The sequence below is a fragment of the Staurois parvus genome, unplaced genomic scaffold (assembly GCF_062004578.1).
Source record: "Staurois parvus isolate SC_StPar_1 unplaced genomic scaffold, SC_StPar_1.0 ptg000546l, whole genome shotgun sequence".
In the NCBI taxonomy this organism is placed as follows: Eukaryota; Metazoa; Chordata; class Amphibia; order Anura; family Ranidae; genus Staurois; species Staurois parvus.
Genome location: NW_028318342.1, coordinates 731,975 through 804,063, shown reverse-complemented (window position 1 = coordinate 804,063; position 72,089 = coordinate 731,975).

The window sequence follows — 72,089 nt, the reverse complement described above, 5'->3', positions numbered from 1 at the left end:
TTTGCTGATGTTATCATTACTTTGGACGGAGACACTTGGTTAGCATTTTAATAAGCACATTTATTGCAATAATATTTCTGTGAAGACGTATCAAATGTAACCAAGAATATAATCTACATAATATGATTTCATAGAGGTCAAAATTAAATCCTTCATTGGAAATTTTAGGGAAATGTAATTTCTATTTTACAGATCACAACTGGGAAGATTAAAAACTAATTACCTGGTCAGGACACATATGGAATACATTTGTATAAAAAATAATGTACAGAGCACATTTTTAAATTGTAGAACATACACACATACTATAGGTTCTGATGGAAAGAAAAAAAGAAAGCTTATTCAAGGGACATGTTTTGCCATTGTTTAAGGTCCATCGTGCCACTTAGAAATGTATATTCTTTTAAAATTTTTCAGATGGAATAGATATCATATTCATTTAACCACTTCCTAACTCCTATATGTATTAGGCCTGACAGCAATTGGTTATAAGGAATGAGCACAGTGTTTGGTCCAAATGTATGCTCAGACTAAACACTGGCTGTTTGGACATTTGTTTGAACACCAAATGTTTAGAGCATTTGGCATAGACAGACACGACAGCTTCTGGCTGTCAATGGTTGCTAAGGAAGCAGTGGGTGCTTGGTTCCATCATGTTCTTACCAACCACTGATGTCACTTGGCCCATTCACCTACATGGCCAGAAATCCCCAGCTACGTATGTAAATGGGCAGGGAATGGAGCGGGTTACGTCATTGCCTTAATATGGCCAAAATCATATTTGGTCAATTATGTCACCTCTATCCCTACCCCTTCTTTTATATAGATGACAGCTTGGGGAGTTGTTATTCAGCTAAGAGTACCATCAGGATCAGTTGTGTGTATCAGGTCACCGTTTTATTTTTTGGCGCGTTCACAGACAGCATCATGATTGATGATGAATTTACAATGAGGGGTGATTTTTAGGATCTTTATTTATTTATTTTTTTAATAAAAAACTTGTCTAAGTAAAACTCTATTTTTCATTTTGTAAATGTCAGTGCTATAAAAAAATCACTGCTCCCGGCCACATGGAGTTTTTAAAAACATTTTTTTGCATTGGTGCATGCTCATCAGGGCAGTGTTGACTTACCCGTACTATTGTTTTTTTTACACCCCCTTGCCTATTGAACCAGAAAATGGGCATTTTTTATTTGACAGATTTGACAGATTGATTTTAGAGGGGTTTGGATTCAGCATCAGAACTTATTTGATGTATGTCAAAATCTGGGCAGTTCAGCTCATCACTACTGGTTATAGCAAACTCATAGCTGCAGCCATGAGCTTAGTATAATTTTTTTACAGTCAATGATTAGCTCTTCATTAAAAGTGATCTGGGTGGCTCTATATCCACCCAATCACTTTCAATGAAATGAGAAGGCCCTGTCTTTCCTTCCGCGGCCAGTGACAGTGGTTCCCAGGTTCTACTGCTCCTCCAGAGAGCCCCCGGACCATGATAAATGGCTGGGATAGCTAAACACAGATGGAGGCCAAAGAGCTTTTGCTGTACTTTAATAAAATAATCTATAATAAGGATAAATTATTTAGAAAGCTTACAATGAGGATATACAGGCATCAGTGGCCCATAGTGATCCTAATCTTTGGCCAGATGATGCACTGAGCATTTGATGTAATTTTATTTATACATTTAAAATTATAACAGCTGTTAGGGTAGGGACAAAAACATCAGGGAAAATAAAATTTTCATTTTAGGCATGCCACAACTTAGCAGACATACATAGAGACCCTAGAGCATATATTCCGTAGCAAACTACACTTGTAAGTAGACTCCACATAAATACATTATAGTCTTTGCACATGTTCATGTGCTCATGTGCTTCACAGACATACAGTAAATTCCCTGAGCATACAGTTTCCTTGTTCACCCAGAATCAATGTGTCAGGATACTTGCATATCCTCTTGTAAATTGGGCTCAATGGTTGTTCTTTACTGCCCCTTCTCAAAATGCAAGCCTGGTAAAAATATTACACTATCTATATGGTTAATATCTTAGCAGCTGCAAAAGGAAATGTATAGTGGTTTTGCATTTTTGTCCTTTATTGTTTTGCTATGGTTAGCAGAAAAAGAGATGTACAGGATATATTCAGGTACACGTTAACTATCACATATACATAGTTCTTATCACACACATAACTTTCTAGTTTTTAACAGGGCTCAATAACTCAAGCTTGAACTTGAAAGAGTCAGAATAATGATTCATCTTTCTCTCCCTTCCCTGCTTTCTCTGCTGAAGCAGCTGAGTTTCAGAGAGAGCCTGGGAAAAGAGAATTTACTGCTCTCTCTTTTTAGAAAACCCATATTGGGGAATGCATAAAAACTGTCAGTACCTGTTGGAAATAAGTACATGGCTTTGGGGGAAGCACTATGTTCACCATATGGACGCACCATCTTTACTGCAGCTAAGCTTCGTTCACACCACAGTAACTTTCACATAGACAGCGCAATGAAAGAGAAGTTTTGTAGCGAGGTAGATGGAGCTTTATGGGTGTTCAGAGACATTATATCACCATCAAGTCTGTTCCTATTGTGATTGCCAAGAGGCAAATTTCATATCCATTAGAACTCCTGCTATTGGCAGACCTGATGTGGAACTAGTCCCTCAGCTTTCCCATCATTGCCCTCCTGGGCACCTCCCTAAAATGCCTCTTCCACTCCTCCTTCTCATTTTCCTTTCCTCCGTTCCCAAAATCCATTCACTATATCCCTCTGCTCCTCCCAAACAATTGTATATTGTGTCCTCACTGCTTCCTTCACCCCTCTACGGCACCCACCACCTCCTCCTAATACTCCACTCTCCCACTGACCCGAACACCTCCACTATTAGTTTCACACGCTCCTGCACATCCCGCTCCCATGCCACCTTTCTCACCCTTCTCCTCCTCCTTTCATGTGCACTCCTGAACGCCCGATCGGTGTGCAAGAAGCTTACTGCCATCCACAACCTCTTTGTTTCCCGTTCCCTCAACCTCCTAGCAATCACGGAAACCTGGATCCAGGCCACTGACTCTACCTCCCCTGCTGCACTCTCCTACGGAGGTCTCACCTGGACCCACTCACCCAGACCCAACGGTCATAAAGGTGGTGGGGTTGGTCTGCTCCTGTCACCACAGAGCACCTTCTGAGTCCTCCCAAACCCCCCCTCTCTATCCTTCTCCTCCTTCGAGACCCACTGCTTCCAACTATTCTCCCCAACCCCCCTGAAGATTGCTGTGATATACCGGCCTCCTGGATCCATATTCCGCTTCCTGGATGACTTTTCCTCCTGGCTACCCTTCTTCCTCTCCTCTGAGCTACCCACCATCATCCTTGGGGATTTCAACATCCCTGTCAACCTCGACAACCCGGCCACATCCCATCTCCTCCACTTAACCTCCTCCTTTGCACTTGCACAATGCATACAATCCACCACCCACTCCGACGGTAATATCCTTGATCTCGTCTTCTCCAACCGCTGCGCTCTCCACAACCTCACTAACACCCCTTCCCTCTCTCTGACCACAACCTGATTACCTTCTCTATCTCCTCGTCCTCCAACACCTACCCCTCCAAATGTCACACTACTACCAGCCTTAACCTCTGCAACCTTAACCCTGCCCCCCTCCACTCTGCAGCTGATCAACTCCACGACAGCATCCTCCCCCTGTCCTGCCCCGACTTGGCTATGACTGCCTATAACAACGCGCTGTCAACAGCCCTTGACTCACTAGCGCCTTTAACCACACGCAACATCAGACTCCGACTGCTCCAGCCCTGGTAGACTGATCACACCAAAACCCTCAAACGACACAGTCGTGCCCTGGAGTGACTATGGCGCAAAACCAAATCCCAACAAGCCTTCACCCGCTACAAATCTGCCTTCCACACCTACACCTCCTCCCTCCACGCAGCCGAACAAGCCTACTTCCTGACCCTCATCAAGGCCCTCTCCTCCAATCCTCGCCGACTCTTCTCCACCTTCAACTCTCTACTCTCTCCACCCCCACCTCCACCCAGCACCTCACTCACCGCCCTTGCGATTGCCAATAACTTCAAAAACAAGATTGACACAATTTGCAAGGATATCGCCGCAACTCACACTCCCTCTCAACCCGTCCCCTCTCACACAGCTACCCCCTCATCCCCCCTCTCCCTCGACATAACCCGCAGGGACTTCGTCACTGCTCAAACTCTCTCCAACCCTGCCCCTCTCACACAGCTACCCCCTCATCACCCCTCTCCCTCGGCCCCACCACTGCTCTGACCTCCACTTCCACCCCACCCTACATTCCTCATACTGAAGCCCCCTCAACACTCCACACCTTTGACCTTACTACCATCGAGGAAATCTCCAAGGTCCTCTCTGATGCCCGCCTCACCACCTGCCCCCTCGACCCTATCCCCTCACAACTCCTACAACCTCCTTCTCCCTCCATCCTATGCTCCTTCACCCACATCTTTAATCTCTCCCTCTCCTCCGGCACTTTCCCCTCCCCTCTGAAACATGCACACATCACCCCCATACTTAAAAAGCCCTCCCTGGACCCCAATGACCCGAACAACCTCAGACCCATCTCCCTGCTCCCATTCACATCCAAACTCCTCGAGCGCCTAGTCTACACCCGCCTAAGCTCTCACCTCAACGACAACAACCTCCTCGATCCCCTACAGTCCGGTTTCTGTACCCTACACTCCACTGAAACTGCCTTACTCAAACTCTCCAACGACCTGCTAACCGCCAAAGCTAATGGCCACTATTCAGTGCTCCTACTCCTTGACCTCTCCGTGGCCTTCGACACAGTCGACCACCCCCTCCTCCTCAAAAATCTACACTCCCTCGGCCTCAGAGATTCTGCTCTCTCCTGGCTCTCATCCTACCTGTCACAACGCTCTTTCAGCGTTACCTATAATGCTACCACCCCTCCCCCTCACTCCCCCTCTCTGTTGGGGTCCCTCAAGGCTCCGTCCTCGGGCCCCTTCTCTTCTCCATCTACACCTCCTCCCTTGGCCAACTCATACACTCTCATGGCTTCAACTACCACCTATATGTCGACGACACACAAATCTATCTCTCAACCCTCCACCTCACCGCCTCAGGCTCCACCCGAATCATACACCTACTGAGCGACATATCAGACTGGATGTCGCTCCACTTCCTTAAACTGAACCTCCAAAACCGAGTTTCTTGTCTTCCCCCCAGCCCTGACCCCATCCCCCATTGACTTCATCATGTCCAACAATGCCACCATCAAACCCACCCCGCAGGCCAGAGTACTTGGTGTCATTCTGGACTCCAACCTATCCTTCCAGCCCCAAGTCCAATCTTTAACAAACTCATGCAGACTCCACCTCCGCAACATCACCAAAATACGCGCATTCCTAACTCCATAAACCACTAAACCGCTCATCAACTCCCTCATCATATCACGACTCGAATACTGCAACTCCCTCCTTACTGGCCTTCCTCGCCGCTGGCTATCCCCGCTTCAGTCGATCCTGAATACGGCTGCCAGACTCATTCACCTTTCCAACTGCTCCGTTTCCGCCACCCACCTCTGCCAATCCCACCACTGGCTTCCGATTGCCCAATGGATCAAATTCAAAATCCTAACACTGACGTAGAAAGCTGTCCACCATACTGCCCCGAACTACATCACCGACCTAATATCCAAGTACCACCCTGCACGCACACTCCGCTCCTCACAAGACCTCCTTCTCTCTAGTTCCCTGGTCTCTCCTCCTCCCATGCCCAGCTCCAGGACTTCTCCAGGGTGTCACCCATCCTCTGGAACTCTCTGCCCCAACCCATCAGATTATCACCTACTCTCCTCTCCTTTAGGCACACCCTGAAAACCCACCTGCTAACTTGCCGACCTCCTCCACTCTTCCTACCACTCCATCCCCCACAGCTTTCTCCTCCTGTGCCACCATCCCCTCCCTCCTAGATTGTAAGCTCGAAAGAGCAGGGCCCTCGATCCCCTCATGTTTTGCATTGTATTGTTATTGTTCTGTCACATGTTCTGTCCCCCTTTGTAATGTACAGCACTGAGCGAACTATTGGCGCTTTATAAATACTGTATAATAATAATAATCAGGGTCCCTTCATTTTCAGCATCACTGGTTGCTAGGGGTCTGATGACTGTGAAGCTAACAGAATCACTGAAAACCAGTGAAAGATGCTGAGGGAAGGAAGTAGCTGTGACAAACATGCTGCTCTGCTACACAGTATACAGAGACAGGCACTCTGCCTTTCTCTGTTTGTCAGTTTAGACGTGGTTCTAATTACCTCCAGTTTAATTATCTATGGACTGGAGGTCATTCTTTTTTAATGTAGTGCAGCCATAGAACACAAATTGGCACTATAAAGATCTGTTGCATGTTTCAGTAAAGCTAACTAAATTGGCAGGGCATGTAGAATCTGGCACAGGCCATTTAAAGTGCCATACAGCCAGAAAAGTGTTGTAGGTGCTTTGCTGAATTCTCTCCAAATGGCCTAATGTTTATTTGTAAAATATACGTGTATAAATATATATGTCATTCCTAGACATATATTTTGAGTGTTTCGATCGGATTTCAAGCATTTGCATTTAAAAGATTAAAATATGCTACATGTAATCCAAAGAAGAGGTCTGTTTCTAACTATTTTCACATACAATTTCCTTAATCCAATTAGAAACATCTGTGAAACTTGAGTGAAAAAAACATTTATAATTAGATCTCATTTTATTATACATATTACATTTTTTTTCACATACATGTTTATGTTTTACAAAAAGCACAACAATGAGCTTTTTTATGTACATTAACCACTTGCCCACCAGCCACAGTACATTTACTTTTTATTAACTTTTTTAGTCATTTGGGACATTTTTGCACTTTTATTCATTGATTAGCGCTGCACATATTTCTATACAGTACATTTACTGCAGCAAAGTGGTCGGAACCACTGCGCAAAATCACATATATACGTGATTTTGCATTTCAGGTAGGGGGCGCGCATGAGGCGTGCGACCGCTGGTGCGGGTGTCAATCACTGGGTCCCAGCCGACGATTACCTGCCAAAGCCCGGCTATTACCGGCAATCACTGATGGGGAGGAAGGCTGCATTGTTTACACTGCAGCTCTCCTCCCTGTCAGTTTGGGCACACTGCTCCGGATCGCTGAGCACAGCCTTCCGGATCAATGTGTTACAGTGAAGCACATACCCCCCCTGCCCCCTAGTGAAACACTCCCCTCACATAGTTAACCCTTTGGTAGCCTTCAAATGTTAACCCATTCCTCCGCAGTGCCATTAGTACAGTGTCAGTGTTTTTTTTTTTTGCACTGATCACTGTATTGGTGTCACTGGGGATGTCAGTGACCCCAAGTCAGTTCCCCCCCAGTGTCAGAAGTCTACCGCAGTCCCACCATAAGTCACTGATCGCTGCCATAAGACTCTGATTGCCGCCAAAAGTCGCAGATCGCCGCCATTATTAGTATTAAAAAAAAAAGTCCAGTATATATACGGCCATTTGTAGATGATATAACTTTCACGTAAACCAATTAATTTAAACGTATTAGGATTTTTTTTAGCAAAGACATGTCGCAGAATAGATTTTTGCCTAAATTTATGACAAAATTAGATTTTTACATTTTTTTACTGGTCATGTTTTATAGCAAAAAGTCCAAAATATTGTTTTTTTTCTCAAAATTGTTGGTCCTTTTTTTTATAGCGCAAAAAATTTAAAACGCACAGGCAATCAAATACCACCAAAAGAAAGCTCAATTCATGGGAAAAAAATACGTAAATTCAATTTGGGATGCAGGGACCACGCAACTGTCAGTTAAAGTAACGCAACACTGTAACACAAACTGCTTCTGTAACCGCTTCCTGACCATCCTATAGCAGAAATACAGCTACAGGGCAGCACATGTGCACAAAATCACGTATATATACGTGATTCGCACTCCCATGGTTTTCACACCCCTCCCAGATAGTGTCATATTGCCATCAGTACACCAGTAAACACATTTAACCCCTTGATTGCCAAGAACACGCTCATACACAATAAACCTCCATTGCTAGTATAGTGTCTGAACCGATCAATATCTTTGATCATATCAGCACTATACCAGCATTCACATTAGTATAGCGTCCCCAAAAACACAGCGTTAGCGGGATCAGCCACGGCACCTGCCAGCATCTGTGTTTAGTCCCTATGCTTACCCCCCTTCTCCCCCAGCAAGTGCAGTGTCAGTAGGTCACTGTCACTTTATACATTGCACACAAAACTGCAGTGTTCACAGAATCAGGCCTGATCTCTGTTAGCACTTCCCAGGAAAATTTTGATGACTCTCACATGCAGCAGCGTACCAGTACTAGTGCCGCTCTAACTTTTGGTAAACTGGCGAGCACCAGTGGCCTAGTACATCCTGGTCTTTCACATACCAGCACTGCAGTATCACTTGGTGACGTGATGAGCCCCATAAGTGAGCACAAGTATTGTCCTGCAACCACCATTTGCACACAGGCCCGTAGAGCCCCTAGTATTCTTCCGGTGTGCTTGCAAATCCCGATTGGCAGCCCACAAATTCTGCAGCACCCATACTTCCCCCATCCACTGCCCAACCCGGAATTCAGGTGGAAACAGCAAATTTAACTACTCCCCTTGATTTTTTGGAGCTGTTTTTCACGGAAGATCTGTATGCGTTGATTGTGGATCAAAGCAATTTATATGCACAACAATTTATCACCGCCAACCAAAATTCAAACCTTGCCAGACCATTTGCATGGAAACCCATTATGGTTTCTGAATTTAAATTTTTTTGGGGCCTAACCCTCAACATGGACATTACTAAAAAAATGAATTGCAGTTGTATTGGTCCACAGACCCGATTCATCATATGCCCGTGTTCTCTGCTGCCATGGCCAGGCATAGATATGAGAGTGTAATGTGTTTTATGCATTTCAACGATAATACACTCTGTCGTCCTCGGGGTAACCCTGAATTTGACTGGCTTCACAAAATTCAGTCCTTCGTAAATCACCTTAACCAAAAATTTGCAGATGCCTATACTCCCCAGCAAAACATCTGCATTGATGAGTCCTTCATTAATTTTTCTGGCTGCCTTGCATTCAAACAATTTCTCCCCTGCAAGCGTGCCAAATATGGGGTCAAGATGTATAAGACCTGTGAGAGGGCAACAGGCTATACTTATAAGTTTCAGATTTATGAGGGAAAAGATAGTCACTTGGAGTCCCCCGGATGCCCAGACTACAAGGGGAGCAGTGGCAAGATAGTTTGAGACTTGTTGTCATCCCTTTTCCATATGGGGTACTTTTTATACGTGGACAATTTTTATTCAAGCATGCCACTACTTAGACATTTGTACAATCTTGGAACTGGCGCATGTGGCACCATGCGACCTAATGTGTGCCCACCATTAGAAGTAGGTGGATGCAGGGTGGTATATTCTTATGGTGGGCATACCACACGCTTTTTCTGGCAGAGATTTCTTCTCTTTTCTTCATTCAGCCCACAGGCTGCATGCAAAAAAAAAAGAACATAGCATATATACCCAACAAGGACCAGCGACGTACTGGTACATCACTGGACTTTAAATGGTTATACCAGGATGATGCCTACAGCTGCAGGCATCATCGTGGTATATTTGTTTTCACCCAATGATTGGCTTTCATGTAAAAGCAATCCTAGTGGCTAATTAGCTGCAGTGGGAGATGATGCCCCCCTTTCCTGCTGCCTTCCACGGCCTTCCGGGCAGTACCTTGCTAACGGAGGAACTTGAGAATGCAGCCAGTGTTTCTGCCAGCTGACCATAGAGCTGATTGGAGACCGGAATGGTGCCAATCATCTCTATAGTCTAAGAAATCGGAAGCTAAGAGCATTTCATCACTTCAGTTTATCAGGATATAAACAGCGCCATTTGTAAATTGGGAAAGCATCTGATCACACCGATCTTGGTTTGATTAGATAATGTAAGGGCAGAGGAGATATCTAGAGTTTGATAGACCCCAGATTTCTCAAAAAAGAATATATGACAATGCCCATTGAAGTTATAGGGGATATTTGCATTCCCTGTGATAGCATTAAAAGTGATCAAAAAAATATGAAAGGGGCAGTGTAAAATGAATATAAAACATCTAAATAACTAAAAAAAAGAAGCACCCTTGCCCCCCCCCCCCATACCTGTGTGCGCAAGCGTTGACCCTGTGGCAGTATGTAAACAACGGTTGCACTATGCATGTGAAGTATCACCGTGAACATGAGATCAAGGACAGCCATTCTAACACTAGACCTCCTCTGTAGATCTAAAATGGTAGCTTGTAAAGGCTTTTAAAACGTTGCTTATGGATATTAAATACGTATGCAGTTTGTCACGATTGCACGGGGCATGCGCAGTTTTAAAGCATGTAATGTTTGGTATACCATCATCTTTTACATTTTACCAAATAATTGGCCAATATATTGTGTTTTTGTGCATTAAAAGTAAAAAAAAGTGTATTTTTGTTTTAAAAATTACGCTTGAAAAATCGATGTACTATGGAACATAAAAAATTCCAGCACCCACCATTATATTCACTAGGGTGTTTGCTTTAAAAAATGTATAATGTTTGGGGGTTTAAATTAATTTCCTAGCAAAAAATACGGATTTTTTTCATGTGAACAAAAAGTGTCAGAAAAGGCATGATCTTCAGATGGTTAAAAAAGTGAGTGATGTGTGACATAAACTTCTAATGGTGGCCATAAAATGCCCCTACCCCCCAAAATGACCCTTTTTTGGAAAGTAGACACCCCAAACTATTTGCTGAGAGGCATGTTGAATCAGTAGAAGAATTTCTTTTTTTACAAGTATTGGAAAATGACAAAAAAAATATTTTTTTCTTTATACAAAATTGGCACTTAAATGATGTATTGCTCACACATGCCATGGGTATATGTGGAATTACTCCCCAAAATACATTCTGCTATTTCTCCCGAGTATGGGGGTACCACATGTGAGAGACGTTTTGGCAGTGTAGCCAAATACAGGACCCCAAAATCCAAGTAGCACCTTCAGGCTTTTAAAGGGCTTTATTTCCTCATTACACTTCCTGACTACCTATCACAGTTTCAGAGGCCCTGAAATGCCAGGATAGCACCAAATCCCCCCAAATGACCCCTTTTTGGACAGTAGACACCCCAAGGAATTTGATAAGAAGCATGGTGAGTATTTTGCAGATCTCGTTTGTTGCCACAGGTTTTTGGACAATGAAGAAAAAAAAACAAAAAAATATTTTTTCTTTTCTTTTTTTATATTTCAAAACCTTGTAAGAAAAAATTAGATCTGCAAAATACCCACCATGCCTCTTTTTAAATTCCTTGGGGTGTCTACTTTCCAAAAAGGGGTCATTTGGGGGGGTTTGGTGCTATCCTGGCATTTCAGGGCCTTCGAAACTGTGATAGGTAGTGAGAAAGTGAAATGAGGAAGTTATGCACCTTCAGGCTTTCATTTTTTTTATTGGATTTTGGGCTCCTGTATGGGGCTAGGATTCCAAAAAGTCTCACATATGTGGTATCCCCATACTCGGTAGAAGTAGTAGAATGCATTTTGGGGTGTAATGCCACATATACCCATTTTGTCATTTTCCAGAAACTTGTGGAAAAAAAATAAATCTTCCTTGGACTCAATATGCATCTCAACAGATAGCTTAGGGTGTTTACTTTCCGAAAAGGGGTCATTTGGGGGTGTTTGTACTATCCTGGTATTTTAGCACCTCAAGAAATGTGATGGGCAGTCAGAAAGTAAAAGCTTTGTAAATTCCATTATCTATACAATAGTTTGTAGATGCTATAACTTTCACACAAAGCAATCAATATACACTTAATTGGATTTGTTTAACCAAAAACATGTAGCAGAATATATTTTGGCCTAAATTTATGATGACATTTTAGGTTTTTTGGATATTTTTTTATGACAGAAATGAGAAAATATCATTTTTAAAAAAAAAAAAAATTTTTCAAGATTTTTTTGTTTATATCGCAAAAATAAAAGGCACAGAGGTGATCAAATACCACCAAAAGAAAGCTCTATTTGTCTGAAAAAAGGACATAAATTTCATTTATGTATCGTATTGTATGACTGCACAATTAGTTAAACTAGTGCAGCGCTGTATAGCAAAACAATGGCGTAAATTGCAGTATCTATACCATAGTTTGTAGATGCTATAACTTTCACACAAAGCAATCAATATACACTTATTAGGATTTTTTTTTACCAAAAACATGTAGCAGAATACATTTTGGCCTAAATTTATAACTAACTTTAAGTTTACTGTATATTTTTTATAGCCGAAAGTAAAAAATATAGTTTTTCTTCAAAATGTTTGGTCTTTTTTTGTTTATAGCGCAAAAAATAAAAAGCGCACAGGTGATCAAATACCACTGAAAGAAAGCTCTATTTGTGTGAAAAAAGGACGTAAATTTAATTTGGGTACAGCATTGCATGACCGGCAATTATCAGTTGAATTAGTGCAGTGCCGAGTAGCAAAAAGAGACCTGGTCATTAGGGTGGGTAAATCCTCTGGAGGGCAAGTGGTTAATGAATTTTCTTGATGACATGCATTTAGGAAGGGCTTAAAAAACAAACTAATTGCCTGACATGCATAGGAAATGTTACATATAGGTTTTTGCCTTATTTTCTACATTGCTAGGAATATAATACAACATAATAACAGCATGCTGTGTATGTGAATGGCTCATATAAAAAAATAGTGAATTTTATTCTTTTTAATTTGCTTGAAGTTTCTGAAATAAACCCTAGGTTTGTACTGCAGAAAACTATGCACATGTGAACAGACCCTTTTATGAGATCCAGTACAGAAATGAGAAATCTATGGTCCATTTACACTTGTAAGACTTTCTGCAGTTTATTACATAAGGTTTACCCCAGGAGACTGTATTACTCACATTCACAGCACTGAAGAAAACTAGTATGACTATTTGGAACAGTGCAGGAAATCATGGCTACAGAAGCAACATGGGAACTGCTTACAGTGGGTTATGACCCATATTTAAAAATGAAAAGTAAAGTACAATTTTATGATCTTGTTAACCCTTCCACACTACAGTGAGAATCAAACAAAAAAAATATATAGCGAAACATAAACTCAAATATATAGTGATTTTTGTTGTATACTTCTTTGGGCTTCTGTATGTGGCAGAAAGCTGAGCAGCTGGCGGTCATCTCAGCATTCTTCTAAGTACTGGTTCATACTCACATCTGCATCTGTTTTTATATGTACATAGTCATTTGTCAGTTTGTGAGTATAATTTATTATTGGTCACAATAGAGTTGTTTGTTCTGTTATCACACTATGTGAGCCTTTTTCTTTATGGTGCTGATGTAATGCATCCTGGGATCTCGAATCCATCGTGTATGCGATTAGTGGAAAATTATTTCCGCTGAGCTTATACAATTTTTTCATCTTCCTTAAAGCCATTCAAGCTACATTTGTCTGTCTTATACAAGATTGGCATGCACTTTTGGTGAGTGCATTTCCAAACGTTCCAAACTTTTGGTGAGTGCATTTCCAAACGTTCGGTTGTAAAGGATCACTGTTGAACTGATTGATTGAGTATTGATCGGATTGAAGATTCACTGATGTGTTTTTTCAAGAAATGTTTTCATGAACTTTTTTACTTTTACATTCATTCATACACACATTACTATTAGGTTGGCGTTGGACTATTTGTTTATTTGACATGGATTGGACTCAGGTTGGTCTCCCCTCTGAGGATGTGCGTGGCACGAAAAACTTTAGGAGGAGCCAACACACCGTGACGTCACGCTGCCGGAGCCTCGTGAAGGTCCGGCGGCCATCTTTATCCTTGGCACTCTTTGTGTGGCTCCTTTTTGGAGCTATTAAAATGCAGAGCCTTCTCATGATCCTGGCCTATCCAAGTACCCAGAGGAGGGAATCCCTGTAACACAGGCTGCAGACCCATCCATCCTTAAAGGGGACCTCTGGGTGAGCAGACATTTTATCCAGCACACGAAATTCTGCTGTGCTGTTCCATACCTAGAAGGAAGAGTACCATACGCCTGGCTTATCCCGCTCCTATAAGTGGACCGTGGTGGATTTATTTATATGCGCATATTCCCTGCACATCCAGTGAGTGCTCAATTTTACTATAACTTCCAAGCACAAGCATCTGAGTTCTGCTGAATTTGGGATCCTGTATTTCTATCATCATTTTATTATTTATAAACTTTTATGAACTTTTTAAGTTTAATTTGTCACTTTATTTAGTGCTGCACTTCTTATTTATTGTAGGAATCCAAACCTGAGAAAGCTTCATGTGGAAATGTATCTATAGGAGAAAGCAAAAGGTTTGCAAAACACTTGTTTTATTGTTGGTGACTGGGAGAAGCCCTTCACCTATCATACAGGAAACTTTACTGATTAGTTAGTTCCTGGATAGCAAGGCTTTTTCTGTTTTTGTTTTGTGTTGTTTATGTGAAACCTTTTAAATAAAAACTACTAGTCAGAATTTAAGAAAGACCTGCCACTGGACTGCCTTTTTTCCATGGAGGGTGATCCCTACTTGAGTTATGATGCGGGCAACTTCCTGAGTAAGTGAAAAGGTGGAGGCTATGATAAGGGCTCATGTGCACTGCAGCTCCTAAACTGACTTTCAGGAGCTGTTCAGCATTTTTTCCAGCAGCCCCTGAACTCTCCCTATTGTTTTCCTGTGTGTCCAGGTACACATAGTCGTTTACAGGCGTTCACAGGCAGTTGAGTTTACAGTCGTTTTTTTGAATGCACCAAACTTGAGTTCAGGAGTAGATTTTACCGGTGTTTCAAACGCCAAACGCTTTTGAATGCGTGTAAACACTTGTAAACACGATTAACCGCGTTTATAAACATTTAGAAGTGTTTTTTAACCGTTCCATGTCCAGATGCTGTCCAGAGCCTTTTTTCATTATCAGAAATGCTGCAAAGCGTTTTCCATGTATTCAAATGGACCTAGTACACCAGCGCAATCAATTCCAGATTTCGTGTGAAGGAAAAAATGGTAGAGCATGCTGCATTATGCTCATGATAGTGAATACAACCAGAAAAGACAGGTAATCTCAACACATACTGCTCTCTCTGCTTCAGATCTCTCTATTCCTCTCAAATTGTCTAAAATAATTAATTTTATACTATTTTTCAGTGCGTTCTGGGCATTTGGAAAGATCTCATGAGGTTATCTTTTAAAAACTCTTCTAATTGCAAACACGCATAAACGCGGTATGCAAAGACGGCTAAACTGACATTTTTTAACCAACATTTTTCAGCAGTCAGTTTCCATCATTCAGAAGAGTTTTCCAAATGCCCCGTGTACATGAGCCCTAAGAGCCTTGCTGGAGGCCACTGCAACTCAGCAGAAAACCAACCTCCAGTTTTCAGAGGTTCAGCAGAAGATTGTGGAGATGCAGCAGAAGGTCACTGCAGCGCAGCAGGAGACAAATTGCCAGTTAGTGGAGGCACAACAAGCAGACCTAGAGTTCTTCAAGGAGGTGGCCCAACACCTCATGGAGTTAAAAATAAGCTTCGCAGGTCCATTACTAGTGGAGCAGAAAATGCTGTGTACCAGCTTTTACCTGCAAAAGATGACACCTGCAGGTAATGTGGAAGCCTACTGTACCTCACAAATTTTAAGAGAGTTGCTGTTCAGGAAGGATGGCAAAAAGAGCAATGGACAGGACTGCTAGCACCTTTTCTGACAGGTGAACCCCAAAAGGCAGATTATGACCTGGAACCTGATGCTAGGACCCTAAAACTGCAGACCAGCTGGTGCACCTGCTGGAGAGATATACTGCACCTGAGGACCTACTGAGCACATCCATGCAGCACCCCAATATCTCGAGGGGTGAAAAAACACCCAGAGGATCAGGTAAAACTGTGTCAGGGTTCAAGGGCTCAGGGAAAAGTTGCAAGACTGTTTTTATAGATGATGAGACTGGGCCCAGGATCTGGAGACTGGCCAAATACTGTAGGTCAGGAAGGCTCCTGAGGCCATTTAGAGGAGTAAGTGCAGAATCCATAAAATGTTATCTTTGCCATGCGTTAGGTTATATTGCTGCTAACTGTACCCTAACTGAGAAATCAATGCATTGTGATAATGCTTATTTGGAAAAAAAAGTGTCACTTTTTGCAAAGGTGGCATGCAGTGCATCAAGTCAGGGATGAATGGAAAAATAAATGTGCGTGATTTCAGTTGATGGAAAGCCAGTCATTGCTCTACTAAATTTTTGTAGCATTGTGACATTAGTTAAAGGTGATTTTGTTAATCCTACGAAGTTTTACCCTAGCACTATTGGGGTTATTTGTATACAAGACTACCAGACTGCTATGACTTAGATTGATACACCCTGGGGCTCTGTGACACATTTAGTAGGAGTGGAACCCTCATTGCTTGAAGAAGCTATAGTGGGGTGAGATTTTTCCCACTTTTGTGGTTAAACAAAAGGAGTCAGGAGGACATAACCCCTTTGCTGGGGAAACACCTGAACTCACTACTGATCCTTTTGATTGCAAAATGGAAGGGGAAACTGTTGGTTTGTCCAAGGAAGGGGTAGAACCTTTTTCTCTCTCTGTAATGGCTGAGGAAGAAAAGGGGTTGTTCAAGCGTGGTACCATGATAGGTTGCCACCTGTGAAATAAGTCCATCCATGAAATTTCTTTGCTACTAAATATTTTACGGTCAACTGTTAGTAGTATTATAACAAAGTGAAAGCAACTAGGAACAACAGCAACTCAGCCACGAAGTGGTAGGCCACGTAAAATGGTAGAGCGGTATCAGCACATGCTGAAGCGCACAATGCGCAGATGTCGCCAACTGTCAGCAGAGTCAATAGCTAAAGACCTCAAAATTTCATGTGGCCTTCAAATTAGCACAGCAACAGTGTGTAGAAAGCTTCATGGAATGGGTTTCAACGGCCGAGCAGCTGCATCCAAGCCTTACATCACCAAGTGCAATGCAAAGCGTCGGATGCAGTGGTGTAAAACACTTTGCCACTGGACTCTAAAGCAGTGGAGATGTGTTCTCAAGAGTGACGAATCAGGCTTCTGTGTCTGGCAATCTGATGGATGTGTCTGGGTTTGGTGGTTGCCATGAGAGCGGTACTTGCCTGACTGCATTGTGCCAAGTGTAAAGTTTGGTGGAGGGGGGATTTGGTGTGGGGTTGTTTTTCAGGCGTTGGGCTTGACCCCTTTGTTCTAGTGAAGGGAACTCTTAAGGCGTCAGCATACCAAGACATTTTGGACAATTTCATGTTCCCAACTTTGTGGGAACAGTTTGAGGATGGCCCCTTTCTGTTCCAACATGACTGCGCACCAGTGCACAAAGCAAGGTCCATAAAGATATGGATGGGTGAGTTTGGAATGGAGGAACTTGACTGGCCTGCACAGAGTCTTGACCTCAACCCGATAGAACATCTTTGGGATGAATTAGAGTGGAGACTGCAAGCCAGGCCTTCTCGGCCGACATCAGGGCCTTACCTCACAAATGTGCTTCTGGAAGAATGGTTAAACATTCTCATAGACACACTCCTAAACCTTGTGGGCAGCCTTCTCAGAGTTGAAGCTGTTCTAGCTGCAAAGGGTGGGCCAACCCTAAGGACTAAGACTGGGATGCCATTAAAGTTCATGTGCGTGTAAAGGCAGGTGTCCCAATACTTTTGGGAACATAGTGTGTATATATATATATATATATATATATATATATATATATATATATATATATAAAACTTCCTACTGCGCCCTCTGGTTCCGGAGGTTCTAGTGGACATACACCACTCAGAACCGCTGGTCAGCATGGAGCTGGATACTGACCCTTGGCAGGAAGCATCCACTGATGTCTCACCTGATTGATATGCTGACATTTTATCATGCTCTAATAGTGCATTTTATTCCATGCATTTAAATAAACGTTTCTGGCCTATTACACTTAGAAGCACCTCCTCTCTTCCTTTGATGCCATTCAGAGCCTGACTTCTCTATTCTGGAGTGCTGCTGCTAGCGTTGGATGGTCATCCATTTCTCCCTATATGGCTGTTTCCAGTCTACACACATGACTGTTTTGGATTCCCATGGTTTTTTTTTCTAGCAGAGCACCATATATACCTTACTTATTCTCAGAAGTGTTGAAACTGTTATAGCTGCAAAGTGTGGGCCAACTCATTATTGAACCCTACTGACTAAGATTGAGATGCCATAAAGTTCATGTACATGTAAAGGCAGGCATCCCAATACTTTTGGCAATATAGTGTATATACATTTTGGAGGGATATTAAATGCTAGTGCTTTGCTAGATGAGGAGTCTGTTCGAAGATCTTCATCTCTTTTTAATTTTAAAGTACAATTTTAGAGGGTTGGAGTTACCCAGTAAAATGTGTCTTTTTTTATTTAGTGCTACTATATATTGGAGATCTAAATGCATATGTATAAAGTAGAAAAAAAACAGAAAACCAATTCAAAGATTTCATGCCATTTCATACAAAAATAATAGGCTTGTAAAATGTTCAAAATACAGCTCTGACATCTGCTATTGTCTTTTTAGACAGAAGCTTGATGCCAGCAACTGAAATTATTATAACTATAAGGCAACAATAGCTGTAGCTTTTGTGTAACAAAATGAATAGGATCTTTTCTAAATGTACAGATTCAAAAAATAGGTATTTGTTGTTGAGAAAAGTACAGTTTCCAGTAAAGTACAAAGTAGAGTGATGCACAGTCCATGGTTTCCCATGCTACATGTTAAAAGCTGGATTTCAGACATTATTGCCAAATAATACTGTATGGTTCACCAAGCTGAGAGAAATTTCAGGCATTTTGAATGCCTGAATTTTTTTTGAGGGAGTTATTAGGGTCTGACGTTTTTCACTTGTAATTTTAACATCTGATTTAATAGCTTTTCCATTCTGCAAAAAGCTCATTTGTGTACATTAAGAGCACTTCAGCTTTTCATCTGGCAGAAGCAAGTAAAATGCGAGCAATCACTGATTGCAGTCTTCTATAACATTAAAGGAAGATTGCTGGGCATAAAAAAGTATGTAAGCAAAAATAGAAATAAAACGTTTCAATCTATCTATATATAGTATAGTCATTATTTGTGAATTTGCACGATAATACAGTACTAAAATATGTACAAAAAATAAAGTAAGTAAACTTTGGGTTTTCTTCTCCAACTCCGGTGGCTCACACAGAGGGGTGCTGGTGTGGAAAGAGCCTGTGCTGGCTCAAAGCATGAAGTTAAAGAAAGGAAAAGACCCAATAACCGCACTCCAACAAGACCTAAGTGTAATGTACTGTACAGTAGATGAAAGCGACTGCAGCCTGGCTCCATACAGGCCATGCCACCCGCCATGTTCTTCACCCTGGGGCTTAGTCATGGAGTATGGTTAAGCCCCTGGGAGGGGAAGAATTCTGGGCACTGGGAAACCCTTGGGCCTAAATCATGAATGGGATATGACACCCTATTATGAATGGGAGAAAGTTAGACTTCTTTGATCTTAGTGTTTATTTGTATTTATCTTTTGATAATATATATTTTCTAGTCTCCATATATAGGCTTTTTTCTTCAATTATTTGGTACTGTGTTTTTTGATGGTTTTACATTTTAAATGTTTAGTCTTTAGTATTTTTCAACGAACACAGTAGCATCAGCCGGTTAATTAGCAGCTGCATTCCATTTGTCAACTCAGGTTTTTTCAATGAGAGTTTTCAATTAGTGATTTATTTTGTTTGTTTTTTATGTGTGTGTATATATATATCTGTGTTTGGCAATGTATTTTGAGATATGACTAAGTACTAATGGAGCATAAAATGCGTTAGCAGGAGTCAAGTATCCCTGTCATGTTTTGTGAAATATGCCATAAAAATAAATAAAGGTGATTTTACTGCATGATCCCATCAGATGTTTCTTTGTCTATCGGAGTCTGATGCGAACAAGGCTAGCTCCCGGTATTCAGTTGTGAATGGTAGGGGAACAGGGGACCAACCTGGAGTGGTGTTCATTGTTTTTCTGTCTTACTGATTTGGGGAACCTGCTCAGTAAGTGATCCCTGCTACCCTACACACTTTGTGGATTGTACAACATCACATACACACACGATTCACCTTTCAATATGGAAGAGATGATCTCTGCTTCCACTTCTGATGAGGGGAAATATATCAGGACTCTTATGTTACCATAAGACAATCCACTTAGATCGAGACAAGGAAGTAATCTATTGCAAGCTGCAAATGATGCTAATCTTATTATGAAATTGTTATTCCGCAAGTTGGAGCATCTGATGGTGTAAGAAATTAAGACCTATTGGGACGTTAGTACCCTTACAGAATAGAAAGGTTCCGACATTTGAATTTTCAGATGATGTTTTGAAAAAAGAATAGACTGATACTTTGACAACATATTCATTTAATCTTATGGAAATTATTATTAAGGCTAAGAAGAAGGAATTGGATAGACTGCAGCAGAGATCTCATCGTACAAGGGTACATTACATCTTTACAGAATAATCCTGGTTTCACAGATTTGGACACACGATTAATAACACACGAGTAATAAATTGGAGAAGGATGTGACCTCTAGTAAGGAGAAATTGTTAAGGGATAAATTGGATTATGAGACTAACAATGTATATGTATGGAAAAAAAACAGTTTACATGTTGATACGGAAAAAAGGACACAGTGCACCTAAAAAAAAGTTAGTTTTGCTGATCCGGAAAATGACCCTTTGAATGATACCTTGGCAGTAACAGCTTCTGATTTTTCACCTGATCCAAGTTATTGTTCTGTTACTGAAGATCACTCTTCTACTTTATCACATTAGAATGGGAAGTCTCACAAACAGAACAAAAAGAAACAACAGGGTACACCAAAACAAGGAGGGGAGGAAAGAAACATAAACGCAAATGGAAGCATTCAGTATCAGCTTCGAGGCCAGATATAGAAATGATTCATAATGTTTCAAATTTGTCTAATAGAATGTTGTTTATTGATGAGATCTCTCTTCTTTCAAAGGGTTTGAATTTTTGTCCTAACAGGTATTTCAATTTATTTGAAACTATACTTAATGTTAATAAATTTGTTCTCTTATTAACTCTTAAACACTTCTATAATGAACGTAGTGAGATTGCCATAGAAACTGATGTGCATCATAGTGTTGAAGTCCAGAGTCTCAGCTGTGCTGAATTGTGTGCAGTGTGTGATCTTGAGGATTTGGCCTCTGAATCTGGTCCAGTAAATGTTGATTATTTGAGTTCCACCACTATACCTTTTAGGCTTAGATCTGATTTTTATCCATTTCCTCAAGGGGTAAGGATATCGAGAAAGATCTCACACGTTTGGCATTGAATGTTTCAAATTCTGATTATTGTTTTTCAGACAAGCTTACAGTAAGGAGAGATCAGCTTTGAAAGTACTTAGAGATGATCCTAACATCGTTATTAGAGGCTCCGATAAAGGAGGTCTCAAAGTGGTTTTGGATGCTGCTTTGTAAAAGGAAGAGACTTTGCTCCAGTTTTCAGATGTTGACACTTACACAAGACTTAAGGGTAATCCTACAGCTTCTTTTACAAAGGATTTGAGGTCTGTGATCTCTAGAACTATTTAACAGTAGGCATTTTTTCACAGGATGAAGGTGAGATGTTCATTCCACAAGCACCCATTATGCCTGTGTTTCATCATTTGCCCAAGGTTCATAAGGGACTAAATCCCCTGAAGGGCAGACCTATAGTTGCAGGCCTAGGATCTTTGAACAAACTCCTCAGCCAGTGGGTGTATCATCAGCTGCAACCACTAGTGGTAGAATTGCCTAGTTATCTTAGGGAGACCAAACAGCTATTGGTGATGTCACATGATTTTGAATGGCAGTCTGATTATGTATGGGTTACGTGCGATGTAACTAGCTTGTATTCTTTCAGCTCATTTTTTTTAGACATTTTAGCACATATTCCTTAGTTCCTAAGGAGTTCATCCTTTTGAGCCTGGAGTATTTGTTGACTCATAATTATTTCATGTTCAATGGGGATTGCTATCATCCGAAGTGTAGGACATCTATGGGAGCTAGGTTCTCCCCTTCCGTAGCCAACCGTTATATGGGTCGGTGCGAATGGACTAGCATTTTTGGGAGGACAATCCTCATCAGTCATGTATAAGTTGTACTTTCGCTACATTGACAATCTGTTGTTCATATGTTCCAAGGTTATCATTAATTTGGATGATTGGCTGAAGTATCTTAATGATAATGAACTTAACTTGCAGTTCATCGGGCATATGGATAGTGGATCAATCCCTTTTCTTGATGTTATTTTGAGTAGTGAAAAATGAGTTTTTTGTCTAGGCTCTATAGAAAGCCGTGTGCTAGTAATACTCTGCTCAGGGCTGATTCAGGGCATCCTCATCACACAGCAAAAAACATTCCGGTTGGACAGTTTTTGAGGAGGAGGTACAGTTGATGTGGAATCATTTTGAGTGTAGGGGTTATCCTGCGTCAGCACTGGGCAGAGCTTTAGGTGTAGCTTGGAATAAGAAACAACATAATCTATTGGTTGACAACAAGAAGAAATCTAGGACCTATGATGTTCCTGTTTTTTCAGCATCATATAGTACGGAAAATGTTAAAATTAGGCACATAATAGAGAAATATTTACCTGTGTTGTTTAATGACTTGTTTAATTAAGGAATGCCAAAGTCCTTTCTAAGGGCATTAAAACAGTTTCATGAAGGGTGCCTACCTCAAGAGGTTATTTTTCCCCTAGTTTGTTTTCTAGCAAGCCTGTTCCAGTATCTCATTCACTTCAATTTAAGGACACATTCAATTGTGGCGGTGATTGTCCATGCTGTCCCCATGTCAAAACTGGTGACACTGTGCACTGGATTAGTAAGGGAAGGGATTTTAAGATCCTTTCCTTAATTAATTGTAATACAAGGAATTTGGTTTATGTTATTACCTGTACACTCTGTTCCATTCAATACGAGGGTCATACAACATGTAGATTGAGGGACCGATTACATGATCATCTTTATGATATTGGTAAAGAACATTAGTCTAATGTAGTGAACCATTTTAATAAATGCCATAATGGTGTTGTATCTAGATTCCAAATACAAGGTATGGATAGGGCTTTAATCCACGCAAGAGAATACTGTGGGGAAAAAATATGTTTTTTGGGATTTTTTCTCTTGGCAGTAGGAAAACTTTGGGGTTAAATCATGAGTGGAATGTGTCACACTATTATGAATAGGAGAAAGTTAGACTTCTTTGGTCTTGGTGTTTATTTTTATTAATCTTTTGATAATATATATTTTCTAGTCCTGTGCCCCATGTATAGGTTTTTTTCTTCCAAATATTTGATACTGTGTTTTCAATGGTTTTAAATTTTAAATGTTTAGTGTTTGGTATTTTTCAATGAACACAATAGCTGCAGCCGGTTAATTGGCACCTGTATTCAGTCAACACAGGTTTTTTCAATGAGAGTTTTTTAGTTTTCAATTAGTGATTTATTTTGTTTGTTTTTAGTGTGTGTGTGTTTGTGTGTGTGTGTGTGTATGTGTGTATGTGTGTATATATATATATATATATATATATATATATATATATATAATCTGTGTGTGACAAAGTATTCTGGGCTATGATTAAACGCTAATGGAGCATGAAGCACGTTAGCTGGAGTCATGTTTTGTGGAATATGCCATAAGAAGAAATAAAGGTGATTTTACTGGATGTGCGTCCTTCGGATGTTTCTTTGTCTATGTCGAAAAAGTAGTTGAGGGACCTGACAGGGTCCCAATGAAGTCACGAGGTCACGTGACGCAACGCGTCGATGGCACCTACGTGTGACGCACTTCCGGCGTGGCGCCATCTTTGTACACCTAGCGCTTTTTCTTCATGCAGTACACCTTGCATATTGGATTCTACCTTGATATAAGTTGTATACTGGGCTCATTGGATTTTACTTTGATACAAACTGTATACTGTGCTCATTGGATTCTACCTTGATGTATGCTGGACTCCACTTCATGTCAACTTTATTCATGTGAGTGCACCTCTAGCTTATTTCTTTTATATACCATTAAACATGGAGATATGTTCTTTTTGTTTTATGGGTATATGATTTATGACATCTATGAGAGTGATACAGCTGCTTGCAGACCGGTTATGTGGAATGGTGATTATTGATTATCTGTTGGCACCATCTGAATAATAGAGTGGTTATTCTGAGGACCCAGAGGAGTTTTCTTGCTTTGTGGCCCTGCAGGGTCATGAAGTAGATGTGAGAGGCCACTGCAGCCATTCCTTTGGGAATCACATTGAGAGTGTTTTGACATCTACACCGTGCATGAACAGGAAGATCACTGCACCAATTTATGGACTTTTAACCACCTTATATATGATGTGTGTTTCACATAGTGTGCTGCTTTGATCCCTTATTAGGGATTCACATTAGTGTTTGCTACCTTGTGTCCCATTTGGGTACCTGGGGGTCACTATTTATTATATCCCCATGTGGATTGGGGTCACGTGTGTTATATGATCACTGGTAGGTCTAATTCTTTGGACCTTTTTTTTAGTTCATCTATTTATATACTCTATCACTTATAACTGTTTATTTTGCTATTATAGCGCTGCATCATTATATGTACAGTCAGGTCCATAAATATTGGGACATCGACACAATTCTAACATTTTTGGCTCTATACACCACCACAATGGATTTGAAAGGAAACGAACAAGATGTGCTTTAACTGCAGACTGTCAGCTTTAATTTTAGGGTATTTACATCCAAATCAGGTGAACGGTGTAGGAATTACAACAGTTTGCATATGTGCCTCCCACTTGTTAAGGGACCAAAAGTAATGGGACAATTGGCTTCTCAGCTGTTCCATGGCCAGGTGTGTGTAATTCCCTCATTATCCCAATTACAATGAGCAGATAAAAGGTCCAGAGTTCATTTCAAGTGTGCTATTTGCGTTTGGAATCTGTTGCTGTCAACTCTCAAGATGAGATCCAAAGAGCTCTCACTATCAGTGAAGCAAGCCATCATTAGGCTGAAAAAACAAAACAAACCCATCAGAGAGATAGCAAAAACATTAGGTGTGGCCAAAACAATTGTTTGGAACATTCTTAAAAAGAAGGAACGCCCCGGTGAGCTCAGCAACACCAAAAGACCCGGAAGACCACGGAAAACAACTGTGGTGGATGACCGAAGAATTCTTTCCCTGGTGAAGAAAACACCCTTCACAACAGTTGGCCAGATCAAGAACACTCTCCAGGAGGTAGGTGTCTGTGTGTCAAAGTCAACAATCAAGAGAAGACTTCACCAGAGTGAATACAGAGGGTTCACCACAAGATGGAAACCATTGGTGAGCCTCAAAAACAGGAAGGCCAGATTAGAGTTTGCCAAATGACATCTAAAAAAACCTTCACAGTTCTGGAACAACATCCTATGCACAGATGAGACCAAGATCAACTTGTACCAGAGTGATGGGAAGAGAAGAGTATGGAGAAGGAAAGGAACTGCTCATGATCCTAAGCATACCACCTCATCAGTGAAGCATGGTGGTGGTAGTGTCATGGCGTGGGCATGTATGGCTGCCAATGGAGCTGCTTCTCTTGTATTTATTGATGATGTGACTGCTGACAAAAGCAGCAGGATGAATTCTGAAGTGTTTCAGGCAATATTATCTGCTCATATTTAGCCAAATGCTTCAGAATTCATTGGACGCTTCACAGTGCAGATGGACAATGACCCAAAGCAGACTGCAAAAGCAACCAAAGAGTTTTTTAAGGGAAAGAAGTGGAATGTTCTGCAATGGCCAAGTCCATCACCTGACCTGAATCCGATTGAGCATGCATTTCACTTGCTGAAGACAAAACTGAAGGGAAAATGCCCCAAGAACAAGCAGGAACTGAAGACAGTTGCAGTAGAGGCCTGGCAGAGCATCACCAGGGATGAAACCCAGCGTCTGGTGATGTCTATGCGTTCCAGACGTCAGGCTGTAATTGACTGCAAAGGATTTGCAACCAAGTATTAAAAAGTGAAAGTTTGATTTATGATTATTATTCTGTCCCATTACTTTTGGTCCCTTAACAACTGGGAGGCACATATGCAAACTGTTGTAATTCCTACACCGTTCACCTGATTTAGATGTAATTACCCTCAAATTAAAGCTGACAGTCTGCAGTTAAAGCACATCTTGTTCGTTTCCTTTCAAATCCATTGTGGTGGTGTATAGAGCCAAAAATGTAAGAATTGTATCCATGTCCCAATATTTATGGACCTGACTGTATATGTGATTTAGGATATAGGATAGGATGCTAGCTGCTTCTTAATTATTTTATATAATTATAACTTTATACATAAGAGCACAGGGGGGTCTTTATATATTTTTTTACCTATGTAAAAATGTGTTGCAGAACTTTGCAAATCTGGGCTGCAAATACACAGTAAATGTGTTATGCAGACTTAAGTACTGGTGTTGCTAACTTGCTAGATTAATGTCCCCCAGATAGAAAATGCACTGGAGTGGATGGCAGAGAATCATGCCATGTGTAGTTCATTGTGATCATTATATTTTGATGTTATGTTCATTTCTTGTATATTTATTGCATATTTAAGAGATTTTAGTGTGCACTGGACTTCTGCTTTAAAGAGTTGAGGGAGAAAAGAGTAAGTTCTTGTAGAGGTGGTGCTGCTGCCAAATGGAAGAGAACATTTCCATATATGAAAAAGATGGAATCTTAAGAGGAAACCTATATATAAGAATGTTCATTTTTCTGACATGTACTGGAGATAAAATGCGTAGAACAATGTGTGGCAAAAAATGAGGATACTGATAGATGTGCTGATTAGTGATAGCTAATAGGGTACTGATAGGAGGTAGATGGAATATGTTGATGCGAAAATTAGGTGTACATTGATTGTTGTGAGTGGATTGTTTGTTAGACAGAGGAGCTGGAGCAGAGAAGGACTATGGGGGATGATAGAGGATTTTCATGAAAGTGAGCCCATGTTGTGACCTTTAAATATGCCTATAGTCCCCCTGCTGTGGTCTCAAAGGCAACATGATTCCCTTAAGTAGCAGAGGTGGTACCAGTGTGTATTATATCAACACAGTCGGGAATAGAAGTCCAATTTTCTGTACTGATATTCATTTTGTCATGAAAGAGTTCATGTGGCTCCTAGCTTTTGCATGTCATTCACTAAATTCTCCTGCTTTGTCCTCCCTCTTGCCTTCTTTTGGCACAGGCATAATGTTTGTTTCAGTTCTTACCATAGAACTTTAGAGGTCTCTTGTTGAAAGTCCAAGGTTGAATTAGTGATGCAAGGAGACAAACAAATCCCCAGTAGGTATGAAACCAAATATAGACATGATGATATTTGGTCAGTGACATCACACCAAATCTGGGACATTACTGACCAAATATGGTCATGTCTACATTTGGCCAATGATGTAACATGAGAGACCTTGCCATTTTGTTACATAGGTATATAGTTGGTAAGGTTGAATAAAGACATCAGTCCATTCAGTTCAACCTGTGTGGGTGTGTGTATGCATTTATGTCTGTAGCAGGGGTGGACTGATAACTCATGGGGCCCCCGGGCAATAGGGGATCATGGGGCCCCTGTGTCCTTGCCCAAACTAAAAAAAGCCTATGAAAAAGGTACCAGGGGCATCTCATGGGGCCCCCTACTGACCCCGGGCCCTCGGGCAGTGCCAGAGTTTCCAAATGGTCAGTCCGTCCCTGGTCTCTAGAACTTTCCATATCCCTGTATATTGGCTATGTTAAAATGCCTATCTGAAAGTTCCTCACACTTACTGTTTTAACAGTGGTTTGAGGAGCATGCAGATGACGTCTTCCACCTACCCTGGGCACCACAGTCACCAGACCTCAATATCATAGAGCCCCTATAGTCAATTTTGGAGAGCAATTTCCAGGCTCATTTTCCACCTCTGGCATCTCTGCAAGAACTGGAATGATTTTTGCATGTAGAGTCGTATCAGTTTCCATTATCTACTATCCAAGACTTATATTTGTGAATTCCCAGGAGAATTCAGGACGTCTTGAATGCCAAAGGTGGTGCAACATCATATTGGGTATGAATTTGTTCTTTTACCTGGTGTTTCCATAATTTTGTCCAACCCCTATATATATATATATATATATATATATATATATATATATAGTGAGGGATTAGCTCAGTAGCAGGTTGTGCTTGACCACCTGGATGGGTCAGAACACTGTGAAAGAGGCTCAGCACGTTAGCAGGTACTTTTCCCCTCCCTCCTAGATTGTAAGCTCGAAAGAGCAGGGCCCTTGAATCCCTCGTGTTTTGTTTTGTTACTGTATTGTCTCATGTTCTGTCCCCCACTATAATGTACAGCGCTGAGCAAACCTTTTAGCCTTTTTTAACCTTTATAAATACTGTATAATAATACTTGGTGAATAAGGTTGTGCTTTATTTACAAAGTCTGGTGAACACACGGTGCATACATCCAAAAACAGCAAAACAAATAAAAACAGAAAATAAAGCATTCCCACACTGGGCTACTAACTACAAACACAGGTTTCCTATCTAGCTGTCTGAATACAGCCTACCACTGCACAGACGCAGGGTGTTCACACAGTCCAAGATCACACAGATTATTCCTCACCACAGGATGGTTTGGTTGCTCCCCAGTCTGCCCTGCACAGCCAACTGGTTCCAGGTTGGAGCATTCTCCTTATGCAGCCTGGGAGTTTTATAGAGCCCAGAGCCCTTAACTCACTACACCTGAGCTAATTACATCCTCAGTGAACCACACAGGCTCATTACACAGCCTGTGTGGCTCACTGAGGATGTAATTATATATATATATATATATATATATATATATATATACTGCTCATAAAAAATTAAAGGAACACTTTGAAAACACATCGAATCTCAATGGGGAAAAATATCATGCTGGATATCTATATTGATATGGACTGGGTAATGTGTTAGGAATGTAAGAATGCCCCGTCGTTTGCTGGAAATGAAAATTATCAACCTACAGAGGACTGAATTCAAAGACACCCCAAAAATCAAAGTGAAAAAATGATGCATCAGGCTAGTCCATTTTGCTAAATTTCATTACAGCAACACAAAATGGTACTTGGTAGTTTGTATGACCCCCATGTGCTTGTATGCATGCCTGACAATAATGGCCCATGCTCCTAATGAGATGGCGGATGGTGTCCTGGAGTATTTCCTCCCAGATCTGGAGAAGGGCATTACTGAGCTCCTGGACAGTCTGAGGTGCCACCTGGCAGCATCGGATGGACCAAAACATATCTCAGAGGTGTTCTATTATATTTAGGTCAGGTGAGCATGGGGGCCATTCAGTGGTATCAATTCCTTCATCCTCCAGGAACTGCCTGCATACTCTCGCCACATGAGGCCAAGCATTGTCATGCACCAGGAGGAACCCAGTACCCCCTGCACCAGCATAGGGTCTCACAATGGGTCCAAGGATTTCATCCCAATACCTAATAGCAGTCAGGGTGCCATTGTCTAGCCTGTAGAGGGCTGTGCGTCCCTCCATGGATATGCCTTCCCAGACCATCACTGACCCACCACCAAAATGTTTGTCATGCTGAATGATGTTACAGGCAGCATAACATTCTCCACGGCTTCTCCAGACCCTTTCACATCTGTCACATGTGCTCAGGGTGAACCTGCTCTCATCTGTGAAAAGCACAGGGCCCTAGTGGCGGACTTGCCAAATGCCAATTGAACTAAAGGACGTTGGGCCCTCAGGCCACCCTTATAAAGTCTGTTTCTGATTGCTTTGGTCAGAGACATTCACACCAGTGGCCTGCTGAAGGTCATTTTGTAGGGCTCTGGCTGTGCTCATCATGTTACTGCTTGCACAAAGGAGCAGATACCAATCCTGCTGATGGGCTAAGGACCTTCTACGGCCCAGCTCTCCTAGAGTAACTGCCTGTCTCCTAGAATCTCCTCCTTGATATTGAGACTATGCTGGGAGACACAGCAAACCTTCTGGCAATGGCACGTATTGATGTGCCATCCTGGAGGAGTTGGACTACCTGTGCAACCCCTGTAGAGTCCAGGTATCGCCTCATACTACCAGTAGTGACACTGACCCTAGCCAAATGCAGAACTAGTGAAAAACAGTCAGAAAAGATGAGTAGGGAAAACAATGTCAATGACCTCCACCTGTAAAACTATTCCTGTTCTGGGGATCCTCTCATTGTTGCCCATCTAGTGCATCTTTTGTTAATTTCATTATCACCAAAGCAGCTGAAACTGATCAACAACCCCCTTCAACCCCCTCTGCTACCTAACTGACTAGATCAATATCCCAGGAGTTTAATTGACTTGATGCTCTACTCTGATTAAAAAGTGTTCCTTTAATTATTTTGAGCGGTGTATATTTTATATATATTTTATACAATATAATCCAATGCTAAATCTCCTTAATGCGTGTTTGGGGAAACAATTTTTTTCTTTCAATACTTTTTATTAAAGTTTTTAACATTACATGTCAAAGGACATTAAAGGAAAAGGGAACAATAAGGAGAAAGAGAGAGTAAGGGATCCATAGTAACAGAACTATTTAAATGAATGGTTACTGCTCTAAAAAATGGTCATAACAGAGATGTACAGTTTCGAGTTCTGAGTGAACGCTAGCAAATATGCCATGTGTTAAAAAGATAGTTTCTATACCATTTAAGAAAACACATGCACATAAAACTTGCTATCCACCCATGTTTTCCAATAGTTATCAAACCTTTTACAAGATGCTGTTTTATGCAAAAACATTTTTTCATAGGAATAATGGGTGTTAACCAGATCTATAACTTCAGAGGGATTAGGAGCTAAATTGCAAGTCCAATGCCTGGCAATGACCGTTTTAGCTGCTACTAGGATGTGTAGAGTGACTGTTCTCATATCATGAGGGAAAAAATATCTAAGTATAAAATAGCTAGGGCTGGGTCTGGTTTTGCCAGAATCCCTGTTGTCTCTGATATAATTGAGAAGTTTTCTCCAAAAGCTAGTGAGGTTTTTACAGGCCCAAAAAATGTGAACTAGATTTCCTACTTGCCCACAGCTTCTCCAGCATAGAGGAGAGCGGGACTGTGAAAATTTTGTTATTTGGTATGGTGTCAGGTACCATCGGGTGAGTTGTTTTTGGAATTGTTCCCAATGAGATATGTTCTGCGATAGCATGTAAGTGGATTAAATTGCTGTTCTCCATTGTGGTTTGGAAATAGAATTCCCATTTCTGAAAGTAAGGTAGTTTCACAAAAGTCAGTTTATTTTGGAAATTATTATAAAAAAGGGAAATACCTTTAGAGTTTGGCAAGGAAGAGGATAAAAATTGCCATGTGTTCTTTGGTATCATTATACATGGGTGTGGGTGCTTGTGAAAGAAGCTAAGTAGTTTTGAGTGGATGTATAGTGTAGACTTGGGCATGCCATAGTCAGTCATTAATGAATCCATGGTTTTTATATGGTTATTTTGGAGGATGTTATTGACCCACTGAATACCCATTTCTTTCCATCTCTGAAGGGATAGGTAAGGTATAAGAATTTCCAAGCAATATATATACAAATAAAACCTGTGCAGTGGACTGAAGGTAGTGTGTTAATTGAGCTGGCTGCTGCTAGCCGTACGACAAATATGTGTATATAAATGCTGTGCTGTCACTTGTGATTTTTAAATGGTAAAAATTGCTATCTGTGCCACACTTCAATCATGATTGTGACCCACAAATAGATACATAACTGTTACCATATAAACATACTATGCCTTATATGCACCCTTACTCACCAGGGCCTCTCTGCATCCCTATGGGTAGGGGGAAGTATACATATCTATATACCATGCATACATAAAACCAATGCAATAAACTGTGCTATGATTGTGCAAATAATGTGCAAATTATGGTGCAAATAATACAACAATCATGTTCATCAGTCCTCCCAATATGAACCAGTTTTAATAAAAAGAGGTATATAATTGATAAACATATATGCAGTGCACTTGTGTGCAAATATTTAAAGTCCCAGTGCGAAACACTTTCCACATTCACTTCACAAGTGCTACAATGGGATACAATGATCAAAAAAGTGGCAGCTCAGCATTTATATACAAAGGATTTTCAAAGGTTTCTATTGGATAGAGGATAGGGTGTTTACATGTAGCTTGGGAGGATTGTGATAATAACTTTCTCCATGACAAGATAGAGGTGCTTGTTGAAATGGAAAGAGAGCTAAGATTTAAGGGTTTCCAGGAGTCTGCTAGAAGAAGAGACAATTTGTGGGAGTGTGTAAGGGTAGATTCAATATTTACCCTTAAGATATCTTGGGGTGGTTGGACCCAAGGTTTGGAATGCATGAAAATTGTTATCTATATCTGGAAGTCCAAAAACACCAGCCCATTTATGTAGTGATTTTAATGTGGAGCTATAGGAGGTCGTTTGAGGAATCGGTAAAGTGCAGAAAATATAGAGAATTTTTGGGAGTATTTGCATTCTGAACATGGCTAATCCTCCTGCCAGTTCTATTATGGTATAACTTTGATATCTTTTCTTAAAGTGGTAATCAAGGGTTTGTAGTTGTTATCCAGCAAATGAGCAGTTGAGGATGTCAAATTGATTCCTAAGTACGGGATGCTGCCTTCTGTCCATGTATATGGTAGTTGTGAGATTAAGTGGTTACGTGTTTCTCTATGAATACCTAGGTCTAAAATTAGGGATTTTGTAAAGTTTACCTTATAGTAGGATACATTACTGAAGTTTTGTAGAACCTGATAAGCAAATGGGAATGAGATGAGAGGTGAGGATAAAATGAGGATTACGTCATCTGCAAAGAGGTTTATAACATGCGATTTCTGATTGAATTTAAATCCAGAGCTATAAGGGTGAGTTTGAATAGTTTTGGCTAAAGGTTCAATCATTAGGTTGAATATTGACGGGGACAATGGGCATCCCTGGCGTGTATCATTTGATATGATAAAGGGTTTTGAGAGAAGACCAAAATGAAGACCCTAGCGGAAGGGTTGGAATAGAGAGCTAGGATTGCAGAGGAAATGGGACCTTCAAACCCGAATTTGGATAATACTGCCGACATGTAACCCCAGTGTACACGGTCGAATGCTTTCTCCACGTCTATGGAGAGAAGGAGGGAAGGTACTTGATTTGTTTCTGTGTGGTGAATGATATCAATTGTTTATCTGGTGGCATGGGGGGCTTGTCTGCCTTTGATAAAACCCATCTGATCTGGTTTAATGAGCGATGTGAGAATGTTCATGAGTCCCATTGCTAGTTGTTTTGTGTATATCTTCACACCAGAACTGAGTAGATTGGACAAAAATTTGTCAGGGTATTGGGATCTTTCCTAGGTTTGGGGAGTTACGCTATGTGCTACCAGCATCTCAGCTGGAAAGGAGTCAGTTTCAACTGCCCTAGTAAAAAATGATTGTAGATGGGAGGGTTAGCAGGTCTCCAAATTTTTTAACTTATTCGTTGGTTAGACCATCTGGTCCTGGTGATTTCCCTAGAGTCATTTATTGAATAATTTTGCTTAGCTCTTCTGAAGTGAAAGGGGTATTAAGGTATTCTAGTTGGGAAGAAGACAGAGTAGGGAGATTTAGTTTTTTTTAGAAACTGTTGTATGTCATTATGTGTTGGTTGAGGAGTTTGTGAATCAGTTTTAAGATTATATAATTACTCGTAATAGCTCAGCTCTGTACATTACAATGGGGGACAATACAATAACAATACAGTGTGATACACGAGGGGTTCGAGCTTACAATCTAGGAGGGAGGGGATAGTGGTACCGGAGGAAAAGCTGTGGGGGATGGAGTGGTAGGAAGAGTGGAGGAGATCGGCAGTTAGCAGAGGGTGGGGTAGGCTTCCCTGAAGAGATGGGTTTTTAGGGTGCGCCTGAAGGAGAGGAGAGTGGGTGATAGTCTGATGGATTGGGATAGGGAGTTCCAGAGGATGGGTGATGCCCTGGAGAAGTCCTGGAGGGAGGCATGGGAGTAGGAGATCAGGGAACTAGAGAGAAGGAAGTCTTGTGAAGAGCGGAGAGTGCGTTTTTGGTGGTATTAGTATATTAGGTCGGTGATGTAGTTTTGGGCAGAATTATGGACAGCTTTGTACGTCAGTGTTAGCAGTTTGAATTTGATCCGTTGGGCAATCGGAAGCCAGTGGAGGGACTGGCAGAGGGGGGTGGCGGAAACGGAGTGGTTGGTAAGGTGGATGAGTCTGGCCGCCGTATTCAGGATTGACTGAAGTGGGGATAGCCTGTTTTGAGGCAGGCCAGTGAGGAGGGAGTTACAGTAATCGAGTCGTGATATGAGGGAGTGGATGAGCTGCTTAGTAGTTTCTGGGGTTAGGAATGGGCGTATTTTGTCGATGTTGCTGAGGTGGAGTCTGCATGAGTTTATTAGCGATTGGACTTGGAGCTGGAAGGACAGATTGGAGTCTAGTATGACACCAAGTACTCTGGCTTGCGGGGTGGGCTTGATGGTGGCATGGTTGGACGTGATGGAGAAGTCAGTGGGGGGGGGGGGGTGTGCAGGCTGGGGGGAAGACTAGGAGCTCGGTTTTGGGGAGGTTCAGTTTAAGGAAGTGGAGCGACATCCAATCTGATATGTCATTCAGTAGGCTGGTGATTCGGGCGGAGACTGAAGGGGTGAGGTGAGTGGTCGAGAGATAGATTTGTGTGTCGTCGGCATAGAGGTGGTAGTTAGAGATGAGCGAATTATTCAAAAATTCGATTCGGCTGATTCGCCGAATTTGCGGGAGAAATTCGATTCGATGCGAATTTATTCGCCGCAAATTTAACTTATTTAAAGGCTTCAGAGAGCCTTTATATTAGTGCAGAACACTGTACCTTTAATTTAAATGCCCTTGGAGTCTGCTGGGGAAGAGAAATAATACTGTCAGTCAGTATGACATGCAGATGAGTGCCGTCGATCTTAGAATCACCGCACACTTCACTCATTTGGGCAGTCACAGGGCACGATGAAGAAGAAGAAGAAGAAGAAGAAGAAGAATGAAAAGAAGAATGAAAAGAAGAAGAATGAAAAGAAGAAGAAGAAGAATGAAAAGAAGAATGAAAAGAAGAAGAAGAAGAATGAAAAGAAGAAGAAGAAGAATGAAAAGAAGAATGAGAAGAAGAATGAAAAGAAGAAGAAGAAGAATGAAAAGAAGAATGAAAAGAAGAAGAAGAAGAATGAAAAGAAGAATGAAAAGAAGAATGAGAAGAATGAAAAGAAGAATGAAAAGAAGAAGAAGAATGAAAAGAAGAAGAAGAATGAAAAGAAGAAGAAGAATGAAAAGAAGAATGAAAAGAAGAAGAAGAATGAAAAGAAGAAGAAGAAGAAGAATGAAAAGAAGAATGAAAAGAAGAAGAAGAAGAATGAAAAGAAGAAGAATGAAAAGAAGAAGAAGAATGAAAAGAAGAATGAAAAGAAGAAGAAGAATGAAAAGAAGAATGAAAAGAAGAAGAAGAAGAATGAAAAGAAGAATGATAAGAAGAAGAAGAAGAAGAAGAATGAAAAGAAGAAGAAGAATGAAAAGAAGAATGAAAAGAAGAAGAAGAAGAATGAAAATAAGAAGAAGAAGAAGAATGAAAAGAAGAAGAAGAAGAAGAATGAAAAGAAGAAGAAGAATGAAAAGAAGAATGAAAAGAAGAAGAAAGAAAAGAAGAAGAAGAATGAAAAGAAGAATGAAAAGAAGAAGAAGAATGAAAAGAAGAAGAAGAAGAATGAAAAGAAGAAGAATGAAAAGAAGAAGAAGAAGAAGAATGAAAAGAAGAAGAATGAAAAGAAGAAGAATGAAAAGAAGAAGAAGAAGAATGAAAAAAAGAAGAAGAAGAATGAAAAGAAGAATGAAAAGAAGAGGAAGAAGAATGAAAAGAAGAAGAAGAATGAAAAGAAGAATGAAAAGAAGAAGAAGAAGAATGAAAAGAAGAAGAAGAAGAATGAAAAGAAGAAGAAGAATAATGAAAAGAAGAATGAAAAGAAGAAGAAGAAGAATGAAAAGAAGAAGAAGAAGAATGAAAAGAAGAATGAAAAGAAGAAGAAGAAGAATGAAAAGAAGAAGAAGAATGAAAAGAAGAATGAAAAGAAGAAGAAGAAGAATGAAAAGAAGAAGAAGAAGAATGAAAAGAAGAAGAAGAAGAATGAAAAGAAGAATGAAAAGAAGAAGAATGAAAAGAAGAAGAAGAATGAAAAGAAGAAGTATTCCAGTACAGCAAAAAGTGTATCTGCAGAGAGCTCCGCTATTTCTGACAGTTCTCTGACAGTTCCTTCACATTTACAGCGGTTGAAACATTGTATCTATTTATTTCCGAATAAAAACATCTGTATCCTAAATGGAAACAAATAGATACAATGTTTCAACCGCTGTAAATGAACTGTCAGAACTGTCAGAAATAGCGGAGCTCTCTGCAGTGACACTTTTGCCGGCTGATCGGGAAAAATTCGATTCGTGCACCCGAAGTTGGCTAAAATTCGGATTCGATGCGAATCGAATTTTTCCCGATATTCGAAACAAATTCCACTTCGCCTGGTTCGATTCGCTCATCTCTAGTGGTAGTTGAAGCCGTGAGAGTGTATCAGTTGGCCAAGGGAGGAGGTGTAGATGGAGAAGAGAAGGGGCCCGAGGACAGAACCTTGAGGGACCCCAACAGAGAGGGGAAGTGAGGGGGAGGTGGTAGCATTATAGGTAACGCTGAAGGAGCATTGTGATAGGTAGGACGAGAGCCAGGAGAGAGTGGAGTCTCTGAGGCCAAGGGAGTGTTGTTTTTTGAGGAGGAGGGGGTGATTGACTGTGTCAAAAGCCGCAAAGAGGTCGAGGAGTAGGAGCACTGAGTAGTGGCCATTAGCTTTGGTGGATAGCAGGTCGTTTGTGAGTTTGAGTAAAGCGGTTTCGGTGTGTAGGGGACGGAAGCCGGACTGTAGGGGGTCGAGGAGGTTGTTGTCATTGAGGTGGGAGCTTAGGCGAGTATAGACTAAGCGCTCAAGGAGTTTGGATGTAAATGGCAGCAGGGAGATGGGTCTAAGGTTGTTCGGGTTGGTGGGGTCCAGGGAGGGCTTTTGTATGGGAGTGATGTGTGCGTGCTTCAGAGAGGAGGGGAATGTGCCAGAAGAGAGGGAGAGATTAAAGATGTGGGTGAGGGAGCGTAGGATGGAGGAGGAGGGAGATCGTAGGAGTTGTGAGGGAACAGGGTCGAGGGGGCAGGTGGTGAGGCGGGCTTCAGAGAAGACCTTGGTGACCTCCTCAGTGGTGGTGGGGTCAAAGGAGTGGAGTGTTGAGGGGGCTACTGTGTGAGGGATGTTCGATGGGGTTAGATGGATGTTAGATGGGGTGGAGGTCTGAACAGTGGTGAGGCCAAGGGGGAGGGGTGTTGAGGAGGTTGCTGTGTGAGAGGAGGTAGGTGAGGTGGAGGTCTGAGCAGCAGCGATGTCCCTGCGAATAGTGTCAATCTTATTTTTGAAGTGATTGGCGATCTCGAAGGCGGTGAGTGAGGTACTTGGTGGAGGTGGGGGCAGAGAGAGTAGAGAGTTAAAAGTGGAGAAGAGCCGGCGAGGATTTGAGGAGAGGGTATTGATGAGGGTCAAAAAGTAGGCTTGTTTGGCAGCGTGGAGGGAGGAGGTGTAGGTGTGGAAGGCAGAATTTTGCGGGTGAACGCTAGTTGGGACCTGGTTTTGCGCCATAGTCGCTCCAGTGCACGACTGCGTCGTTTGAGAGTTTTGGTATGATCAGTCTGCCAGGGCTGGAGAGGGCGGGGTCTGATGCTTCGTGTGGTTAAAGGCGCTAACGAGTCTAGAGCTGATGACAGCGAGTTGTTATAGGCAGTTGTGGCCAGGTCGGGGAAGGACAGAGGAAGGATGCTGTCGTAAAGTTGATCAGCTGCAGAGTGGAAGGGGGCAGGGTTCAGGTTGCGGAGGTTCCGGCTGCTAATAGTTTGACAATTGGGGGGGTAGGCATTTGAGGACGAGGAGACAAAGAAGGTGATGAGGTTGTGGTCAGAGAGAGGGAAGGGGGTGTTTGTGAGGTTGTGGGGGGCGCAGAGATGGGAGAAGAGGAGGTCCATGTTGTTCCCATCGGAGTGGGTGGCGGATTGTATGCACTGAGTGAGTGCAAAAGAGGAGGTTAAGTGGAGGAAGTCTCCAAGGATGATGGTGTGTAGCTCGGAAGAGAGAAAAAAGGGTAGCCAGGTGGAAAAGCCATCAAGGAAGTCGGGTCCAGGAGGCCGGTAGATCACAGCAATCCTCAGGGGGGTTGGAGAGAAAAGTCGGATACAGTGGGCCTCAAAGGAGGAGAAGGATAAAGAGGGGGGTTTGGGAGGACTCGGAAGGTGCTCAGTGGTGACAGGAGCAGACCAACCCCACCACATTTTCGACCGTTGGGTCTGGGTGAGTGGGTCCAGATGAGACCTCCATAGGAGAGTGCTGCAGGGGAGGTGGAGTCAGTGGCTTGGATCCAGGTTTCCGTGATCGCTAGGAGGTTGAGGGAGTGGGAAACAAAGATGTCGTGTATGGCAGTGAGCTTTTTGCAAACCGATTGAGCGTTCAGAAGTGCACAGGAAAACGGGGGGGGTGGTTTTGGGGAGCAGAGGGACAGTTACTAGGTTGAGGGGGTTTCAGCAGGACGTGGAAGTGGGAGGGTGTCTTGTGGGTGGGCAAGGAGGTGGAGGGCCAGGGTTCGGGGAGATGTCCCCGGCGGTTAGGAGAAGAAGGGTGGGAAAGGTGGCATGGGAGCGGGATGTGCAGGAGCGTGTGAGTCTACCAGTGGAGGTGTTCGGGTCAGTGGGAGAGTGGAGCATTAGGAGGAAGTGGTGGGTGCTGTAGAGGGGAGAAGGAAGCAGTGAGGGCGCAATGAACAGATGTTTGGGAGGAGCAGAGAGATATAGAGAAGAGATTTTGGGAATGGAGGAGAGGAGTATGAGGAGGAGGAGTGGGGGGAGGCATTTTAGGGAGGTAAACGGAGTGGCGGACAGGTGTGGTGGGAAGCTTGGTTGCAGATAGTCTAGCGTGCAGTGGCGTATCTCGTCGCTGTATCTTCAGGTAGCTAGAGTTATCGTGCCTAGGAGCAGGGTGGGTAGAGTTCAGGTCGATAGGGTTGTAATCAAGCTGCGAGTATCAGTTTGTGAAAGTCTGGTTAGAGGGGTGAGGTTTGGTTTGCGGAGATGAAGGGCGGTCGTCAGCAGCGGAGGTGTTTTCCAGGTGGTGGAGATGAAGGGTGGTCGTCAGCAGCAGAGGTGTTTTCTAGGTGGTGGAGATGGGGTGTGGAGAAGGTTGTGAGAGGTGGGCATCAGATGTGGGTGATGGGCGTAGTAAGGCTGGGGGATCGCAGAGCCAGCAGTCGGGTCTTCTCCCGCACTGTGTTCCAGGGGGTCATCAGGTGGGTTTCAGGTCCAAGCAGGTCAGGTTGCGCTGTGGTGGGCGATGGTAGGCTTCACCAGGTTGAGGTCGTCCGTTGAGCTCAGCGGTCCGGGCAGGGTTGCGTCGTGGGAGGCAATGGTGGGCTTCACCAGGCCGAGGTCATCTGCTGGGCTCAGTGGTGTGGGAAGCACTCGCTTCAGGACAGCCTTACGGGTGTGGATGGCGGTGTGCGGGTGGGGCTCCTTTAGGCCAGGAGCAGGCTCCCTTTGGCTTGTCCGGAGGGGGTGTCATGGTAGGCCACAGTAGGCCCTGCCAGGCCAGGTGCTTGGGTACTGAGGTAGGCCGCGGCCTAGGTGGTGCGGGTCCCAGTTGCTTCACGGCAGGGTCGGGGGGACCGCCGGTGCCCTCACCCAGCCCTCAAACTAACCGGGTGGTAGGGTTGTGAGGTGGGGGCTGGGTAGTGCGATTGGCCTGGTCAGGTGGCTGGTGTGGCTTCGGGCCCAGTTGTGGTGCGGCCTGGGTGGGGCATGCGGCCTGGATGTGGGCTGCAGCGGACGGTGGGAGGCAGCAGGGTTGTGGGATGGGGGCTTATTTGGTTGCCCCTGTGTACAGTAGTCCCTGGTGGGTAGTGGTTTGCAGGTCCCCTGTTAGTGTCCCTGGTGGCTAGTGGTGTGACAGCGGCTGGGCCCTTCAGGAGCGGACGCCGCTGTACGGGAGTCGGTGGCGGAGCAGCAGGGAGGCTCAGCCGGCCACTCCCCCAGCGTGCCCGACGTACCTGGGCTCGAAGCAGCTGAGGAGGGCTGGGGTGGAGGCAGATCGGCATGGATGGATGGAGGCCGTGGACAGATGGCCGGGATCATCGCCGTGGAGGGTGCGGCACTGCCGGAGGTCTCCCTCTGCTCCAGGTGGGTGAAGGTGGCCTGGCTCCTGGGGGATGGCGGGCGGGAGCACGGAGGCATGTGGTCGCCTCCGGTCGCCATCTTGGCATCACACATTTTGGTCTTTACTCACTGGGCCCATAGTCTATTCACACAAAATTTGCCTGCTTTATTATTGTATGCGTAATAATTCATTTTTAATTTGCGTAGGTAATTATCATGTTGTTTGCACAACAACCTTCTTTATTTATTCAGTAGGTTTAACAATTCAGTTGCTAGTTTGGAAGTAGAGGAGGATTTGTTTTGGGTGTCTAGAGTTTAGCTGATTATCATAATTTGACTTTGAATCCTAGCTGTATTAGTAAACTTTTTATGTATGCCTTATGGGTATTCCAGAGCATAAATGCATTTGTTTCGGAAAGGTTGTTGAGCTAAAAAAATTCCCTGAGTTTTTCATTTAAAAATATTTGAGATACAGGGTTTTGGAGTAAAGAGTTGTTACATCTCCAAGTAAATACTGCTGGGCAAGTGTTTTCCTCCAAGATAGCCATATATATAACAGCATGGTCAGACCATGTGATATTAGATATGGAGGATGAGGACACTTTTTGCAAAATCCATTTATCCACTATAAACATCTATACGTGTATATGAATTGTGTCTCGGAGAGAAATAAGTAAAGTCATGTTCATTTGCATGGTGGCAATGCCATACATCGTAAACATTTTCTGCATGCAAGAGTCCCCCCAAAGAGCGGGAGCGGACTGTTGCTTGCAAGGAGGTGTATATGCCTGGGTCCAGTGTTAAAATCTTCACAGATAATTAAGTTTCCCCTACGTACCTTTGACATTTTACCAAATAACTTATGTATATATCTCAATTGGTGTGAGTTTGGAACATAGGCATTAACCAGCGTATAAATAAAGTTGTTGATAGTACAAACAAGTATAATATATCTACCGTTTGGATCTAGAAAGATATTGGTAAATTAAAAGGATACTGGGTCTCTAATAGCAAGCATCACTCCCCTTTTTTTGACAGGAATTGATGCCAAGAATATATGAGGGTAGTTTTTATGTACGCAATGTGGCGTAGAGTCCCTGTGGAAGTGAGTTTCTTGTATAGCTATTACGTCAGCCTTGTTGGAAGTTGCATCTTTCCAAAGTGAGTGTCTTTTTGCTGGGTGGCCTCGGAAATTTAGAGACATTATATTAAGTCCCATATTGGTATATTCGGCTGAGATGTGGCGTAATAGTGTAGATCTGGAGGATGGTATTGTTGACTTCTTCATCGATGGCTATGAGTGGTATGTTGCTAGCAGTACTCATTGTGAGAAGTAAAGATGAGTAGTAAATCTTGAAAGATGACATCAAATTGTGCCTGGAGAGCTTTGGGAGCATAACAGTAACTAAGTGTAGGAAGTAATATTCATGAAAAACAGAGTTAAAGTAAGGTCGTCACAGGTGTCTGGTAGAACATTATGTGCTTATGCTTATAATAGGCTTTTCCAATTTTGTGCAATATCTGCGGTAATAAAAAATATTGCTAATTAGAAGCCAAGTAGAACAACAATAAAAATAAGGTCCAGGAAGAACCTATGTGAGCAGTAAAAACTGCAGAACATCGTAATTTGGGGGTAATTATTATTATTATACAGTGTTTATATATCGCCAAAAGGTTTGCTCAGCGCTGTACATTAAAGTGGGGGACAGAACATGAGACAATACAGTAACAGTACAATACATGAGGGGTTCGAGGGGCCTGCTCTTTCGAGCTTACAATCTAGGAGGGAGGGGGTAGAGGTACAGGAGGAAGTGGCTCTGGGGGATGGAGTGGTAGGTGGAGCGGAGCAGAACGGCTGTTAGGTAAAGGTGGGGTAAGCTTCCCTGAAGAGATGGGTTTTCAGGGTGCGCCTGAAGGTGAGGAGGGTAGGTGACAGTCTGATGGATTGGGATAGGGAGTTCCAGAGGATGGGGGAAGTCCTGGAGAAGTCCCGCAGTCAGGCGTGGGAGGAGGAGACCAGGGAACTAGAGAGTAGGATGTCTTGTGAGGAGCGAAGAGCACGGGTAGGGTGGTATTTGGGGTAATGAGTAGAGTGTTCGGTACTCCTTTTGTTTCCAGAGTTGAGGAGCTTGAACTGGGCTGTGAAGCAAAGTTGTTCCCTCTAGTGTTTTTTCTGAGCGGAATGTTTTTTAGTAGCTCTTTGCCAGGCTTGAGTGATAATGCTAAATATGTGGCGTTGGTTCTGTGCTGGCTGCGATTCAGGTATGATTCCCCAAGTTTTGAGGAGTTCGAGTCCCTCATCCAAGGAAGTAATTAAATGTGACTTACCCTTATGGGTGATATTCAATTTAGCCGGGTACTTCCATTTGTATATTATTTTGTTATTTCACAGAGCTTTGGTGATGGTATTCAGATTACGTCTGAGCTGCAAAGTAGATTGAGAGAAGTCTGGAAGGACCTGTAGGTTTGCTGACTGTGCTGGAAGGTGGTCTATATGACTGACAGCTTTTGCTTTCATGAATGGACATAAAAGGACATCTCTTGGTACCTCTAGAAGTAAAAAGGCAGGTTTTGGGAGTCTATGTATTCTATCAATAGTGAGATCAGCGGAGGTGAGGTTTGGTAACACTGCTCAAAATATGTCTTGAACATAGTGGGGCAGTTGTTGTGTTTGTATATCGAATTCCCTTTATTTTCAAATTGTTGCAGCGTGATCTGTCTTCCAGGTCAGCCAGTTTTGCTTTAAGGTAGGATATATCTTCTTGCTGAGAGGTGTGGGAATCAACCAGTGCATTAGAGGAGGATGTGATCTTGCACAGTTTATCCTCTGTATTGCTCACTCTGTCACCCAATGCCTGTATGTCAGCCTTACATTGATGGATAGATGATATAATATCTGATTGCAAAGATGCACATAGAGACATCAGCATGTCCTTTAAAGTAGTGTATGATACAGGTTGTCCTGTAGTTGGGAAGTCCGCAATCAGGTCGGGCTTTATAATATCAGGATATTTTGTGGTTGCAGGTCCACTTCCCTCCATCAAAGGGTCATTGTTAAGTCTTTCCGCTGTATCCCGTCTTGGACGTGATTTAGCTTAACTTGGATGCGTGGATGAGGTTGATTGACCTGAGTAGTTGGTGTCCACTGCCGGCCCCATGTTAGCCTCTGAGTCTGGCAGCGACTCTGAGACATCATCCAGAGGTCCAGGAATGCCACAAGGTGCATAGTCTCTGCCACCATTTTGGTGTGGTCTGAGGAGTATGGTCGAAAAGAAACTGAAAAGTTTCTTCACAGAAGCTGATTCTTGCTGGCTTCGCCACATGCCTCCAAAGTGAGCGGAGGCTCAAAAAGGTGCGGAATCATTCTGTGTATCAGTAGCTCAGCTATAGGCAGCTGTAGATGTAGAACAGCCCAGTGTCAGAGTAAAGCTTCGTAGTTAAGTGGCCATTTTGCCAAATGGTCCCCACGCCCCTGGGAAATCATTTTGTATACCCTGTATCCTTTGTTGTATGTATTATATTCCTTTGAAAAAGTTGTGATGATAAAACATGTAGGGGGAGGGGCCAGAAGATTGAACACTGAACTTCTCTGAATAACAGCGTTATATAAGATATATTAAGCAATCCAGATGCTTTCATCTTATGCTTGTTCATAACTGAGCTTTTATACACTGGTACAGTAGGATGCACCTCACACAGAGCATGTTATGATTTTTAATAAAATTGGCTTTAATTTATATACTGTACTACATTATGATACGTTCCTGTTTGTGTCTCTATTTGAGTTTGTTTTACTGAAAACCACAGAGGATTGGTTGCAGCTGACAGGACACAGAAGTCTCCTTTAAACAAGCGTTGTCAGACCTTTTGTTAACCAAAATGTCAATATGTTCTGATGAGTGATTTGATACACACTGGATAGAGTGGAGCATTTCGATACATACTGTAAATATGGCAGTAGGATTGAATGAAGAAGCACAGATTTTTGTTTAGAATATTTTAATAAGTTGTTTTGCACTGACTATTTTCTATATGTATATAGAGAAAGGGTTTTATGCACGGACTTGAACATTTTATATGCTGCATTTTTTTTATTGATTTATACATGGAGATATATACAGTATATTTTTTAAGGTAAATATTTCTAAAGTAGTATTTTTTGTTTTCTATATAAACAGTATATGTTTCATAGAGCATTCTGAATTTGTGGTATAATATATATAGACATCACACTATAACTTAAGGACATGTGTACCAAGAGTCAAAGCTCAACTAAGGGGACACGTTTTTTTTTTAGATGAAGTAATAAGGTTGGGATTATTGTTTGTGTTAGTGGTATTCGCTCTCTAATTGTCCTAATCATTGATGTCACCAGGATGAGCACGAAATTAAATCCAAAATTTGTATTTGAAAAATCTTTCAATTGAGAAACGTGTTATGGTGACAGCTGTCTAGATGGGATTTCCATCATATTGCAAATATATCTTTTCTCTTTCTCTCTCATTAGGAGAGAAAATGATGAATGAGACACATGTCAAAAATATATATAAAAGGGTTTCTAATCATTCCCTACTCAATCCAAAAGGAGATGAAAAATTACTTTAGATGGTGTGAGAGTCCAGCAAGATGGTGTACGTACAGTAGCTTGCAGAAAACATCACACTGCTGATAATAATTGTTTCAAAAAAAAGTTATACAATTGGTGATTTTTTTTTTATAAAGCAATGATGAATTACTCCAGATTGTAGGGAGGTTTCACTTGTATGGAAAGAAAAATAGTAAAACTCCTGAAAAGCCCACAGTTGTACCCTGATAGCCCAGTTTAACTCAAATGAACCATGAGAGAAGTATGGGTGCTGCCTCTGCTTGTCTCTCTACATTTGCTCTATATTTGTTACAGATCACTAATTAAACAGCATTGCTACCAAAGCAGCAGACAACACTCCAGAGTGGGTAGGGTCAATCAGCTCCAATAAACATTGCTGCAAAATGAATGCAGTAATGACAGCCTTTATTAATTCCTCAGTACAGTTTTGGAAAATGTACAATATATAGCAAGGGCCTCAAGCTGTCAGCTCATTCAACTGTGCTCCCATTACATTGAACTTTAAAAGTGGAGGACAAACACACATTTAACAAAAAAAATCAAGCCACTGCTGTGTAGGTGAGCAGAAAACTAAGACAAGATTGCTGCTTGGTTACCATACATGCACAAGATCACTATCCCATCTTGCTTTCGGAAAACACTCTTTTAAACTCAGGTGTGTTATTCATGTTTCAGACTGGTAAGTAATGTCTATATACCACCTTGTTAGTTACATAGCTAATGAGTTTCTGCGTGAAAAGCAACCAGTCCTCATACTAGCTGGCAGATATTTGGAAGTTCCAGGTCCAAACTGCTGTGGAGAATCTGGCATGGGGTAGCACAAAGGAGCCAAATTATAAAACAGAATAAAATAATGACACAAAACACAAAATAATGCATTTCAACAAATTTTATTGGATTATTTTATTGGCCATGGTGTCATTCAAGGGGTAACCTTAAATAAATAATAAATACCATATGAAATGCTAAGTAAATCCATTCTGGCTAAAACCAAAACATCAACAAATACAGTCACTTTGTCCATCCAGATATATTGGATGACTAAACCCCACCAGCAGAGGTCAGATGGGAACCAGATGGCTGAAGCCTCACCAACACCATGGTCAATTCAATTATATATTGTAAACCAATATTCAAGCAAATTTCTGACGAATGTACAATGTCCTCTCGAAAGAGGCCTGGAAAAAAAAAAACCTTCTAATTCTATGTGAAGGTAGAAAACCCCTTCATCTGAGACTAGAAAGTTGTGAACTGTGCAATTAAGGCATCTCTGAATGTTATCAATATAAAAAAAGTTTACCTGCAGGGGACCACAACAATCTGGCAATCATCTCAAAAAAACAAGAAATGCCCAAGGAAACAACAATTTAAAAGAGTAAAAATCTCTTCATTTCACACAGAAGGTCTTATGTCTTATTCTTCCCTAAACTGTTTGCAACAATGTGAATAATCAGAATATTAGGCATGGGCCAAACACTAGTTAAATAGTATTCGTCCAACGTTAACTCCTAACTCCCCACCAAAAAACCTGAAAGTTGCTGTCATCCAAACATAAATTAGTAGAATAATTCCTCAATTCGGCCAGCTTCATTGTCCAAAAAGCGAACAAATGACCCACCATCCAAATAATGTATTTAGGTTGACCTGAAAAAAATAATTAATTTAATAAACAAATCAAGACAAACATAGATCTTAACTAGAGATGAGCGAAGTATTCAAAAATTCGATTCGACTGATTGGGCGAATTCGTGGAAAAATTTCGATTCGAGTAGAATATATTCGCTGCGAATTTAACTTCTAAAAGGGTGTTTCTAGGCTTCAGAGAGCCTTTATATTAGTGCAGAACACTGTACCTTTAATGTAAATGCCCTTGGAGTCTGCTGGGGAAGAGAAATAATACTGACAGTCAGTATGACATGCAGATGAGTGCCGTCGATCTTAGAATCACCGCACACTCATTTGGGCAGTCACGGGGCCAAAACCAGAGTGTGGAGCCACAGTGTGGCGGTGGAGGCAGCAGCAATGGGAGGCCATACAGAACCCTATGACAAAAATGGAAAACACCAGCAGTGTGAGGAGACCTGAAAGTGGCACATGGCAGAGTGTGGCGATGGAGACAGCAGCAATGGGAGGCCGTACAGGGACCCATGACACACTCTGGACCTGGCAGCAGCATGAGGAGGCGGTACAGGGGCCCATGACAGATTACGGGCCTGGCAGCAGCATGAGGAGTTGGTACGGGGGCCCATGGCAGATTACGGGCCTGGCAGCAGCAATGGGAGGCCGTACAGGGACCCATGACACACTCTGGACCTGGCAGCAGCATGAGGAGGCGGTACAGGGGCCCATGACAGATTACGGGCCTAGCAGCAGCATGAGGAGTCGGTACGGGGGCCCATGACACACTCTGGACCTGGCAGCAGCATGAGGAGGCGGTACAGGGGCGCATGACAGATTACAAGCCTGGCAGCAGCAACTTGGACAGGAGGACGTTCAGCTTCTGCACCATCGGGTGCGTGCTCGCAAACTGTTGTCTCTTGGAAACGGATTCCAAGAAAGACTGCTGACGGAATCCGTGAAGAGGAGTAGCAGGAGAAGGAGCATCTGAACGAGCGGAATATGCCAACAAGCGACAACAGGGGCCCATGACAGATTACGGGCCTGGCAGCAGCATGAGGAGTCGGTACGGGGGCCCATGGCAGATTAGGGGCCTGGCAGCAGCTATGGGAGGCACGTAATCTGCCAGCACCCTATGACAAAAAATGGAACACACCAGCAGTGTGAGGAGACCTGAAAGTGGCACATGGCAGAGTGTGGCGATGGAGACAGCAGCAATGGGAGGCCGTACAGGGACCCATGACAGACTCTGGACCTGGCAGCAGCATGAGGAGGCGGTATAGGGGCCCATGGCAGATTAGGGGCCTGGCAGCAGCTATGGGAGGCCCGTAATCTGCCAGCACCCTATGACAAAAAATGGAACACACCAGCAGTGTGAGGAGACCTGAAAGTGGCACATGGCATGAGACACTGTGGACCTGGCAGCAGCATGAGGAGGCGGTACAGGGGCCCATGGCAGATTAGGGGCCTGGCAGCAGCTATGGGAGGCCCGTAATCTGCCAGCACCCTATGTCAAAAAATTCAACACACCAGCAGTGTGTGAGGAGACCTGAAAGTGGCACATGGCAGAGTGTGGCGATGGAGACAGCAGCAATGGGAGGCCGTACAGAGACCCATGAGAGACTCTGGACCTGGCAGCAGCATGAGGAGGCGGTATAGGGGCCCATGGCAGATTAGGGGCCTGGCAGCAGCTATGGAAGGCCTGTAGTCTGCCAGCACCCTATGTCAAAAAATTGAACACACCAGCAGTGTGTGAGAAGACCTGAAAGTGGCACATGGCAGAGTGTGGCGATGGAGACAGCAGCAATGGGAGGCCGTACAGGGACCCATGAGAGACTCTGGACCTGGCAGCAGCATGAGGAGGCAGTATAGGGGCCCATGGCAGATTAGGGGCCTGGCAGCAGCTATGGGAGGCCCGTAATCTGCCAGCACCCTATGACAAAAAATGGAACACACCAGCAGTGTGAGGAGACCTGAAAGTGGCACATGGCAGAGTGTGGCGTAGGAGACAGCAGCAATGGGAGGCCGTACAGGGACCCATGACAGACTCTGGACCTGGCAGCAGCATGAGGAGGCGGTACAGGGGCCCATGACAGATTACGGGCCTAGCAGCAGCATGAGGAGTCGGTACGGGGGCCCATGACACACTCTGGACCTGGCAGCAGCATGAGGAGGCGGTACAGGGGCGCATGACAGATTACAAGCCTGGCAGCAGCAACTTGGACAGGAGGACGTTCAGCTTCTGCACCATCGGGTGCGTGCTCGCAAACTGTTGTCTCTTGGAAACGGATTCCAAGAAAGACTGCTGACGGAATCCGTGAAGAGGAGTAGCAGGAGAAGGAGCATCTGAACGAGCGGAATATGCCAACAAGCGACAACAGGGGCCCATGACAGATTACGGGCCTGGCAGCAGCATGAGGAGTCGGTACGGGGGCCCATGGCAGATTAGGGGCCTGGCAGCAGCTATGGGAGGCACGTAATCTGCCAGCACCCTATGACAAAAAATGGAACACACCAGCAGTGTGAGGAGACCTGAAAGTGGCACATGGCAGAGTGTGGCGATGGAGACAGCAGCAATGGGAGGCCGTACAGGGACCCATGACAGACTCTGGACCTGGCAGCAGCATGAGGAGGCGGTATAGGGGCCCATGGCAGATTAGGGGCCTGGCAGCAGCTATGGAAGGCCTGTAGTCTGCCAGCACCCTATGTCAAAAAATTGAACACACCAGCAGTGTGTGAGAAGACCTGAAAGTGGCACATGGCAGAGTGTGGCGATGGAGACAGCAGCAATGGGAGGCCGTACAGGGACCCATGAGAGACTCTGGACCTGGCAGCAGCATGAGGAGGCAGTATAGGGGCCCATGGCAGATTAGGGGCCTGGCAGCAGCTATGGGAGGCCCGTAATCTGCCAGCACCCTATGACAAAAAATGGAACACACCAGCAGTGTGAGGAGACCTGAAAGTGGCACATGGCAGAGTGTGGCGTAGGAGACAGCAGCAATGGGAGGCCGTACAGGGACCCATGACAGACTCTGGACTTGGCAGCAGCATGAGGAGGCGGTATAGGGGCCCATGGCAGATTAGGGGCCTGGCAGCAGCTATGGGAGGCCCGTAATCTGCCAGCACCCTATGTCAAAAAATTCAACACACCAGCAGTGTGAGGAGACCTGAAAGTGGCACATGGCATGAGACACTGTGGACCTGGCAGCAGCATGAGGAGGCGGTACAGGGGCCCATGGCAGATTAGGGGCCTGGCAGCAGCTATGGGAGGCCCGTAATCTGCCAGCACCCTATGACAAAAAATTCTACACACCAGCAGTGTGAGGAGACCTGAAAGTGGCACATGGCAGAGTGTGGCGATGGAGACAGCAGCAATGGGAGGCTGTACAGGGACCCATGAGAGACTCTGGACCTGGCAGCAGCATGAGGAGGCGGTATAGGGGCCCATGGCAGATTAGGGGCCTGGCAGCAGCTATGGGAGGCCCGTAATCTGCCAGCACCCTATGACAAAAAATGGAACACACCAGCAGTGTGAGGAGACCTGAAAGTGGCACATGGCAGAGTGTGGCGATGGAGACAGCAGCAATGGGAGGCCGTACAGGGACCCATGACAGACTCTGGACTTGGCAGCAGCATGAGGAGGTGGTATAGGGGCCCATGGCAGATTAGGGGCCTGGCAGCAGCTATGGGAGGCCCGTAATCTGCCAGCACCCTATGTCAAAAAATTCAACACACCAGCAGTGTGAGGAGACCTGAAAGTGGCACATGGCATGAGACACTGTGGACCTGGCAGCAGCATGAAGAGGCGGTACAGGGGCCCATGGCAGATTAGGGGCCTGGCAGCAGCTATGGGCGGCCCGTAATCTGCCAGCACCCTATGACAAAAAATGGAACACACCAGCAGTGTGAGGAGACCTGAAAGTGGCACATGGCAGAGTGTGGCAATGGAGACAGCAGCAATGGGAGGCCGTACAGGGACCCATGAGAGACTCTGGACTTGGCAGCAGCATGAGGAGGCGGTATAGGGGCCCATGGCAGATTAGTGGCCTGGCAGCAGCTATGGGAGGCCCGTAATCTGCCAGCACCCTATGTCAAAAAATTCAACACACCAGCAGTGTGTGAGGAGACCTGAAAGTGGCACATGGCAGAGTGTGGCGATGGAGACAGCAGCAATGGGAGGCCGTACAGGGACCCATGAGAGACTCTGGACCTGGCAGCAGCATGAGGAGGCGGTATAGGGGCCCATGGCAGATTAGGGGCCTGGCAGCAGCTATGGGAGGCCCGTAATCTGCCAGCACCCTATGTCAAAAAATTGAACAAACCAGCAGTGTGTGAGAAGACCTGAAAGTGGCACATGGCAGAGTGTGGCAATGGAGACAGCAGCAATGGGAGGCCGTACAGGAACCCATGAGAGACTCTGGACCTGGCAGCAGCATGAGGAGGCGGTATAGGGGCCCATGGCAGATTAGGGGCCTGGCAGCAGCTATAGGAGGCCCGTAATCTGCCAGCACCCTATGACAAAAAATGGAACACACCAGCAGTGTGAGGAGACCTGAAAGTGGCACATGGCAGAGTGTGGCGATGGAGACAGCAGCAATGGGAGGCCGTACAGGGACCCATGAGAGACTCTGGACCTGGCAGCAGCATGAGGAGGCGGTATAGGGGCCCATGGCAGATTAGGGGTCTGGCAGCAGCTATGGGAGGCCCGTAATCTGCCAGCACCCTATGTCAAAAAATTCAACACACCAGCAGTGTGAGTAGACCTGAAAGTGGCACATGGCAGGGGCATGATTCATGGCGGATTTAGTCAGTTGTGTCAGGAACTGGTGGTTTGAAATCCAGACTAATCCACGCCTGATTCATTTTCACAAACGTGAGTCTCTCCACACTTTGGGTGGACAGTCGTGTCCTCCGCGGAGTTACAATACCTCCTGCCGCACTAAACACGCGCTCCGATGCCACGCTACTGGCCGGGCATGACAGCCTTTCAAGGGCAAATTCAGCTAGTTGGGGCCAAAGGTCAAGTTTCGTTGCCCAGTAGTCAAGGGGATTGTCTACCTCGGTTGGCAGGGTGCTGTCCAAGTAGGCCCAAGCCTGTTGTTTGAGGTCCTGCTCCAGGTCCACCTGATGCTGCTGCTGCTGCGGCTGGTTAGTAGTTTCCTCACTGCGCTGGTGAAGAAAGCTACTCATCATCGACTGCAGACTGAGGCAGCCGCTGCTGGTGGAGCTGCCACTGCTCCTACCACCCCACCCCTCCCCTGCTGCCATGGCAGCGGAACGCGAGCGCACAGGGCCCACAGTGTCTGAGGATGGACGTTGGCGCACAAAGGCAGAGACCAACTGACTACATAGGTGGTTTTTATAGTACGTTATTTTGGCCTCCCTCTCAGCAGGTGTGAAAAAGGCCACCATTTTTGAACGGTAGCGAGGGTCCAACAAGGTGGGCAGCCAAAAGTCATCCCTCTGTCTGATGGTTATTATTCGGCTGTCGCTACGCAAGCAACCGAGCATGCTATGGGCCATTTGTGCCAAGGAATGCGAGGGACTCCCTGCCTCCATCTCCACAGCATACTGCCACGGTGCGTCTGGGTCCTCTGTCTCCTCTTCCTCCTCCTCTACCAGATGCTCCTGCTCCTCCACTCCTGTCTGCTGAGTGGAAAAACCACCCATTTCACTCAATAATTCCTGAGCACAAATGTCCTCCTCTACCTCCTCCTCTTCTTCCTGTCCTGCCCCCACAGGGGTCATGTGGCGTTGAGATCTGTGCGCCACGTCTACCGCACCCTGACCAGCCATTGTTAACAGCATTTGTTCCAGGACGTGCAACAGAGGAATGACGTCGTTCATCCCATAGTCCTGGCGACTCACGAATAGCGTGGCCTCCTCAAAGGGCCTGAGCAAACGGCAGGTGTCACGCATGAGCTGCCAATGGCTGACATCGAAGTTACACAGGGGAGTACCTTTATCCGCTTGTAACATCAGGAAATCGGTGATGGCCTTTTGCTGTTCGTAAAGGCGGTCTAACATGTGTAGGGTTGAATTCCACCTTGTTGCAACATTGCAGATCAGGCGATGCTGTGGAATTCCGTTCTGCCGCTGCAGCTCAAGGAGGGTGTGCTTTGCGGTGTAGGAATGGCTGAAATGCATGCAAAGTTTACGTGACATTTTAAGGATGTCTTGCAGTGGGATGGTGGATTTTAGGAACCGCTTGACAACCAGATTGAACACGTGAGCCATGCATGGCGCATGGCACAACCTTCCTTGACGCAGAGCAGACACCATGTTCTTTCCGTTGTCGGTCAACATGGTTCCGATTTTGAGTTTGCGCGGAGACAGCCATCTGTCGATTTCTCTGTTCATTACACTGAGAAGTTCCTCCCCTGTGTGACTACGTTCGCCAAGGCATACCAGGTGCAGCACAGCGTGACACCGTTGCGCCCTGCACATGTGATATGCCGGTCGGGTAATGGGACTTGGCACGGGGGTGGCGGCTGAGGACACGAAGGAAGAAGAGGTGGTAGAGGCGGACATCTTTGCCGGACCAAGGACGTGCAAACGTGGAGGCAAAAGCGGCGTGACCTGTCCAAGTTGCTGGTGCTGCTGTGACGGCACCACGTTCACCAAGTGGGCCGTAAATGACATGTACTGTCCCTGACCGTAGTTACAGCTCCACACGTCGGCGCTGCCGTGCACTTTGGCAGAGACTGACATGCTCAAAGACTGGCCCACCATCTCTTCTACATGTGAATGCAGGGCTGGCACTGCCTTTTTGGCGAAGAAATGACGGCTTGGCACTCTCCACCACGGCGCGGCACAAGCCATCATTTCTCGGAAAGGTGCTGAGTCCACCACTTGGAAAGGGAGGGACTGCAGCACCAGCAACTTGGACAGGAGGACGTTCAGCTTTTGCACCGTCGGGTGCGTGCTCGCAAACTGTTGTCTCTTGGAAACGGATTCCAAGAAAGACTGCTGACGGAATCCGTGAAGAGGAGTAGCAGGAGAAGGAGCATCTGAACAAGCGGAAGATGGCAACGAGCGACAACTCCCCTCAGCAGAGGTGTTGGAGCCTTGACTGGCTGATAGAGGGCGATTGACGTCGGGTGATGGAGCAAGTAACGGAGCGGGTGATGGAGCGGGGGCTGGGGTGGGCAGAACCGCCGTATCTTTATCACGGTTTTCCCAGGCCACCAAATGGCGACGCTGCATATGCTGCCGCAACGCTGTAGTCCCAACATGGGCCCCCTGGCCACGCTTGACTTTCTTGCCACATAGTCGACATACGGCTACGTTTACTTCCTCGGGCGGCTTGACAAAAAATTGCCACACCGCCGAGTAGGAAACTTTGCCCCCGATACTCCTCACTGGCTGACTGCTGCTTCCTCCGTGCACACCGGCACCACTACTGGCCGTGGTGGTAGGCTGCAGTGGAGCTGGTGCTGTACTCCATGGCCGTTTGCCTCCACTGACACTGCTGCGACCCTGCTGCCTCCTGGGCAACCCACCGACTGTTTTGCTCGCTGCCAAGCTGCCACCCTCTTCTCCTGGTGATGCGGAAGCAATAGCCTGATGATGACGAGGCTGCCAAGTGCGATCAGCCTCATCATCATCAATTAGGGTCTCCGCCTCACTACTAGCCCCCTCGGCTGCGTGTGGGTCAGGAGACAGACCTGTCTCTAGACCGGCTACCGAGCCACTCTCCTCGCCAGTACTTCTTCGCCTGGCTGCTGAAGAGGCGGATGTCTCCCCCCGTTCCTGACCGCCCTCTGTTTGCTCTTCCTCACTGTACAGTGGGGCTGAGCCCACAGCATGCGATACTTCGCTTGGTGAGGGAACACCAAAGGACAGGGGCAGGTAGAGGACACGTGATTTCAGTGGGCTTGGTCCCGGGCCATGCCAACTAACGGTTGTGTCTGACGTACCCACCGACCGTTGGCTGTAGGTGTCAGAGGTGACCTGGGAAGAGGAAGACGACCGAGCCAACCAATCGATGACGGCAGGGTTGTCGGTGGAGACACGACCGCTGGATGACACCGGGAGCACTGGCCTCTGGCTGCGAATAGTGCTGCCTCGACCCCTTCCTCTGCTGCCACGTCTGCTCGCTCCTAAAACATTGCCTCCTCTGCCACTCCTCTGCATGTTGTCTGACATACTCTTTAATTAAACGATTCTGTGTCCCTGAGTAACAATTCTGTGTCTGTCACTGAGTAACAATTCTGTGTCCCTGAGTAACGTTTCTGTGGCCCTAAGTAACAGTTCTGTGGCCCTCAGTAACAATTCTGTGTCCCTCAGTAACAATTCTGTGTCCCTCAGTAACAATTCTGTGTCTGTCCCTGAGTAACAATTCTGTGTCCCTGAGTAACAATTCTGTGTCCCTGAGTAACAATTCTGTGTCCCTCAGTAACAATTCTGTGTCCCTGAGTAAAAATTCTGTGTCCCTCAGTAACAATTCTGTGTCCCTCAGTAACAATTCTGTGTCCCTAAGTAACAATTCTGTGTCTGTCCCTGAGTAACAATTCTGTGTCCCTAAGTAATGTTTCTGTAGCCCTAAGTAACGTTTCTGTGGCCCTAAGTAACATTTCTGTGGCCCTAAGTAACGTTTCTGTGGCCCTCAGTAACAATTCTGTATCCCTCAGTAACAATTCTGTGTCTGTCCCTGAGTAACAATTCTGTGGCCCTAAGAAAAGTTTCTGTGGCCCTAAGTAACGTTTCTGTGGCCCTAAGTAACCTTTCTGTGGCCCTAAGTAACGTTTCTGTGGCCCTCAGTAACAAATCTGTGTCCCTCAGTAACAATTCTGTGTCTGTCCCTAAGTAACAATTCTGTGGCCCTAAGTAACGTTTCTGTGGCCCTAAGTAACGTTTCTGTGTCCCTCAGTAACAATTCTGTATCCCTCAGTAACAATTCTGTGTCTGTCCCTGAGTAACAATTCTGTGGCCCTAAGTAACGTTTCTGTGGCCCTAAGTAACGATTCTGTGGCCCTAAGTAACGTTTCTGTGGCCCTAAGTAACGTTTCTGTGGCCCTCAGTAACAATTCTGTGTCCCTCAATAACAATTCTGTGTCTGTCCCTAAGTAACAATTCTGTGGCCCTAAGTAACGTTTCTGTGGCCCTAAGTAACGATTCTGTGGCCCTCAGTAACAAATCTGTGTCCCTCAGTAACAATTCTGTGTCTGTCCCTAAGTAACAATTCTGTGGCCCTAAGTAACATTTCTGTGGCCCTAAGTAACGATTCTGTGGCCCTCAGTAACAATTCTGTATCCCTCAGTAACATTTCTGTCTGTCCCTAAGTAACAATTCTGTGTCCCTAAGTAACGTTTCTGTGGCCCTAAGTAACGTTTCTGTGGCCCTAAGTAACGATTCTGTGGCCCTAATAATGTTTCTGTGGCCCTAAGTAACGTTTCTGTGGCCCTCAGTAACAATTCTGTGTCCCTCAATAACAATTCTGTGTCTGTCCCTAAGTAACAATTTTGTGGCCCTAAGTAACGTTTCTGTGGCCCTAAGTAACGATTCTGTGGCCCTCAGTAACAAATCTGTGTCCCTCAGTAACAATTCTGTGTCTGTCCCTAAGTAACAATTCTGTGGCCCTAAGTAACGTTTCTGTGGCCCTAAGTAACGATTCTGTGGCCCTCAGTAACAATTCTGTATCCCTCAGTAAGAATTCTGTCTGTCCCTAAGTAACAATTCTGTGTCCCTAAGTAATGTTTCTGTGGCCCTAAGTAACGTTTCTGTGGCCCTAAGTAACGATTCTGTGGCCCTAAGTAATGTTTCTGTGGCCCTAAGTAACGTTTCTGTGGCCCTTAGTAACAATTCTGTGTCCCTCAATAACAATTCTGTGTCTGTCCCTAAGTAACAATTCTGTGGCCCTAAGTAACGTTTCTGTGGCCCTAAGTAACAATTCTGTGGCCCTAAGTAACGTTTCTGTGGCCCTAAGTAACGTTTCTGTGTCCCTCAGTAACAATTCTGTATCCCTCAGTAACAATTCTGTGTCTGTCCCTGAGTAACAATTCTGTGGCCCTAAGTAACGTTTCTGTGGCCCTAAGTAACGTTTCTGTGGCCCTAAGTAACGATTCTGTGGCCCTAAGTAACGTTTCTGTGGCCCTCAGTAACAAATCTGTGTCCCTCAGTAACAATTCTGTGTCTGTCCCTAAGTAACAATTCTGTGGCCCTAAGTAACGTTTCTGTGGCCCTAAGTAACGGTTCTGTGGCCCTAAGTAACGATTCTGTGGCCCTAAGTAATGTTTCTGTGGCCCTAAGTAACGTTTCTGTGGCCCTCAGTAACAAATCTGTGTCCCTCAGTAACAATTCTGTGTCTGTCCCTAAGTAACAATTCTGTGGCCCTAAGTAACGTTTCTGTGGCCCAAAGTAATGGTTCTGTGGCCCTCAGTAACAATTCTGTGTCCCTCAATAACAGTTCTGTGTCTGTCCCTAAGTAACAATTCTGTGGCCCTAAGTAACGTTTCTGTGGCCCTAAGTAACAATTCTGTGGCCCTAAGTAACGTTTCTGTGGCCCTAAGTAACGTTTCTGTGTCCCTCAGTAACAATTCTGTATCCCTCAGTAACAATTCTGTGTCTGTCCCTGAGTAACAATTCTGTGGCCCTAAGTAACGTTTCTGTGGCCCTAAGTAACGTTTCTGTGGCCCTAAGTAACGATTCTGTGGCCCTCAGTAACAATTCTGTATCCCTCAGTAAGAATTCTGTCTGTCCCTAAGTAACAATTCTGTGTCCCTAAGTAATGTTTCTGTGGCCCTAAGTAACGTTTCTGTGGCCCTAAGTAACGATTCTGTGGCCCTAAGTAATGTTTCTGTGGCCCTAAGTAACGTTTCTGTGGCCCTTAGTAACAATTCTGTGTCCCTCAATAACAATTCTGTGTCTGTCCCTAAGTAACAATTCTGTGGCCCTAAGTAACGTTTCTGTGGCCCTAAGTAACAATTCTGTGGCCCTAAGTAACGTTTCTGTGGCCCTAAGTAACGTTTCTGTGTCCCTCAGTAACAATTCTGTATCCCTCAGTAACAATTCTGTGTCTGTCCCTGAGTAACAATTCTGTGGCCCTAAGTAACGTTTCTGTGGCCCTAAGTAACGTTTCTGTGGCCCTAAGTAACGATTCTGTGGCCCTAAGTAACGTTTCTGTGGCCCTCAGTAACAAATCTGTGTCCCTCAGTAACAATTCTGTGTCTGTCCCTAAGTAACAATTCTGTGGCCCTAAGTAACGTTTCTGTGGCCCTAAGTAACGGTTCTGTGGCCCTAAGTAACGATTCTGTGGCCCTAAGTAATGTTTCTGTGGCCCTAAGTAACGTTTCTGTGGCCCTCAGTAACAAATCTGTGTCCCTCAGTAACAATTCTGTGTCTGTCCCTAAGTAACAATTCTGTGGCCCTAAGTAACGTTTCTGTGGCCCAAAGTAATGGTTCTGTGGCCCTCAGTAACAATTCTGTGTCCCTCAATAACAGTTCTGTGTCTGTCCCTAAGTAACAATTCTGTGGCCCTAAGTAACGTTTCTGTGGCCCTAAGTAACGTTTCTGTGGCCCTAAGTAACGTTTCTGTGGCCCTAAGTAACGATTCTGTGGCCCTCAGTAACAATTCTGTATCCCTCAGTAACAATTCTCTGTCTGTCCCTGAGTAACAATTCTGTGTCCCTAAGTAACATTTCTGTGGCCCTAACTAACGATTCTGTGGCCCTAAGTAACGTTTCTGTGTCCCTAAGTAACGTTTCTGTGGCCCTCAGTAACAAATCTGTGTCCCTCAGTAACAATTCTGTGTCTGTCCCGAAGTAACAATTCTGTGGCCCTAAGTAACGTTTCTGTGGCCCTAAGTAACGGTTCTGTGGCACTCAGTAACAATTCTGTGTCCCTCAATAACAATTCTGTGTCTGTCCCTAAGTAACAATTCTGTGGCCCTCAGTAACAAATCTGTGTCCCTCAGTAACAATTATGTGTCTGTCCCTAAGTAACAATTCTGTGGCCCTAAGTAACGATTCTGTGGCCCTCAGTAACAAATCTGTGTCCCTCAGTAACAATTCTGTGTCTGTCCCTAAGTAACAATTCTGTGGCCCTAAGTAACGATTCTGTGGCCCTCAGTAACAAATCTGTGTCCCTCATTAACAATTCTGTCTGTCCCTATGTAACAATTCTGTGGCCCTAAGTAACGTTTCTGTGGCCCTAAGTAACGATTCTGTGGCCCTCAGTAACAATTCTGTATCCCTCAGTAACAATTCTGTCTGTCCCTAAGTAACAATTCTGTGTCCCTAAGTAACGTTTCTATGGCCCTAAGTAACGTTTCTGTGGCCCTAAGTAACGATTCTGTGGCCCTCAGTAACAATTCTGTGTCCCTCAATAACAATTCTGTGTCTGTCCCTAAGTAACAATTCTGTGGCCCTAAGTAACGTTTCTGTGGCCCTAAGTAACGATTCTGTGGCCCTCAGTAACAAATCTGTGTCCCTCAGTAACAATTCTGTGTCTGTCCCTAAGTAACAATTCTGTGGCCCTAAGTAACATTTCTGTGGCCCTAAGTAACGATTCTGTGGCCCTCAGTAACAATTCTGTATCCCTCAGTAACAATTCTGTCTGTCCCTAAGTAACAATTCTGTGTCCCTAAGTAACGTTTCTGTGGCCCTAAGTAACGTTTCTGTGGCCCTAAGTAACGATTCTGTGGCCCTAATAATGTTTCTGTGGCCCTAAGTAACGTTTCTGTGGCCCTCAGTAACAATTCTGTGTCCCTCAATAACAATTCTGTGTCTGTCCCTAAGTAACAATTTTGTGGCCCTAAGTAACGTTTCTGTGGCCCTAAGTAACGATTCTGTGGCCCTCAGTAACAAATCTGTGTCCCTCAGTAACAATTCTGTGTCTGTCCCTAAGTAACAATTCTGTGGCCCTAAGTAACGTTTCTGTGGCCCTAAGTAACGATTCTGTGGCCCTCAGTAACAATTCTGTATCCCTCAGTAAGAATTCTGTCTGTCCCTAAGTAACAATTCTGTGTCCCTAAGTAATGTTTCTGTGGCCCTAAGTAACGTTTCTGTGGCCCTAAGTAACGATTCTGTGGCCCTAAGTAATGTTTCTGTGGCCCTAAGTAACGTTTCTGTGGCCCTTAGTAACAATTCTGTGTCCCTCAATAACAATTCTGTGTCTGTCCCTAAGTAACAATTCTGTGGCCCTAAGTAACGTTTCTGTGGCCCTAAGTAACGATTCTGTGGCCCTCAGTAACAAATCTGTGTCCCTCACTAACAATTCTGTGTCTGTCCCTAAGTAACAATTCTGTGGCCCTAAGTAACGATTCTGTGGCCCTCAGTAACAAATCTGTGTCCCTCAGTAACAATTCTGTGTCTGTCCCTAAGTAACAATTCTGTGGCCCTAAGTAACGTTTCTGTGGCCCTAAGTAACGATTCTGTGGCCCTCAGTAACAAATCTGTGTCCCTCAGTAACAATTCTGTGTCTGTCCCTAAGTAACAATTCTGTGGCCCTAAGTAACGATTCTGTGGCCCTCAGTAACAAATCTGTGTCCCTCAGTAACAATTCTGTGTCTGTCCCTAAGTAACAATTCTGTGGCCCTAAGTAACGTTTCTGTGGCCCTAAGTAACGATTCTGTGGCCCTCAGTAACAATTCTGTGTCCCTCAGTAACAATTCTGTCTGTCCCTGAGTAACAATTCTGTGTCCCTAAGTAACGTTTCTGTGGCCCTAAGTAACGATTCTGTGGCCCTAAGTAACGTTTCTGTGGCCCTAAGTAACGATTCTGTGGCCCTCAGTAACAAATCTGTGTCCCTCACTAACAATTCTGTGTCTGTCCCTAAGTAACGTTTCTGTGGCCCTAAGTAACGATTCTGTGGCCCTCAGTAACAAATCTGTGTCCCTCAGTAACAATTCTGTGTCTGTCCCTAAGTAACAATTCTGTGGCCCTAAGTAACGATTCTGTGGCCCTCAGTAACAAATCTGTGTCCCTCAGTAGCAATTCTGTGTCTGTCCCTAAGTAACAATTCTGTGGCCCTAAGTAACGTTTCTGTGGCCCTAAGTAACGATTCTGTGGCCCTCAGTAACAATTCTGTGTCCCTCAGTAACAATTCTGTGTCTGTCCCTATGTAACAATTCTGTGGCCCTAAGTAACGTTTCTGTGGCCCTAAGTAACAATTCTGTATCCCTCAGTAACAATTCTGTCTGTCCCTGAGTAACAATTCTGTGTCCCTAAGTAACGTTTCTGTGGCCCTAACTAACGATTCTGTGGCCCTAAGTAACGTTTCTGTGGCCCTATGTAACGTTTCTATGGCCCTAAGTAACGATTCTGTGGCCCTAACTAACGTTTCTGTGTCCCTATGTAACGTTTCTCTGTCCCTAACTCTCTCCCTGCATACAGCCAGGTCTGCCTCTGTTGAATGACTGGAGGCAAATGGAGAATTCTAAAATGGCCGCCATTTATAGCTCGACCATTACACTGTGCTGGCTGGCTGGCTGCTGATTGGCTAATGCGATCACATGTCATGAATGAATGCATTATGGGTCAGCGCGCCTTGTCTGCGCGCCTTCCCAGACATCCCCGCTCCGTCGATGCACATGTCGCCGCCATTTTAGGAAAAATTTCGATTCGCGCATCCGAAGTCTGCTTATTTTCGGATTCGACGCGAAATTTTCCTAATATTCGAAACGAATTCCACTTCACCTACTTCGATTCGCTCATCTCTAATCTTAACGGTCACTGTCTCTCCAACCAGATTTCACTTTTTCAGGGGAGAAACCCAAACCACTAGCAGTGGTGGAATGAATGAGAAGAAAACTGAAAACCATAAAGATTAGGTTTTTTTCAGGACAGGAGGAAAGGACAGCTGAAAATTGAAATCTAGTTAGCAAAGATAGTTAAGCGTGTATAAAGTATGAACCAGGGTTGTAAAAAAGGTTGTATAGCTATATATTTTGATGAAGCTAATACTGGGCAAATGGCTACATTCGAATTATCCACCATAGAAACATACAAAAATAATAAGAAAGAATTACTGTAGATGCTTTATTGGGAGCCATAAATTCCCCAAGCCTTAGAGCCCCAAAAAATGCCAGAGTAAAGGCACGAAAAAGCAATATCTCAAATTGTGAAAAACAATTGTCAAAGAGTCAATGACTGAAACTAATTTACCTAGAAGGTCAATATAAATGGGGCATGTTCTATCCATAGCTGGGTGTGACCTAAATAACCATTTAGTACTTGCTTAACCTGATAAAAAGATGATAATGCAGGTAGTCCTGAAAATCTAAGAAAAACTGGTACTCCTGCTAGAATTTTATGAATTGAGGCTGCACTAAATTTCAAATGGATTAAATAAGAAGTAAAGACCACAGCAATATAAGAATTGGCTAATTGACTTCCAAACAATCAATATTCATAGAAGAACAAAAATAAAACCATTTTTCCCAAGAATTTAGGGAATCTTCCCATGCCTTCAAAGAAACCATATTCCTGAGGGATGATGAGAAGAAATCTGGGTATGGGAATCTGGATGGATCAGATTCTGGAGCCAATTCTTGAAATCTCTTGAACTGCAAATGAAATAAAGCATCTGCAATATAATTATTAGAACAGGATATGTGTTTGGCTTTCAACCAATATTTCATGCAATGAAGTACCAGAAAATGGAGTAATTTTATAAACAACTCCGATTTGGAAGAAAAGCAATTATGGTGAATGAAACCAAAACCCAGGAAGAGCTCCAACAGAACTAGGTTTTGAAAAATTTGGGGAATTTTCCACTTAGCCTGCCATTCTGCAGTGCACCAATGGACTGCTAAAAGGCACCAAATCTAAAAGACCCAAATGCATCTGTATTGAAATATAACACAGAGTTATCAATTGCCAAATTGTAGAACCATTGAAATTATTTATCAGCTCGTCCCAAATTTTCAAATCCTCTTTCACCTATCTAGAAATATAGAAGTGTGAATAAGGATTTTTTATCCCTTTAGTGACCAGAGCCAATTGCCTTGAGAGTACTCTAGCTACAAGAATGACTCTAGCTGCGAAGGCAAACAGGCCCAGAAGAGATTGGCCTTCTTTCAGCAACACTTTCTTCCTGGACAAAAAGGAAGAAATCAATGACTTCATACAGATCAATTTAATGGCAGGTAATTAAAATTCCATATTGACAGAATCTATAGAAATACCTATGAATTCAAGACAAGTGGTTGGGAAAATGGTTAGCACCTCCGCAAGTGGGATTCCAAATGACTCACACATATTGAATCATGACAAATAAAATAATCATCCAGATAATGTAAAACTCCACCTTCTGGGTATAGATCAGAAAGAACCAATTGGAGGAAAGTAGAGAAGGCTTCAAAATAGAAGCAAAATAAGAAAAACCCCATGGGCATGCATTTGTCAAAAAAGATAAACCCTCAAAGAGTTGAAATCTTGTGGGTGCATAGGTAATAAACAAAAAGCTGATGGATAATAAAGCAGATCTGCCAACACATGCTAATAACACAAGAGCTATCAAAAGAGGCATATGACACAGCACCATCAAAATTGAATACCTCACCATTAAGAGAATTACCATGTGGGTAAGAGAGGTGATATATTAAGCAAAAAGAGCCTGGTTCTTTTTAGGGACAAGACCCAAAGGTGACAACCTAAAATTAAAAAAAGAGGAAAAGAGAAATGGCCAGGAATTCTGTTTTCTTTGGGCTCTTTCAAAATATTTTCTTTAACAATGTCTGAGTGAATAAGAACTGATCCTAAATTATTCATTAATAGCAACCCTTACCAGTTATGGATGGTACTAGAAAACCTTATTTAAAACCATCATGCAAAATACCTAGCATCTTGATGTTTGGATAGTGGGGGAGCCAAGGTATTATTCTTGAGAGTTTCACTCATGTCTGGGTTTTTGATAGTAATGTCATGGGGTTGAGGTAGCACTGTTGTAGTGGAGAGAGACCTTATGAAAACACCAGATTGATAGGTGTCTGCCAGCACAGTATGAACACTCGTGTTTGTAGGGACAGTTGGATAATAACCCACATTGCCCTTCATTGCAGGCAAAGCTGAAACCTTTTGAAAGGAATTCTGTATGCTAGAGTGCAGTTTTTGTACAAACTGTGATCTCTGGAGTAACATAAGGTTTAACCAGAGTCCAACTTTTTTGACTCCCCAACATAAAGATGAATGTACATATAATTTCTGCCTAAAATTCTCATCATAAGTGAACCCGGCTGTACCGCCAAAATGACGAAAGGCCTTTGCAACAATGCCTAGGTACTGAAAAAGGCTTGAACACATTTGCCTAAGATAGCAGCATATATACACAAAGCTGGAAGCCAATTTTAAAAAGTCTTAGGGATGGCTCTCCTTTATTTTTCCGACCTGTCCTCAGATTTTTTACCAGATTAGATAAAAATTCCTTGGAGGTATGTAATAAGGATATTATATCTATAAATACACTCTCCAGATTTTTTTCTTCACTGAAAAGGACAAATGGAATCCCAAAGGGGAAAGCACACAGGGAAGAGCCTCTTTCATACAATTTCCTGCTACTGTTGGTCTAGGACTTGATACAGATGGTTTTGAAGCAACCGAAGAAATACTACATTAAACAGGAGAATTAATAGTTGTAGGATTAGTTTTAATTTGCATATGGTCACTAACCACATTTCCAGAACTGTTCTTTAACCACTTGCCCTGAGGAAGGTTTTACCCCTTTCATGGTCAGGCCATTTTTTGCTATTTGACATTACACTACTTTAACTGACAATTGCATGGTCATGCAACACTGTACATACATGAAATTTATATTTTTTTCACACAAATAGAGCTTTCTTTTGGTGATATTTTATCACCACTGGGTTGTTTATTTTTTATTATATAATTGAAGAAAGAAACATTTTGAAAAAAAAATATTTTTTACTTTCTGCTATAAAACATATTCAATAAATTTTTTAAAAAAAAATCAAATTTCTTCATGAATTTAGGCCAACACGTATCCTGCTACATATCGTCCAAAATCCCAATAAGTGCATATTATTTGATTTAGCTTCTATAAGCTATGGTATGTATACTATAATTTTTTTATATACTAATAATGGCAGTTATAAGTAACTTATAGTGGGACTGTGGTACTGTGGCGAGCAATCTGACACTTGCTGAAGCTAGCTGGGAGGTATACTAACTGACTGATACTGACCTCAATAATGTCACTAATATAGTGATCAGTGCTAATACTATATACTGTCATTGTACTAATAACACTGGCTTGGAAGAGGTTAACATCTAGGGGAGATCAAGGGGTTCACTGTGTGCCTAACAATGTGTAATATGTGTAAGTATGCTGCTTTTACTAAGCGATCTTATTTTTTTTCTCTCGTTTCTAAAAAAACAGTAAGATCCCCTGTCAGTGTACAAATCTCTGTGCTTTTTACCAACACAAGGCTCTCTTTAATGAATAAGCTGATCAGCAGGTCCCAGTGATCAGTCATTGGCTGGGACCCACTGATTGTCTTGTGCTATAACAAATCACCTACCCGGACATGCTGATCATGTACCTCAATATTGGCTGGGATATCCTGAGCTGGTTCTGAAACCAGAGGGGGATGGGAGTCTTCATGAAAACTGTGCTGAAGCCATTCACCCCCAATGCTCTCAGCTCACTGTGTGAGTTGGCCAGGGAAGCTTTCTATCTTCTGCAAGATCAGGCATGCTGGTAAAACATGGTCCAGTCCTGAAGAAACTGAGGTTGAATGGGAGGGCAACAGGCTCAAATAGGCACAAAACAGACCAATGTTGATCAATGGTAGCTTGTTGCTAAGGAAGAAATCCACTGCTCACCAATAGCATTCCTGTAATAAAGAGAGAGGGACAAAGCAGACCATGGCCCTTTGTACTATTCCATGGGGGTCCCACTGAGCGCTAGGGACCCCTACAATCCTGAAGCAGATTAGCAGATTAGTTGGAGTCATCTAGAGCTTCATAAATGCGGTGGTGCATTCATTTAGATGTCTGTGAGGTAGCGCAGCCCGGACAGATTCACAACAGCAATTATATATCATCCAAATATGTTAGTTGATTGCTTATGTTTTTGAGGTAGCACACTCTCTGAAAAGCATAGAAGAAAAATTGTTAAAATCCCAACACTTTCCAAAATAATATACATCTCAACCTTGTTTTTTCTGGAAAGTCTTTAACCCCTACAAGTAATTTGCATAATAAGTCAAATTCTTGGTATAATAAGAAGCATGTGGCTATGTTTTTCCAGATAAGATCATAAGATCTACAAGTATGCCAACTGTTTTTGTGTTCTTTATTAGGTTGGCACTTGCTATTACAGAGATAAGCAGTAATAAAAAAAAATGTCATGCATGTCAAAAAACATAATGCAGTAAATATTAAATAGAAGCTTTTCTCCACACTATAATGTGACTCTCTGCCAATATTTGTTGGCTCTGCACTGATAAAACTGTTTTCAAATAGTAGTACTAATCTAATGCAATATAATTTAAAAAACAACATTTTGTGTTCCTTGTTTTGTGAAAAATTTGTGCCAAGAACAGGAAAGAATAGATGGAAGTAGGAGGGGATGGGCAGGAGTGGGGGGTCTGGAGGAGGGTACCATTGAATAAATGATAATAATGTTTGTATATTTTTTTACTTTGGTTATGTCACTCGAGCATGCTATTGTCCTATTTCAACTTAGAACATCCTTAATACAAGTATCTCCATTTCTGAATTAGAACAATGGTTTGGAAAGTTAATTACATTATTTTTCAAAAGTTACTGCAAACGACTCTGTTTGTGGAATGTTCACCCAATAAGTTATGAATGTTCACATAATAAGTTTGAGAATGTTCACACAAGTTGTGTGAAGATTCACTTCAATTATACAGTTATGCACAGATGAAATAAATAAGCGGTGATTTTTTTTCTTCACATGATTGGATAAATAAAGTGAATGTTCTCACAATTTATTGTGTGAACATTCTCAAAGCATTTCATCCTCAATATTTAGTTCTAAAGATGTTTCTATGGAGTTGGGATAACCGAGTAAGAGAGATAGAGACTCATGTTTAAAGTTTTAAGTACTTGTTAGTCAAAGGTAACCAGAAAGAAGATTAGCTATGAGTTTACTGAAGGTATTTTCTGCAAATGACAGATGATTCTGTAAAAGCTACAACTGCAAATTGTTATTTTGAGGCATCAATGTTTTTACGCTGTTTTCTTTACCTGTACCATTCTTTACTTTACACATTAGCCATGTGTGGGGAACTGTGTCAAACGCTTTTGCAAAAACATGTCCACATGACATGAAAAGAAATCAGATTTGTTTGACAACTTCTGTCTTTCATGAATCCATGCTGTCTGTTGCTTAAAATATTTTTTCCAGCAAGAACTCATCTATGTGGTCTTTTATTAAGCTCTCCAGTATCTTCCCAACTATAGATATAGACTCCCTTAAGAGTTGGTTCTGGCCAGCTCAGTGGATTGTTTTAAAAAAGGCCTTGATTCTTTCTTGGATACACAGAATATAACTGGTTACTAACATTTATAGGTAAAGTAGATCAAAGGAATATCCAATTGCCTCTCAGGGGATCAGGAAGGAGTTTTTTTCCCCTGCAGGAGCAAATTGGATCATGCTTTGTTGGGTTTTTTGTCTTCCTCTGGATCAACTGTGGGTGTAGGATTATAACTTTTTTCTCAGCCAGACTAACTATGTAACTATATAAATGTTAAACTAGCTGGTCTATAATTATTTGGTAAAGATTTTGATCCCTTTTTAAATATTGGCACCACATTGGCCTTACGCCAATCCAATGGTAATATGCCAGTCATTAAAGAGTCCCTAAAACAATGGCTTTGAAATGGTTGAATGTTCTTTATAAATTGCATCAGGAAAATACAATAATTACCATAATAATTTGGCCACTAGGTGCAGCTGACAGTCATAGTGAATTAATAATTATTTGCTATAATCATCAGTATTCAATCTGGAATGAAAAAACCCTAATACCATTTAATTTTGCCCCCATTCTCACAGAAACAAATGTACACTCAGTTTCTCAGGACAAATAGCTCCCTTAGTGTGGTTGATGTTGATAAATTAGTTGATTTGGAGATCCCTGTATTGTGGGGGCTAACCCAAAGGACTTGTCCTCAAAGAGTAACTCCACTTTTGTTGAGGAAAAAAAACATTCCATCTGGGTGATGTATAGTATGTACATTGCAGGGATTTTAACAAACTTCGTTGCAGATTCCTACCTTTTGTTATTCTGAAGAAATTGCTGTTTGTTTATCTGTGTCCATGTGTCGAGTGAATCTGTATGGGAGTGGTTTTATAATTATCAATCAGTTGCTGCACCTGCAGAACTCTAATGAGGAAAGCTGCACACCTTTAGACATGATTTCCCTTTGAGTGTATCACACCAAAATGATATTTTTGTTGCAGGAGATGCTCAAAATCTGATTTGTATCTTAGTGCAGACTTCTGGGAAAATCAGTAGGCCAATCACACAAGTAGGAAATTACATTTCTGGGGGGCATTCTGTACACCATCTGTGTACAGAACACCTTCAGATAGCCATATAGCATTGCATTTTGCAGAAAATTACAGTGCTGCAGATGTAAAAGGAAAGGTAACTTTTAATAAAATTAAATTACAATGACTCGTATCACAATTGTATACACTGTATTAATATTTTTTTTTTTATTTGCTATTTTTTTTCCCACAAAATTGGAGTTACCCTTTAAAAAAATGTGCATCACTCATTAAGGTTTATTTGCTAAAGGGGTAGAGGTTGTTCATTTAGCAAAGTTGATTTTAACAATCTTTTAGAAAATAAGGATTTCTGCTTAAACATACACACGATTCCCACATGAAATGATAGTTACTTTGCTAAATGAACAGTCAATTCTCTCTTAGTAAATCAACCCCATTATACTGGGTTTTTTTGCAAGAAATCTAAAATCTGTTAAATCTTTGGATATGGTATGGTGAACACTTCTTAAGAGAGTGTATGATATTTTTAATAAGCTAGCTGGAAAACCTTTTCAGACAAAACTTAGATATAATTGAACTATTATGCTTATGCATAGACAATCACTGCTTAAAAGTATACTAAAATCGTATGTACAGCTACCTCAATAGCATTGTGTAGGTGTAGCCAGGTGTGGGCTACTGCAAAAAAAAAAATCATTACATCACTTCCTGCCTATAGAGGGGGGAATTACTCTTCTCCCCAGAGAGCAGAGGATCTTGGAACCTGTAGTCCTGCTGCCAATCCTCCCTGTATTCTAGATCCACTTTTTAACTATGGATCCTAGAAGAGCTGAATAAATAAAAGATGATGGGGAAGCTTAGAAATTTGACTGTATCTGGTGGGCTTCCTTTCTTGACCTGGGGACATCAGAGAGAATGGTCATGTATCCACACACTTAACAGTCCAGCCTGTGCTAGTGGAAGACCATATCTGCATCTGTGCATCTTCCCTGCACATCACTGCTCTGAGTGCTCTCAGCTGCTCAGCTGACCAGAGACTTTCACAATCCTCCTCATCCGTATCTATCATGGCTCTCCGCACATCAACAGCCGGCTGCATGATCACTGCTTCTTCTGCAAAGGGGTATAAGACTCGCTCAACTCACTCTGAAGCCCCGAAGACCATATTTGAATAAGGATTGGGGAGTGGGCAATTGCCCCCCCTTTGCTTGCTTGTTGAATAAGGACAGTGCTAGCAGACACCTACTATATATGTGTATATCCAACCCAGCCAAGGAAACATCGCTTGTCACTTCCTTTAAACTGTCCGCAGACCTGATTCTGTCATTTACAATCACTCTTCAACATTTAAGGGCCCCAACTTGCTATCAGAAAACCTTTTCCTTACTTTCGGGACTGACTCTACTTTATAATCACAAATATCCCCTACACATTTAAAGGGGCACCCCTCCTCTATCTAAATCAATATAATTAAAGGTCATTCACCTGGTTCATTTACCTTGTGCCAGTGGCTGCAGGGGAGTGGCTGCTTTACTAGGCATTCTTCCCCACAATCAGTGTTGCACTCTCAATAGGCAACTCTGACACCGTTTGGGTAATCAAAGTCTAACGTTAACCACTACTATCTGTTTTGAGTTACCATTGATTATTCTTTGTTGATCATGTATATTGTTGCAAACAATTGTAAACCCCTTAAGCATTAACTTGTGCCAATTTGAATTGTGGTTGTTGAAATCCGTGTCTATTGCCCTTTACTCTGTTCTGGGTATTAATGGTGATCGGTTTATTTGAACTCTGGTAATCAAAACTATGACTGAACCTAGAGTGTCTGAAGGGACAAAGAGCTTGCAAGGTCGATGCAGCATCAAAGAACAAGCATCATCCAACGGCCCCAATGGAGGTAGAGCTACATAGGGATCCAAAATAATCTCTTTCCCTCTTTTACTCTCTACACCATGTTCTTGATCTTATATCCCTGATACGTTATATTCTCTAACCTTGGGGATCTTGGATAGCATTATTGGACAACCAAAGCTCTCCTTGGTTTTCACTCATTCCTTAGCTCCCCATCTATCAGTTAACTCTTTAGGAAATCAAAGTATTTTTTGGATATAAAACACACAGCTAAAATTTCTACTGGATTTTTTTGGGTTCCCCAGCAAGGGATCATTTGATTATATCCTCTGAAGCAAAAAGGATGGAACAGAGACTACAAGCAAGTTAGGTGCCATGGTGGTTGGGACTTTTCCCTTGTTCAGTTTTAATCCCTGGAACTAAACCTGAAGTTATGACGATGTTCGTCCCTGTTTCCTGGGTCCATCTAGGTGCTGGAACACTGTTTACATGTAAAGAATTGAAAAAAGTAAGAGAACATATTTATTGTTGAATGGATGTTAGTTTATTTTTGAAAGGAAAAAAATATGTCTTCTGACAGAGTCATATGTTACACTTGTATTTATGACTTGCTTCTTGATTTATGTTTTTCAGCATATTGGAACAAAGAGGTTATAAATGCTTGTATTTGTTTATTTATGTTAGTGTATGATTAATAGCGCAGCTTGTGATATTATTTTTATTGTTTCTATATGAAGGGTTTAATTTTTATATTAGATCTGCAGCTGATTGGCAACATTGTAATTAAAAAGCATGAAAACTAGACACATGCACACCAAAAATGTGTTTAGTTTTGGATGCATTCATTCATTGAAGAATTCTGTTTTGTCATTTTTGTTATGTTGACCCAATTCTTTTTCAGAATTTGTTTTGTGTCATCGGCATGTGTTTGTTACATTCTTTGGTCTGGGTGGATTAAAAAAATTTAGCCGTTTTTCTGGAAGATTACTATATATTCATTATATTATCGAATTGGACTCTAGTCCAATAATATCGACCTCCGTCATGTGCATAAGAAATAAAAAATGGAACAAAATTTGGATCCATTCATTTTCTGAATCCGAATTATCAAACACATTTGATAATTTTAAATCATTTCCCCATTGGTTTGAACTACTATCTCATCATCCGAATAAAACTCATGAAACGAATGCATTTGTTAATTTCATTAAAAAAAATTTTGAATTTGTTGCCATTCATTTCTGAATTTCTGAGATTTTCCAAATCCCCAAAAATGAAATATTTGGCCAAAAATTAACTAATCGCACATGTGGTATGGAAAACATGAACCTGTTTATATACAGAAAAATATAAACTTTCATTATGAATTTTTGTAATTTCAGCCAGTTTTGTAATTTTTGTGAAATTTTGTCTATACGTTAAGCCCTGATACGTTTTTGGATGCAATTTTGACCACAGTGATTCTCATGACATGGAAAATAAAATGTATTCCTATGAAAGCCTTCACATCTATGCAGTCCACATGCAGTGCATTTCGGAAAAGGGTCATGTGCATGTTTGGAGTAGTGCGATTCGACACTGAGGTCCATAGAGTTCAGTGCACTGTAAATCACACATGGAATGCTTATCTATTCACATCAAATGTGATTCTAGTGCATTTTTTGCCACTCCCATGTATCTTACTGAGCTGATTTCCAGAAGAGAGAGAGATATTGATTGCTATCCAAGCTGAACTACAGCTGAATCACACTGAAGGTACTCCTTGAATCAGACTTAAAAAATGAAGGAACTCACACCGAACTCACAGTGTGACCCTTGCCTTAAAGTAATAGTTTAGGTATTTTCAACCCCCTTAGTCTTCCATTTTTTAAACACACATTCAGGGGCAGACTGACCATTTGGAAACTCGGGCACTGCCTGAGGGCCCGGGGTCAGTAGGGGGACCCATGAGATGCCCCTGGTACCTTTTTTCATAGGCTTTTTTGAGTTTGGGCAAGGGCACAGGGGCCCCATGATCCCCTATTGCCCGGGGGCCCCATGAGTTGTCAGTCCGCCCCTGCACACATTTAATATGTGTATTTTAGAACGAAGAGTTAAACTCAAAACATTATATATTTTATGAAAGAAGAGAAACTGTAGACTAAAGTTTTGGATAGAGTGGAGAGGAATTAGAACACCTGTCAGGTTTGAATGCTGTCTGTGCCCCATTAAAGAGATTC